General features: G+C 34.5%; 1 protein-coding gene and 1 pseudogene across 1 annotated transcript; one reads left to right on the top strand and one right to left on the bottom strand.

Annotated features, from left to right (window-relative positions):
- Nucleotides 1-10,822: 10,822 nt before the first annotated feature.
- Nucleotides 10,823-60,674, bottom strand: ETNK1 (ethanolamine kinase 1). The gene is made up of 8 exons (XM_028531604.2): nt 60,245-60,674; nt 50,955-51,214; nt 38,994-39,134; nt 35,582-35,724; nt 26,035-26,118; nt 23,886-24,046; nt 12,841-12,914; nt 10,823-12,310 (listed from the first exon to the last, which is right to left on the bottom strand). The coding sequence occupies exons 1-8, from the start codon at nt 60,398-60,400 to the stop codon at nt 12,238-12,240; spliced, it is 1,092 nt and encodes a 363-aa protein (XP_028387405.1). The 5' UTR covers nt 60,401-60,674; the 3' UTR covers nt 10,823-12,237.
- On the top strand, nt 55,361-55,458 carry LOC114514229 (annotated as a pseudogene).
- Nucleotides 60,675-72,089: the final 11,415 nt, after the last annotated feature.

Here is a 72,089-nt window from a genome sequence, read left to right on the forward strand (position 1 = left end):
CCACCAGATATCATCTTTATAAGGACAGGGAAACAATAAAGGTTATTTCTTGAAGAGAAAAAGAAGAAAAGGAGGCTGAGTCCCTGGGGCGATTAAAAGAACACAGGCAGCTGACCTGAATTTAAAAGTGTGTCTGCATATATATGTCTGCATATAATAACTGAAAGTCCTATGGAATTTTACAGGCAGTTAGGCCAATGGACAGTGTGTGTCTTAGTGCCGAGTACTCAGTATGTACTTGCAGTCAGCATCAGTGGTTGAAAATGCCTCGGGGAGGGAGCTAGGAGGGAGAGGAGACATCATCTGTCAACATTGTGGGTGAGAGTATTCACATAACCGTTTCCTTGGTTGCCCCACTCCCTTCCTCCTTCACTATGCCTCCATCCTTACTACAGAAACTTGGAGAATACTAGAAACTCCCTCCATGTATGGAGAACGAGAGGGGTATCTGTGGAAGTAGTGCGCAAAGAATACCTAGGTCACATGCCTGCTCGGTCTACCTGGATCTGTCTCATTAGACTTGGGCTTCTCGCCACTAACCAGAGCTCCATGGACAGATCCTTTCCAAGTGCTTGGAAGTTTATTTAAGTTTAGGTTTCATCAAAAATTACACTGATTTACAAAGAAACCCAATTTTAAAAAATCTCTGCTCTCATTAGAATGGATATCAAATTTTTACTTCAAAAACTCTTGTTACAACAAAAAAACCCCACTAAAACCATAATAGATGAAAGAAATTATTGAAGGTTGTGCTGGTTAACCATCTCTGCCAGGGCCGATCCTTCGGTGTGTGGGGGCTCTAAGCACACGTCTTCAGGCGTCTGGTTGATTCATGCAGGGAAAAGGCCCAAAGAGTTCTCAAAGGGGGACGTGGGAACTGGAGCCCAGAAGGTCCTGGTCTAGACCTGGGGTATTCTGCTGGGATGGCAGTCCCTACCCAGCTAGTAGCACAAGGGCACTCTGAAAGTTTGGAGCCCAGAGCAAGGCCTTTGCCTGTGCACACCCAATGCTGATACGGGTCTCCATAGCTCTGAACTGGTCAGGCTCCCTTGGCTGCTACCCCACAGCCGTTTGTTCCTTTAATTATTGTGACCTCCTGGTTTCTGGCCGTTAAGCACCACCACTTGGCCTCTACACTTCCGAGCCCCAGCATCACCCTTGCTGTCATTGTGACAAGTTCTGTGACAGCTTCTTCTACTGTTACCCATGGCTTCCAGAGGAGAGCCATCACTGAACATCTTGGTGATGCTGGAGGCCGCTTCACTTGCTCATTCCTGATGGTGACTGTAAATGATGTGTCTCCCGAGCCTACCTTTGAAACGGAATCCTCTGATCAATCTTCTGGCCTCAAATATCCAATTTTGTGTGTCCATGTTCCTGATCCTGTAGTACCTTTTTTCTAATGCCTGCCATGGCAATATAGGCACTCCAGCCTCAACCATGGGGCCACTGCTTTTGCCAGCTTCTGGGAGCCATCCTAGTAGCAAGATTGCATCATCCCCTGGAGCCCTTACTAGGATGTTAAAGTGCATATCCCAAGTGAGTGCCTCCCAGCCAGTCAGCTAGTAAGCTACCAAAGAGACTGGCTCTATTACTTAGTTTTCAGTCATCGGTTAATTGACCTGTTTTTCATTATGTGACTGTATGGTGTCAATACAATACAATTTATGGGTAAAAATCGAATTCTATTTATATGTATCATTCCTCCTGTTATTTTAAAATCCTGAATAATCACACAGACCAATGCATTCCATCCGTCAGCACACTATCCCAGTTCACCAGCAGTGAAAGTATTATCAATTAGTCAGCCCTGTAATGCCAGCATCTGCCTGTGCACCACCCACCAGAGTGGTGAGTGAACCAGCTCCAAATATAATGTTCCTATATCACTGCTGCTTTCTTGGACCAATTTTGTCATCAATTGTTGCACATTGGGTTTTCCAGGAAACAGATGCCAAGGTAAGAGTTTGAAATATAAAAGGCTGTAAAAGAAAAGGTGAAGAAGCAGTATTTTGGGGGGGAAATTCCAGACCATGAGACTGACCTGACAAGTCTCTGCCAGATCAATGGGGAGCTCCAAGGCAAGGACGCCCCACCAGGGGACTCTCAAATGGGGCAGAAATGGCTAGGTCTTTGCACGACTGGATGGGGAGCACCCCTGAAAAGAGTGCGATGTCAGTTTGAATGATGAGGCAGAGCACAAAGCAGCTAACAGCTGCGCAGCTAATCACACTCCGCACAGAGCTAGTTCTTTCTTGGAGATTTGAGCAGCACGTTTCCAAATCTGCCACATTGATAGATATACAATATTGCTAAGTTCAGTAAGTTAAGATAAATAAACATGAGAATGGCTTGTAAAATAAGGTCAACCAAGGTAATAAAAATATGTATAACTTTTAACCCAGCAATGGTATATTTTATGTCAATAGAAAATAGAGAGTAAAAGAGTACAATACAATACTGAGATCAAACTCATCTTAATATAATTGCACTAGAAGTGTTTTAACTCACCAATTAAAGGACAGAGACACTCACATTGAATTTAAAAATATAAAGTGTTGTCTTCAATAGCCACTCAGAGCAGAAAGACACAAGATCAAACATAAACAGTGGGGAAAAGATATACCAGGCCAATGTGAACCAAAATAAAGTTAGAAAACCTAGAGTAGCAGATGTAATATCGGATATATGTATTCGTTATAACTGATAGAATATAAATACAATAGAAATATAATAGAAACATTATTCATTGATAAAAGGAACATTAGAACAATCCAGGGAGCAATCTGGCACAATTTAGTCAAAATAAATAAATGACCTAGCAAATTTTCTCCTTGAATATATCCCAGTGAAATTAGTTTCAGGTCCATTAGTAGAGATACAATGAGGAAGTTCATTGTTGTAATATTGGTGGTGGTAGCAAAGTTGGAGGCAGCCTGGGTTGAAAGGATAGGTGAAAAGTGTTGGATGCACATTATAAAATATGCAGCTGATAGAAACAGTACCTGAGAGGCAGATATTCATATAACTACACAAATTAATCTTAAAATACAGTACTTGGAGAAAAAAGTGAGAATATGAATGAAGTCAATAACATAGTTATCAGCTGTGTGAATTAAAAACAAACGGTCACAAAAACATACATGTTGTAAAATTAGATTCTAGTATACAATAAAAATGGTTGCTTCTGAGTAGGAGTGGAGGATATAAAAAGGGGATTGACCAATTAATGAGCAAACTCACTAGCAGGGCTTTGCTAGGACCAACAATGACGGAGCTTTAACAGGTGAGTATGGTTAACTCAGCCCTCTGCTATAGAAGTCAACTTCTCTTCACCGGCAGCTTTGGAACTGTGGGAGCATCAACTAGCAACACTGTGTCACTCAGCAGGATTAGTCCCAGGGTCGTGAGTGAAGCACATGGTTGGATATATCCAGGCCTGAGGATTGGCTGGACAGTGGTGGGAGGAAAATGGACGCCGGTGGATACTGGCAGGCGGGTATAAGGTGACACACTGGGGTCGAGGCTGGATAACAGTGATAGGCCAGAAGGATGTTTGAACAGAAAGAAAAGTTCTGGAGGTTTTTAATTTTTTAATGTTTTTGATTTTGAGAGAGAGAGAAACATCTACCAGTTGTCTCCTGCACATATCCCGACCAGGGAATCCAACAGCAACCCAGGCATATGCCCTGACTGGAGATCAAACCCACAACTTTTTGGTGCATGGGATTATGCCCCAACCAACTGAGCCACACCAGCTGGGGAAAGTTCTGGGGGTTTTACTGAAGTAAAAGTTATGGTGGAAGGACATTTTTTTTAAATTTTGGATTAAAAAATAGTGGATATCAAAGATGATAAAGTTTTACATTTCTATGGTTCATTTCAGGTGATGAAGTAGGCACTTATCATGACCTTGCAGATAAGATGTTGATATGAAATCAACACTAAAATTAGAAGAGACCAAAGAACTTCCAGCCTGAGTTGCTGCAAGGGACATTCTTAGGTACAGCTAAGTTAACAGTAGTAGTGGAGGTGACAGAGAATACTGACAAATACTGATGCCCTTCATCAGCTAAGGAGGCATAAACAAATAGGAAACGACAGTATAGAGAAGCTGGGTGTGGCATAGCATGTTCATGACCTTCACAAAGGGCGTTTGTTGGAGAGAAACAGCAGTGGGAGACTGAGAGTGTATCCACCGTGCTCTAAGCCCTAGACACCCAAATTAATGAAAGAACTAGCAGCCTCTGCTTTGGCAACTGTGACTAGATGGTATCCTTAGGAGGGAGGCTATTCTCATCTCAGTTAAGGCAAGGAAAGAAAAAGTAAAACTTAATAGTTATACACCTGCCTTCCTTAAACCCCACCCCCAACACGCCTCCCTGACGTGCTTATAAAAGTCCTAACAGTCCACAATCCTGCCAGTTGCATTAGTGGGTTCAGTCTACCCTATCAAAACACCAAGGGCTTGGCTGCTTAAATAAAAATATATTTTCTCACAGTTCTAGTAAGTCCATGATCAAGGTGTCAGTTAATTTGGTTTCTGATTAAAGCTCTCTTCCTGGATTGTAAATGCTGTGTGCTCACGCGGCCTTTACCCATTGTTCAAAGAAAGAGCTCTTTAGCACCTCTTTTTATAAGGACACTAATTCTATGGAATCAGGACCCCACCCCTATGAATTCATTTAACTGTAATTACTTCCTTAGAGGTCCCATCTCCAAATACAGCCACACTGGAAGTTAGGTCTACAATACAATGAATTTGGAACATACTCAGTCCACATCACTACCCAAAACCTAGGTGAAAATGGCCCCCTTCAGGGGGAAGTCACATAACATTTCAGAGAAAGACAGGAAGGAGGTAGAAATCAAATCGTGAGACCTCCAAAGACAAGGTAGTGTTCAGATATGGGATGGTCAGCTCATGTACCTTCTGAGTTGGAATTTTAAGGAACACAACAAAGTGACCTGCCAAAGTGACAGAGTAATACACGAGTCCCAATTTTTACATGAAATCTTTTCAACAGTATTTTGGTTACTGGAATCTAGTATTTTATAAAGCTAGAGGAAACTCTAGAGGTAATCTTATTTATTCCGATCAATTTACAAATGAGAAAAAAAGCCCACAAAATCTACAGTCATCACCAGAACACTTTCCCTCTAGTTTTTGGTGTTTCCAAAGAGATATTCTGAGCCAACAAGAAAAAGAAGAGCAGAAACCAAACTCTACACGACCTTTACAAAGACTGGTGCTATTGGCACCACCCGCCCCCTGCCCTTAGTTTTCATTTTACTGCAACAGATAAACTAGCTAATGTCAATACATCAGGTGACATTAAGACCAAAAACTCTGCTCCTCTACCAAGGAAGAAAACTCACTGGCAAATGTGGTCAAATGGTTCCATTTCTTTTTTTCGTCTTAGAATATTTCAAAGTTGGAGCTCAGAAATCATTTTTAGCAGGATCGCTTTAGGTTCTTGTTAGAGATGTCACTAAGACAGCCTTTTACAAGGCACCTACACAGCCTTCTGCTTACATGTGAAAAAAGAAAAAAACTGCAAGTAGTACAATAAAATTTTAAATTTTTCCAAGTGTTACAAAACTGAGTAAAATGAGAACAGTTTGAGATTTTTAAAATGTTGTAGGATTAAAATGACAATCCTTTACCAGCTAATCACTAAATATACAGGGTTTTAACAAGAGACTAAGTTTCAACTATTTGAACTTTTAAACTTATTTTTAGAGAGAGGGGGAGGGAGGAACATCGATGTTCAAGAGATACATCACTTGGTTGCCTCTGGCACACCCCCAACTGGGGACCCGGCCCACAACCCAGGCATGTGCCGACTGGGAATCGAACTGGTGACCTTTCTCAGTCAGCAGGCCAGCACTCAACCCAGTGAGCCATACCAGCCAGGGCAGTTTCAACTATTAAGATTCACAATATAGTTGAGACCAACTAGAGAAATTGTAGTGCAGTAGAACTTTGTGTGCTTGATTCATGATCTTGTGCTAAATTAAAATAATACAGTAAAAAAACCCCCTGTTATGTCAAAGAGTAGTTTTAGATTGATTTTTCCTTTGTGATATTGTGGTTAGGTGAAGGGGACAAAGCAGCTAATCCAATGGAACTGACAAATTTTTAGATAAATGTTGTTTCCTGAATAATATTAATGATGGCCACTTTAAATATTAATTTCTGGTGTAAGTCAACGATGCTTGGCTTAAATTTTATTGACATTTATGCAATATTATGAGAAAAACAATTACAGATTTTGACTGAAACTCATCTGGAGGTGAAAACTTTTTTACTGCTGTTTCAATGTTATGGACATACATTTAAAAAATATACACTGGCTAGAGAGAGCCTGAAAAACTGCTGCGATGCTAGATTCTAATAATATTAAATTCTGGTCATCTCTAGGAAATCAGTGGCAGTTACCAAAGTATCTACATACCTCTCTAAATTGAGACTCCACTAAATAAAAACCAAATTATGCAGAAGTATGTGGTAAAAAATGAATTTCTAACTTCCAAAACCTTTAGACACAATATTATAATACCAGAGAATTAGAAATTAAACAATCATTTCAAATACACAAATAGTTATACACTAACCTTAAAAAGTCTTGTTTTTCCACAAAAGAAAAAACACAAAAATTAGTTGAAGTGACAAGATTTATGGATACAACTAGAACTCAGATTAATGTTACAACCAATTTTTTATTTACAGAATATAAATCTCTTCAAAAGATACATTCCTTCATTTAAATCAACGGTAAAAGGCCTTATTAAACAGAAATAAAGCCTAAACATCACTTATATTTAAACAGAAATACAAACAGCTTCACTAAAAATTTATGAACATAGAGCGAAAACATATTTTTACTTAAGCAGTTATATGAATGAGGCTGTTTTTAATTTTCTTCACTGGCAACCCCATTTTATCCACAGAACAAATTTTACTTAAATTAACAGTAGTAAAAATGTAAAAATTAAATTTTAAATATGAAAATACGCAACAAAAAACAGGAAGTATCTTCATTTCCAAACAGATGAACAAGTTCTCAGACGCTCACTTTCTGAGGCATGTCAAAACACCTGCATCAAAAGTCGCATTCATTTGAGAGGTATCAATACATTTTCAGTGCTGAGACTATTTGTAGCACTTACAGTATATACAAAGCAGCATTATACTACTATGGTTCACATCTGATAAACACAAATTGAAGTTTTATGCCAATTCCCCAATTTAACATACAACTAATGCAATGACAATTATTGTTTTCTTCTCTTCTGAAACTGAAAAATTAGAATTTAAAAACATGGAATAATGCCATGTCTTCTTTCTTATAATAGTATATTTTAAAATTCAAATACTTCATTATAATGGAAATTTCACCCAGCTGTACAAAGGCTCTAAATACAATACAGTTAAAAGGGTTCCTCTTTGCAACTTCCACCAATTTACAGTTACTTCAGTACAAGTTAACAGGAAACTTCTTCAGATTACTGGACAGTAAGAGTTTCAGTGTGTCACCACCAAAGCTGAAGTAGAAGCACACCACAACCACGGCAGGTAGATCCTCCCACCTTCGCCACTGCCTTCTGGGGCTCTCTTCCGGGTCATAAGAGCTAGTGCACAGGGGTATCATCAGATCTTCACCTAGCTTTGAAAGGTCCTTTGTTAGAGTTTTAAAACTTATCTAATGTAACAATTTAAATCAGCCACTTTTTCTTATTCATCACTAACTAATTTAAATACAGTATTTAATCTTTTTAATTTGTGTAAATATCTTGTTTTGTTAAAATGATTAATGGGTATTTATACCATTAATGGATACGATGTAAACAAAAATGTCTACATGAAGAGTATTTTACACAATGGTTTATAACAAAAAATGCTATAGGATTCATAATTAACACATTTTATTTTAACCTGTTGTTTGATAATTGATAACATCAGTAGCATAAGTAGTGCATAGGGAAAAAGAAAAAGCAGATTTTAGGACAAAAACCTACAAAAAACTTTAATTTTGGATGCCCAATACAAATGGGTATTCTCTATAAGCATTATTGTTATTTTTCCCTTGAAATAGTTAAAATTTTCTGTCCATTTCAAATTATGTTCCAGAAATAAAATTTTTAGTATAAAAGTCTAATTTATTATGTGACATATCTTATTAATTTCAGTTTTCAAAATTTCAAGTAATGCAAACCCAAGTATTTTTTTTCTATGGTAACATTTTACAGACTAAGCTTCAGAGGCTGAGGGAAATTCATTTAAAATAACCGATAAGCTTTTCTGTCCAAAGACATCAACCCCCAAACATAATACTAATCGCCTAGGTGGTATGAGGGGGTAAAAAAAAAGGGCAGAAAAACAGACTGCCATATGTAACTAAGTTTCCAGTAAAAGGACATTCTGAAATCTAATGGACTAAGAAAACTCATAGCAAATGAATTCTAAAATAAGGATAAAGCTGTTTTACCATTTTCCTCTGTGCATAACAATTACTAGTATTTGCCTCTTTTGTAAAGTAGTGCAAGTTGCTGCCAATAACAAAACTCTCCTAGCATAAAGCATTGTAACTTTGTCCACCAACTGACTGTCTCTATCACTTTGGAATGCAGTATAAAATGCTTACTGAAGGCAATTTACAGCAGGAAATCAAACTGATAGTATTCTCATTTAATATTACAAAGGAATTAAAAAATGGTACAGAAGGCTTTGTGTGATGTAAAAAACAAATACCTATATAATTATTAAAGTGGAGGTTTTTGACTTGTTAACAAAGTGTCCACGGGACTTTTTCCTTTAATTTTGGAAGCTTTAGTAACACTTATGAAGTTAAAATAAAGATTCTTAGTTCAGCAAAAATGAAAATAGCAGTTTTTCATTTTAGCAAAAAGCTAAAATGGAAAACTATTTTCAAAATAGCAGAAAGATTACTTATGTCTTTTTGATTTTTTTTTTTTTACAATTCCATAATAAACAACTTTGTATTTAGAAAAGCCAACTGAGATATGCTTCGGATGAACTAAGAGACAGTATTTACCGTATCTCTTGTATACACAGGATTTAGATTCACATCGAGATATCAAAAATTTCATGGTTTTTTTTTTGTAGAAAAAGGTTAGGTTAACAACCTTGAAAATAGGAAAGGAATAATACTTCAGTGTACACTTTTTAAGTTATATTTTTAATTTGCTTTAGCTTCTAAGAATTATGGAATGGAGCTCTAACAGTGTGTAATAATTGACCACTTGCAGGAATCTACCTTCGCAAAAACTAATGAACAACTAAAGAATGCAGAGAAGTATTATTAGGCACTGAGAGGCTAAATAAATAAGTACTAACATTAACAAAAACTGTTAAACCTTATTTCAAGTTCCTATTGTTATCCCACTATGTAGCCAGAACTACTGGCTATTTCCAGTCTAAAACCAAAGAACTAGATTAGTTCCTTACAGAAAAATTTCTACAAAAGGGAAGAGAAGGCAAAACAATACACAATCTCATATGCAAGATACAATTCACACTAATTTACAAATTTTTATTTACACTGTTTTATATACATTCCAGGCAGACCTAGTTGATGAGTTTTGTGCTCATATCGATCTCAAATGATCACATGAATAGTATGATTTACTACCACATCTCTCTTGATTTCCAGAAAATGGTAGTCGTATGCAGTCAGAAGAGGGAAAAACAACGTTACTGGTCAGTAAGATCTAACAAGTATGTAAGGAACAAAGAGGAAAAAATTGTGGAATTTTGCTTGTTAAAGCATTCAGGCCACTATGGTCTATTGACTAACAATGAGTACACACATGAATGCCACTTCTCTAACAACCATTTCATATTTACAAAATGAGCTTACAAGTTGAGTTATTAGGTAAGGCATTCAAGTTCCTTAGCTTAACATAAAAAGGCAACAGATATCTCAAGAAGCCACGGGATAATTTTTAGAGGGACGTTTTTCCTTTAGAATCTCTTAAATGGTTAACAAAAAGGGAAACAATTTGAACCCTATTAAAAACCTGTACTGAAGTGGGAGCATCATAACATCTAAAACCCAACCAAAGATGCAGGGAAATATCTTAAACATCTGATTATGTTCCCAAGATCCAGTGGATACTCTCCCAGGGATAAAGTGAGAGCCTTTATTCCCCTTCACATTCACTTCTGTATGACTCTTTCTGAAATGCTTATTATAATAGTGTCACAGCTAGCAGTTACACACAGTCTACCAGCAATGGCTCAGTGAATCTCTATTCAAAATAGTTTGAAGAATAGCGAGTAAGGTAGAAAAATGATCTCTCCTCCCACAGTACATACTGTTGCACTTTAAGAAGTTGGAAAGCAAAAACAAAAAACAAAAACCAAAAACCAAAAAAAAAAACCCCCAAAACACAAGAGTATTACATATTTTTCATCGTTCTAAGAAAATATTCCAACCACAGATAAAAATCCCACCAAAAACAATTTTTCAAGTATATTCTAACATTATATAAACAGTTATTTAATTGATTTCATTCATTCAATTAGGGAAAATTCTACTGATTCTACAATAATGTGGTTTATAAAAACAGAAGTGAACATTTGTAACATTGGGGAGGTAGAAAACAAACCTTGGTCTAACACTGTTATATATACAGACAGATTTTAAGATTCCACTTATGTAACTAGAATTTACCATTTAAAATGGCCTTTAAGTGTTTCTACTTTATTACCTTTAAACATCTTGAGATAATCCAAGTATTTTAAAGCACTTATTTGAGAATAAGTCATTTGTAATAATACATCAGACTCCCCAGATGATTTCTCAGAGGATAAATTTGTAGTTGCATATTCTGAATATGCAGATCCATTAAGCCAACTTTGTACATGGGCACTTATGTGACCAAAGTGAAAAGCTTGTCAGACTAATTTTCTAAGTGAAAACAACCATGGCTACTCAACCCCAAACAGCAGTCTTCAAAGCTTGACCCCACTTATCTCAAAGATCTAACTTTCTTCCATATAATAATCACCATACTTTCACCCAAAAACAAAATAAAAAATATACAAACAAAATCAAGAGAAATCAAAACTAACGGAGAAGTATTTCTGCTTAATTCACATTTTGTTATATCAGACTTTAAGTGTACAATATCAATGCCTTAAATGTTCCTTATTTAATTCTATCAACCACCTCAATTTATTTCTCTGAACCTACATGTATCAAGCAACTATTTGCTATTTTGAAGACATGGAGCCAAAGTAAAACATGAAACCAAAATGTGAAAAATTAATCTATAGGGGTAAAAAATTAGTCTCAATGACATTTTCTTGTTCCCAAGTATGATAAACATTCTTTCTACCTTTGTTTCAAAAATCAGCAATTCTTCTACTAGCTATTATTTAATAACAAATACATAAAACATCTCAATAAGTAAAATAAAACTTTTGGTTAAAAACAATTTGATACACTAAAATCTTAAAAACAAAACTAGTAACTTAAATGACCACATTGAGTACATGAAAACATTAATGAATCCAGATTTTTGGTAACAAAATCATCATACCTACTCCAGGATTACATAGTAAATATTAACATTTATATGCCAAACTATGTAAGGAGATGACAGTCTAATTCTAAGGTATATTCCCCCAAAAGAGAGTTTCCAATATTCAATTCAAAAAGGTATACCACTACCATAGACAGTGAATGCATTTCATCCTCCCAAATAGATGTTTTTCAATGAACACCCTAAGTTATCTATACCAGTGTCTGGCATTTCAAGACTAAATGATCCATTTTACTTACAGTGCATCAAGATCAAAACATTACAATGAACATCTAGAACGTCTAAAATTAAAACCAAAATTCACTCTGGAACATTTTCATTGCTTACAAATTTAACAGATGAAACACATGAAAGCAATCAAAGACTCATGTTACATTTATAATAAATAATTCACATATAACAGATTATCAAAAAAAGACTGAGCTGACATCTTTATACCTTTTGGTAGATTTAATAAATTTCCAATCTACCACGTACTGATAACAGTAGGTCTATTTTTTGACACCAGTCTATTTAAAAAAAACAGATTGGTTGACAGACGCATAATTTGTAAAGCAAGATATCCAAATTAAATTACAGAATTTTAACAAATAATTGGCTTTATGGAATTTCTTAAGAAAAAATTCACAAGCACTGTTCAGCTACTTGAGAGTAATTACATCTTTACTCAGGGATTTTTAATGCAGTAACCTCCGGCTTCATTTTAAAATATTGGTTAAAACGAACAATTGCATACCTAGTGAGAAAAGAGAATAACAGAATTAGTAAAAGCTGGAAGCTTAATCCTCCCTTTATTTCCACTCACCCTTCTAAACTAATTTTTTTTAAGTTTTAAAAAAATTTCAAAGAACATATCTTTAGTTTATTGCACCACCTACTGGACACTTTTCTAATATTAACCATATTTAACAGATTATACCAGATTTCCTCTCTGACCAATTATTAACTATATGCAACCTTTATAACATTCGATTGAAAATAATAACTACAAGTCCCCTATGAGTTCTAAATGTTACTTCAAAGAAAGTAGAGACAAATACAGGGCCCAGCACAAATAACACCCCTTTTTTTATTTACAAAATCACAGTATATATGTAATTCTGTAACATAACAGTATCACACTCAAGCACACCATATGACATTTTAGGTGAAATGTTCAAATTAAAAATAAATTATTACACCCATATTATTATCCTACCAATCACACTCAAGCCAGCCTTACTTCTACCGGACCCTGTATAATGCATACAGTAAAATTAAACTTACCCAAGGAAATCAAACTCAATTGTGGAATATTTGGCTTGAATCAAAGCCCACAGTCCCCAAAAGAAATGAGAAGCCTAAGGAAAAAGGCAGAAAAACAGTTACAATAATGCATCTCGTTGAAAAAACAAATATATCTTTACAAAATTAACAAAAAATTGTTAATGTTTTCCTTTTTCATCAATTCCATAAACAATACTTTCTTGATGTTTTTTAATGTAAAATATCTAAAGGAAATGTTTAAGTGTATAGTTATCTAGGTGACCAAAAATCATTTTTGTCTACACCAAAAGACATAATAAACTATTGTCATTTAAAAACTACAACCCAATTTCTGTAACCTGCTTGTGTAGGCAGAGTTCATTCAGCATTAACACTGACAGATGTTGGTTAACTGGTGTTTATTTTTTCAAGTTTTTCTTTTTTTTTTTTTGCCAAGTATTTTTAATAAATATTGCTAACAGACTCTCTTAAAAATACTTTGTCAAAGGACTTGGTTACTTGACATAAAGATATAAACTAATGAAAATCGAAATCTCAAAACCAATATATACATATATATACACATATGTATATGTAATACGTGTGTGTGTGTGTGTGTGTGTGTGTGTGTGTGTATTTAAGGCATACCAAAGTTTTATTAGGTGAAACTTCGGCATGTCTTATAGCCAACTTCACATATATATTTTTATTACTTGTAGTTAAAAGGTATATTGCCAATCCTATGTAAAACAAGAAAAGATTACAGAGTATGTTTTTTATTGGGTAGTAGTAGGAACTACCTTAAAAAAAAAAACAAGGAACTCCAAATATTTAGTTAATAGGTGGTATCAAAGAATGCAGCCCAGTATTTGCATAACTCATAGGCCCTACAGCGCCAAGTTCATCGCACCTCCTTTTAGCAGACCCTGTTACTAATCTTAAAGAATGGCTTTTACCCCAAAGTGATTTTTTGCTCACTAAAACTATCAACTGTACCACATTTCATGGGATGATGACAGGTGAGTGTTTATAATGTGCATTTATGAGAAGTAGATATGCACATGCTCAAGTTCTTGATGATCTAAAAAGGATTCAACTTTAAGCTTCGAAGTCCTACTATTCCTTATGCTCTAACTCATACCATAACTCAGTTTCAAATTCCAGATTAGGAAAGTTTAGTCTTCTGTTAAAGCTTAGACAATTTTTATTTTCAAGTCTAACATACATTTACCTTTAAATATGTTAATTGGTCATGGAAGGTGCATTTTCTGGTATGCCTCCAAAAAGAACACTTAAATAAGAAAAATCTTCTAGGGGTAACAAACCTCTTTAAATAATTTTTACTGACCCAACAATTCTGTATAACCGACCACAACATAAAGCAATGCAACTTTATTTATGTCAGAGAAAAATGGGTCTTAGGACTTAATGGAGAAAACAGATGACTGTAATTAGGAGCTTTAAATAGCTATGTATGTGCTTTACAATCAATTTCAGTTAAATAATGTGATATTAAGATTCTGGTAATACTAATAAGGCTTTACTTCCAAAGAAATACTTTAACTAGAAATATTATTTCAAAAACTTTTACCCTGAAAAATCTCTATTTAAAAGTGTTGCTGAAAATTATTTACTCTAATACAAGTGGATTTATTTCTGGGCTCTCGATTCTGTTCCATTGGTCTGTGTCTGTTTTTCTGCCAACAGCATGATGTTTTGATTGTTGTCACTTTGTAGTATAATCTGAAGTCAGGGAGGGTGATGCCTATGGCTTTGTTAATTTTTTTTCTAAGGATTGCTTTGGTTATTTAGGGTCTTTTGTGGTTCGATACAAATCTAATTTTTTATTCTATTTATTTTAAATAATGTCACTGGGCCTTGGCCAGGTGGCTCAGTTGGTACCATATACCAAAAGGTTGTGGGTTCCATCCTGGGTTGAGGCATATACAGGAGGCAACACGTCAATGTTTCTCTCTCTCTCTCTCTCTCTCCTCTCCCCCCCTCCCCTTCCTATCTCTCTAAAATCAGTACATGTATCCTCAGGTAAGAAATAATTTATTTTAAAACTTGTCATTGGGATTTAGATGGGGCCTGCAGTAAATCTGTTTATTGCTTTGGGTAATAAGAACATTTTAATTATTTTGATCCTTCCAATCCATGAACACAAAATTTCCATTTCATTGTACATATTTCAACCTCTTTTAATAATGCTTTGTAGTTTAAGTATCCAAAGATATAAAATGGAGGAAAAAAGCCTCTTCAATAAATGGTGCTAGAAAAAGCCACATGCAAAAGAATGAAACGAGAATACAGTTTGTCCCCACATACAAAAATTAACTAAAAATGGATCAAAGACCTAAATATAAGACCTAAAACAAACTACATGGAAGAAAACACTGGTACTAAACTTATGGACCTTGGTCTTGAAGAAGATTTTATGAATTTGACCCCAAAGGCAAGGGAAGTAAAGGCAAAAATAAATGAATGGGACTATATGTTTCTGCACAGTAAAACAAATAGCCAACAAAACAAAAAAGTAACCAAATGACTGGCACAAGAGATTTGCAAACAGCAGCCCTGAGAAAAGGTTAGTATCTAAAATATACAAAAAAAAACCCCATACAACTCAACACCAAGCAAACAATCCAATTAAAAAATGGCAGAAGACCTGAACAGACACTTCTTCCACGAAGACATATTGGGGGGACCCCCCAAAAAGCAGAATTATCTTCTGGAGGGCAAGTCCCTTGTAGTACAGGTTCCCCAACTAGCTGAGTGTTCTGGGAACCCATCTGTATGAGTAAACCAGCTGGTGTTGTGAGAGGCTGTGTTTGGCTTCAGTGAATTTTTTTTTGAGGACTCTTTCAATGCCTTTGCCCATCTCATGATGGGTGGTTTATGAGCGCACCTGCCCACACCTCGCTGAGTGCTCAGCAGTTTTTGAACAGAAACGGCTGTATGACCCTGTACTCACCCTCCCTATTCACCCAATCTGGCCCCAACCAACTAATTTTTGTCTCCCTAGATGAAAGAAGTCCTCGAAGGGAAACATTTTGCTGATGTGGAAGAGGTGAAACAAGAAACGACAGAAGCACTAAAAGGCATCAAAACTGACAAGTTCAAAAACTGTTTGGAGCAGTGGAAAATATGTCTCAATAATTACATTGTATCAAATGGAGAGTACTTTGAAGGTGACTAAAGTTTAACATATAAGAATAAATACACATTTTTTTATAAGTAAGGTGAGGGTTTTTTGGGTCTTCCCTCATACAATGACCAACAGATATATGAAAAGATGCTCAACTTCAGTAGCTATTAGGGAAATGCAAACCAAAACTACAATGAGCTACCACCTCACACCTGTCAGAATGGCTACTATCAACAAGACAAGTAATAAGAAGTACTGGAGAGGTTGCAGAGAAAAAGAAGCCCTTATCACTGATGGTGGGAATATAAACTGGTACAGCTACTATGGAAAACTAGGCAGAGGTTCCTCAAAAAATTAAGAATAAAGTTAGTATATAACCCAACCATATCTAATAAAGTTAGCATAAAATTAGCATAAAGATAACAAAGTTAGCATATGTGGCTTTGAACAATTTAACTTCTCTGTACCTTTGTTTCCTTATGTATAAAATGCAAGTGTAATGTTATGTTTTATAATAAGAAATACATATTTGGTCTTCATCTACTGTTCCTATCTCATAATCCTTAAATCTTTAGGATTTGCTGAACATAAGTGAAATGGGAGCATCTTCAAGTATAATTATTTGTCTTTTGTCACAGGCTGCTGAATAATTCTGGAGCCACAGAAGTGAAAGGAGTATCTTGTAACTCATCATGAGTCCTTTACAACCACACCTACATTTATGATAATGAGGTGACTTCTGGAAAACCCCTAAGGATGAGTTCTGGTTGCCAGGGGAACCTACCAAGTGATTAGAAGACTGAAACATTTAGCCCCACCACCTCCCAACCTTCAGAGAGGGGACAAGGGAGTATTGATTGAGTTCAATCATCAATGACCAATGACTTAATGTTGCTTATGTAATGGAGCCTTTGTAGAAAGCCCAAATGAGGGGGTTGGAGGAACTTCCAGGCTGGCAAACACAGAGACCCACTGGGAGGTTGGTGCACCTCAAACTCCAGGGGAACAGAAGTTCCTGCATTCAGGACCCTTCTGGATCTTGCCCCATGTACCTCTTAATCTAGCTATTCTTATATATCCTTCATGTCATCCTTTATAATAAACTGGTAAGCATATATAAATATTTCTCAGTTCTGTGAGGCACCTGAACAAATTAATCAAACCAAAGGAGGGAGGTGTGGAATTTACAGACAGTAAGTAAGAAGCATAAGGTGGTTAACAACCTAAACTTGCAACTGGCATCTAAGGGAGGAACGGGGGAAGGAGTAGACAGTCTTGTGGGACTGAACTCTTAACCTGTGGGATCTGACACTATCTCCATGTAGATATGGTCAGAATTGAGTTAAATTTATAGAACACCCAGTCAGTCACTGTCTGCTGAGAATTGGAAAATTGCCTGATGATGTGGAAAAACACATTCAGAGTAGGTAATATCAATATTATCCACATCTGGCATACAACAAACATTCAATAAAATGTTAATTATTATTGTATGAGATTAGAATGATAAAAACAATATTTTTTCAAAAATGGCCATCTTTTTACCTAAAGAAGTATCTTAGATATATTGAGAAGTGAATTATGAAATGAGATGCCTTTTGTTTTCTTTAAAACAAACCACTGGTTCTCCAGTTGTCCATGAATCCATGGAAGGTTCCTGGGACCCAAACTATTTTTATAATAACACTAAAATGTTACACTTGCCTTTTTGACTATGTTAACATTTGCACTGATGGTTCAAAAACAATGGCAGTCAAAGCTACTGGCATCTTAACATAAGTCAAGGCAGTAGTACCAAACTAGTATTATCCTATTCTTCATCACCACATACTCAAGAGCAAAAAGTCAGTCTCACTAAATAATGTCCTTTATGAAGCCTTTAAAGTTATTAATTTTATTAAATTTCTACCCCTGTATACATGTTATTCTACTATTCTGTGAAATGATACCAAAAGTACACATAAAGCACAGCTACTAAAACCCAAAACATGAAGGTTGTCTCAAGGAAAAGCACTTAAATGGCTTGAGCTGTGGGCTCAACTGTACATATTTTTACTTAAAAGAACTGACAAACTAGAGTTATTAGACTTGGGTGTATCTGGCAGACATTTCTCCTATACAAAAAAAGAAAAATTTCTAAATACAAAAAAGAAAACTTGTCATTCAATACAAATAACTGACAGTATTTATTGCCAAACACAGACTTCAAGTATTCAACCTACAATATGAAGTTTGGAAAATTTGTATTTGTTCCTGTGAGCTTACCAGCTTATTGATACAGTACTTAAAACTTTTCTGATGATACTGGTAGTATTATCAATGAATGTGACTTTTTGATATCATATAATAAGGTGTTTCCATATTTGGAGGATCAATATAACTCAATGAGAATCAGTATTTCCTAAATAACTAATAAATGATATTAAAGTTACAAAATCATGAACTGGTAAAAGAGCCATTTGAAGTGTAAGATAAACCAATAAATTTTAATATAATAAAGTATAAAAAGTCAATTGATATATTCAGATTACACATTGCAACTAACTTAAGAAACTACCACTTGTTAAGTTTTGGTGAAGTATCAAAAATATCCACATCTGAAAAGGCAAAATACTCTTCTTTTTCCAACAATGTGTTAAACAAGACCTCCTTTACATACTTCAACCAAAACAATATATGGTAACATATAAAATGCAGAAGCAGACCTCAAATTCCAGTGTTTATTAAGCCAGACATTAGAGATTTGCAAAAGTGTCAAGTAATGCCATTCTTCTAATTTTTGGTTCTAATTTTAGAACATTTTATTTTTCATTTAAAAAGTGTTTATGTTAACATGTTTACTGCTTTGCTTAAATAAATATGTATTTAATAAATATTTTAAGTGTTTTAATTCCCAGTATGGTAAATAATGATAATTAACCTATGTAATCAAAAGCTTAGAGGTACTCAAAAAATGTTTGAAATATGAAAGGAGGGTTTAAACAAAAAAGTTTGAGAAATACTACTAGTCTAAATCACCTCAGCATATTTTAAGTGATATAAAAATCAATTTATGGATAGTATCATCATCTCTTTCTAGTAGGCTGCTCCTTAGTGAGAAAGTCTAAATCGGGACATTCTCCACCTAAAAATGACATCAAATAAGCTCTACCCACCATTTCAAGCAGCACTGGTAATTGTGTTTCTCAGTTTTCACTCATATAATAAATATGTACAGTATAAATACAGGAAATGGCCCATTCGTTTGCTTTGCCAAAAATGACAGAGAGAACACTGAAGTCCAAACAAAATAACATTCTGTGATTTACTTATACCAATTCCCTCAGATTTGGAAGTTACAGTTATGTAAGTCTCTCTATCCAAGGAGATGTTAATTTGTAGGCTACCCACTTCTGTTGCAACAAAAAATTCAAAGCTTTATATAATGAACAAATAACTAAAATGAATTCTCAATCTGTTTTCTGAAAACCCCTATATAATTCTAATGTTTTACTTAGAAATAATTCAAAGTCTATAAAAACGTACCTAAACTCTCCTTGAACCTTTAAAAAAAAAAACATTGTATTCTCTATTTGGTTTTATAATACAAATATGTACCTACTTTTGTTTGCCATGTCCTTAACATTAATTATAGTAAACAATAAAAAGTGAAGTCTTAATTTTTAGAAGTCTGGTCATGCCGTAAGCAATAAACATTTACTAAGCATATAGTTAAAAACATCTGTATTTGGTCTTAATGTATGTATATGCTGTCTTCTTTGGGACAAGTGATCAAGGAAGGAGGAGGCCCAGAGAAAGAAGGAGTATTTAAGATATATCTGTAAAATCAAGAGGAACTGCCAGGAGATTCAGGATAAGGAGTATTTTAGGTAGGAAGAAATAGCCTATACAAAAGCATACAGACTTGAAATATCATGAACTATGTAGAAAACATGACTCTGCTAGAGCAGAAGTGGAATGTGGGAAATAAGGGGTAAATTGACATAATTTGTAGATGCTATATGGATTTCATTCTGTAGGTCGGGGGCCCCCAAGCTCCGGCTATGGGCCGCTATTGGTCCATGGCATGTTAGGAATCGGGCTGCAAAACTGGAGGCAAGATTGAATGTAATGCACTTAAATCATCCCAAAACCATCCCCCGGCCCTGCTCTGTGAAAAAAAATTGTCTTCTACAAAACCAGTCCCTGGTGCCAAAAAGGTTGGGGACCGCTGATGTAGGTCACAAGGAGCCATAAATTATCGGGCTGGCTAAAAAGCCCGTATGATTTTTTTTGTAAAATAAAAGACATTTTTCATTTTCACCAATAACTTTAGTGATTTGGATATTCGGAGTATGTTGGCTATTTCCTACACGGTATAACATTGATTGTTCCCAATGTCTCAATTTGATCACTATCAGCTTCAACCAGTCTACCAGACAGGAGAGCATCATCCAGCAATACATCTCCAACACAAAACTTCACAAACCACTTCTGACACATTCGATCAGTCACAGTACCTTCTCCATACACTACACAAATCTTTTTTTTAAAGATTTTATTTATTTATTTTTTTAGAGAGGGAAGGGAGGGGGAAAGAGAGAGAGAGAGAAACATCAATGTGCAGTTGCTGGGGGTCATGGCCTACAACCTAGGCATGTACCCTGACTGGGAATCAAACCTGCGACACTTACACAAATCTTTTTTGTGTGTGTTTCACTTGTTTTTACCTTTCTTGAAATAATGAAACATAACATGCTGAAAATCTTGCGTATTTTTTTCCATCTTCAATATTAAAATGGCTACACAAAAATTCACTAGTTTTGATGGTTTTTAAAAATGCACACTTCTATGACAGCTATCATAATACACTCTAACAAAATCATTTCGAATGTAGTGAAAGACAACTTACACTACTAGAGCCATCTTACCGGGAAAAAAACAAACATTTTGGCCAACCCAATAGGAAAGTGACACATCAGACTCAATAATTAGATTCTAGATTTTAGAAGGAGCACTTTTTAAATGAACAGGATAAATTACAGAAAGAAAAAATCTGGAGGCAAAGAGACCAGTAAAGGCTAACATACGTGAGACAAGGCCTTAGTCAAAGGCCATAAAATTAAGGGAAAAGTGTTGAAATTGAGAGAATTTTAAGAACCAAGAATAACAGAACTTGAAAACTTTAAAAAATGTGAGAAGAAGAGGAGTACATGAAAGAAAATTCTTTCTTCCCTGGCTCAGATAGCAACTGAAATGGATGGCATTTTAATTAAATCAAGATAATAGACAAATTATGGAATAGAAGAAAGCAGGCACAAAATAAAATTCAAGTTTAGACATACTATGGTCAAATAATAGGGACCTGGGATAGAGATGAATGGTCCTAATCTGGACAGAGAGAAAAATCTCAACATGGGATCATTAACAAAAAGAGTAATAAATGCCATAGGAATAGATCACTCAATGGAAATATGTAACTAAAAGGAGGGGACAGTGCAAAAATCAGAACACTCAGGAACATTAACATGTAAGAGGGTTGTGAGAAAAGGAGAAAAACAAAGAGCCAGGGAAGGAAACAGAGCAGGAAAGCACAAAGGAGAACAGAGGAAGAATGGTATCACCAAAGTTAATGAAAGACAAAATTCTAAAATCAATGTAAATATTGTCAAATACTACGAAAAGATCAAGTGTAACCTGGACTTACCAATTAAGGCATGATTGGTAATGCTGACCTAATTTTTTTTTCCTAACAGTAAGGGAGAAGATAGACTGCAGTACTCTAAAGAGTGCATGGTAAAGGAGAGATAGATGAGAAAGATGATAAACAAGAAAGATTAGGTTTACTTTTATTTCTCCCTGCCTTTCCAATTAATTATTCATTCAAACACCTGAAATTGTGACAAGCATTTACTTAATGACTGATGAGAAGAAATTAAGAGTTGGTAAGAGTAAACTGGCTAGGCTAAAAGATTAAAGGTCTTAAGAAAGGAAGATGCCCAAAAGGAGAGTTGATAACCTCACTGAAGGGGGATGGGGGGAATAAAGCCAAGTGTGATCATTCTGCTGTATTCTCTCTATTCTGAAGATAGCAAGAAAACACAACCCACCTCAGAAGAAAAAGGTCAAGAAAAGAAGGGGCAAGAGAAACAGGTGAGAGAGGATCAATAGAAATTAGATAAAATAACATGAATTCAAACCCAAATTGGCTTAATAAATGGATTTCTGAGTTCTTAATAAGAACGAAGAGCATAATAGACTCATCCTGTGAAAACTAAGAATATGTAAATTCTGAGGACATACTAAATGAAAAATAAATATTGTTTAAAAGGTATTGAAGTTTTATGTCTCTGCAAGTGTTCATTATCCTTTTTCTGTAAGACCTTCTACTGGATCTTCTATTTCACAAATATTTGCTGCACATTTAATAAATATAAATTTTTTAAAGAATCAGGTTAAGTTTTCTTACAATACTAATTTGCTAAGAATTTTAAATAGGAACATATATTAATCCAAAGAGAGGTATTTTTTACATTTTATCTGCCCTTCTAAGTGATAAGCACTTTGAAGGAATGCATTATTTTTTAGTGCTTTTTTAAGCCTCCAATCTATCAGACCTAGAGTAACAATAAGTACTAGAAATCTGATTAATGAAAACCTATACAAACAACTTGGTACCCAAACCAGAAGTAACTGTTTTCCATACACACACACACACACACACACACACACACATCTCCCCACAAGATCCAAATGAAGATGTTAAATATCATCAAAAGTTTACGAGGGAATACAAATTATCGCTCTAATAGTAAACAGTGGGATTACTGACCAAGAATATATAAGCTATGTGAAGTTTATGTGGGAATTAATAAATTCAATGCTTTAGGAATAATTGAATTTCTTCAAATAGGTGTATGTAAAAAAATACAGACTACAGTAATAATAATATTCCTCATGTTAATTCAGAAATTAGCTAAATAAAAGTACTAGGTTGATTCTGAAGTTCACTAAATGACCTCATGAGAAACACTGTGTTCTCTACTTTGAGACTATGCTTGAATAGACAGCAGGCATCCTAGGACCAGGTGAAGAACATGCCATTAATTTAGCAAACAGTTCTACTGAAAACTGATCCAGAACAGTGGGTAAAGTCCCATTTCTGCACACTCTCTTACTTCAGATGTATTCTGAACGGCTCTGGGGAAATGCTGCTCTTAAGACAATGGAAGCAATGCGTATGTGAGACACCAACAGCATCTATTTGTACAGAATACACAGAGAAACTCCCCATGTCAACTCTACAGAATTATATTAAAACTAAAAAGAAGTAACTAAAATAACTTTAACCTAGTATTCAATGTAATTGTGTAACATCTTATCTGAAAGCTAAATCTTATGGATTACATAATTCTAAAAAAAATTAAATCAACTAGTTTAAGTGGGTCTTTATAAGAATAAGGCATTAACACATCAAAGAAACTAGAAAAAATTACTTATCAGAAGAAGGTCAAGAACACAAAATACTGGGTAAGTTTTGAAAATATAATTCTACTTGTTCTTCCAATATGGTTTTCTCATATTAACATTAAGATGTAATAATTAACGTATCGTGGAAAACCTCATTTCCCATAAATCTATCCTTGATTATGCTATGAAAAGTAACATAAAGATGGAATCCATTCATTAAACTAATAATTACTGAGCACCTACCATGTGGCCAGGCACTGTTGTTCTAGGGGTTAAAAATTGTAGTTGTGAAACAAAATCTTTGTCCTCAAAAATATTCTAATGGGAGAATTGTAAACAACTGCATTTTTGTCATTATTTTGAACAAAAAATTCACAAAATTCAAAATGGGAAACTGTTTCCTAAGATGAAAATTTAAAAGGTTTCGAAATTGTATGAAAGCTCTTCTGTTGTTTACATTTAAACTTACCAATGCAAACTGATTAACTTGAATGAAGAGTATTTCTACCTCCTTTTCAGTAACTTCAGTCCCAAAACCTTTATATTCTTTGTAGGCTTCAAGGTAAGAACGCAGCCACTGGCTCTGTAGTTCTCTACCTGGATAGAGACTGTAGTCTACGTCACTCACACCTAAAGTGAATAAAAGAGAGCAATGATGACTTTAAAAACACAGTCTCTTATGAATACTTTACTAATTCTTACCATCTACATAATTTTCAGAAAAAGTAAAACATTTGGCTGAAATACTACATTTAATTAGCATTTATTAAAATAAGCCAATCAATCATAATGTGTCACAACTTAAATCTGAATGCACAATACAGTTGATCGCCATAATCAATTCAACATTGCTTCAATTTTTCCTCAAAGTGTGAAGCTAAAACTACTTGCATCAGAAGCACCAAATCTTCATTTTAATAAACAGCCCAGAAGATTCTTGTGTACAATAATATTTAGAACATTTCCTAGAACTATGGCTCTAAAATGTTCCTGACCATTACTCACAGGGTAAGAAATAGATATTATAATGAAACCTTACACGCACATCTGATATTGTTTCACAAACCATTATTTACCCTAACTATACCTTCCAACTCTGATATTTTCTAGTTCTTTTCTGGCAATTGCTTTAAAATAATTACCCCACAAATTTGATTTCATCATCTGCAGTTTGCAAAAGCTAACCTAGAAGATAAAGTTTATACTATTTTGCCTAGCATTCAAGGTTCTTGTTAAGAACCCTGTTAAGTTGGTCAATCTTTACTTCTCTGGTCATATAACCTTCTATTCTTCTTCATAAATTTAATATCCTACAAAAATAAGTATACTCACCTTCAAATTTTCTTCCTCCTTCCTGCAGTACCCTCCTTTCTCTTCTATCTGTACATGCAAATGCTACCTAACTCTCAAGTGTTAGCTTAGTTTTTTCCTACATAAAGTCATATTAAGATCAGTGGAGTTTCCTCTCATATACACAGCAGTGATTCCCTTTAATTCTAACATGATGACATTTCATTATATAAACTGCTGCTTTCCCTTCCTAAAGAGATATGGAAATATGTACAATACATATGTAGAGATACGGCATGTACATGATAAGCATGGTGTACGGAAATTACTGAATACATGTAAACTAAAACTTTTCCACTTTTTTCCCAGCCTAGTAACCTAAAGTACAAGAAAATACATGAATGCATGCAAATACAAATACAAATATAAATACAAATACAAATACAAATTTGGCAACGAAAAATTCCTACTAGGTGTAAACCATCCAGGGACACTTCCAATTCTTTAGTTTTAGAGCATTTCATGTTTCTGTAAATAGTTATAAAATATATTTAAAATTACTTCCACCTACATTTAAAAAACTAAAATAATTTTCAGGGGCAAAAATGACCAGCTTTTCAATTATTCACAGCCAAAGACAAAAAAGAAAAATTTCGGAAGCTTTTTAGCTAACCAACATTCCAAAAGTCCAAGTATACAATGGAAATAGCAAAGGCTTATAAATGATAAAAAACGCTGGTTTCAAATCAGAGTTCTCTGTATTTTACTGTGACCTTGAAAAGTTACTTCCCTTATCTGTACACTGGGAATATTACCTAACTTACAAAATTGTCATAGAGAAAAAAGAAGGTGAGATGAGATTTGTAAAGCACCTGGCACTATATTAGGTCTAAATAGAAGCCACAACAATTACTTATTTTCCTTAAGAAATTAAATTAAGGAAGAAGTCCCCTCTGTCCTCTAGTAATAAAAAACAGAGAACAGCCCTGGCTGGCATAGCTCAATGGATTGAGCGCGGGCTGCAAACTGAAGTGTCACAGGTTCGATTCCCAGTCAGAGTACATGCCTGGGTTGCAGGCCATGACCCCCAGCAACCGCACATTGATGTTTCTCTCTCTCTCCCCCTCCATTCCCTCTCTAAAATAAATAAAAATCTTAAAAAAAAACCCTCAAAAAAAAAAAAAAAACAGAAAACAAAGGTCAGGGAGAAGTTATCAAAATGTTGCTCCTATTTTCAGTTTACTTATTTTAAAGAAAAAGAAAGCAATTCTAAAAGTATCTTATCAAAGTTATATATGCTACACCATTATTTAAGCCCTGAATTTTACCTGCAAATTCATTGAAATGATTTCCAATATCATATGCCAGGTAGTTGTATCCAGAGTATTCATAATCAATGAACTGTACATTACCTATGTGAGACACAAAAACAAAGACATAAGAAATCATATATAAGATCAGAAAATCCCTAAGCTGTTTGTAATTAAATAGCTTCCAATATTTTGTTATTCATAATCAATGAACTGTACATCACCTATGTGAGACACAAAAACAAAGACATCAGAAATCATGTATAAGATCAGAAAATCCCTAATCTAGTAATTAAACAGCTTCCAATATTTTGTCTCATCGTACTTGCTTGGTTATATGCACTTCTGAGACAATACAGGGTAAGGCTGTGAATTTTATGGCAATGAGCTTTACAAAATTCAAATTATGTATCTTAGTCAACAGCTTCTTTACGAACACTAATGTCCACTATAATCAAAAAAGGTCAAAATATTGTATAGTCAGTCCTTCTCCAATTTCAAACATATGCAAAATATCTCTCACCACATGGGGGCATCAGTTACTTAAAAATTAAAGCTTAATTGGAAAAGAATACTATCTTTGGAAATTGTTAATAATTAAGCAATTTGAACAAAAAAATAATGTATGATACTTCAACAGTGAATTAACAAGCTAATCTACATATATGAATCAAATATAAGCTCTGAAAGACCTGAATTCTGTGAACCGTGAGTGCGCTATTAACACTTGCTGATCAACTCAATATCCCTAATTAAAGAATTTAGTTGCAATCAAACTCTTACATTTCCCTAAAATGCCACATAACTAATGTTTCCAATAGCATGCCTGAGCAGCTGAAGTGGTTGTTTTATCTCTTTTTAAAGCAAAGGTACACTGAGTGCTAAAGAGGATTTTTGGCTCAACAAACATACATGTTCAATTTTTTTTTTTTTTAAAGAGACAACAGAAAAAGTTGAGCATCAAAACTAGTCACTGTCTATAGGAATCAAAAACGCAAAGGCTTAGGAGGGCCAACAGTTAAAATGGATACATAAACAGAGATGGCTATAAAAATAGTTTCTAAGCTACAATTGTGAAAATGAATAGCATATGCCTAGTTACACCATCTTTTGAAGACAGTTCATACTAAGGCAAAAACACCTATGGTCTTATACACACTGGCAATTCAAAAAAAAAAATCTTGTGAACTATAATGTCTTGTTAGATATATATGTTTAATTTGGGGATGTATGTTAATCTTATTTAAACTCAGAAAAACAGAATTTATGACAAAAATGTCATGGCAAATGAAGTATTTTACATAAAAGCAATATTTTAATGTAACTGCAATTAACACACAATTCTAAACTTACTTAATAGTCAAATCTAGAATAAAATAACTGAGAATCATGAAAGTATCAAAGCCCAGTAATTAAAATCTACATGCATAGTGACAAAATAAAGATAAGATTGTAAAATGCTGGTAACTACAATAAATTACTGATGGTAATCCAACCATCACAAGTATCATAGTGTTGAATTCACACAAGAAAATCCCATGGAAAGTCTTAAAGTTAACCAAATAACTTCCCTAAACCGCAGAATGGGAAGTCAAAATGTGTTTTTAATTTTTTTTCTAGATTCCTCTGAGAATAAGAGAGTGAAGACCACCATCATGAGAAAACACTTTGCAGCCATGAAAAAAATTTCATTTTCAAAGATGATTTAATTACCAGGAGAATTACAAATATAAGAAAGATACCAAATAGTAAATGTAGTAATCCAAATTATTAAAATATTATGCTTTAAAGAGAGGGAAAAAACAAATAATACATAAGGGAAAAAAAGATGAATGGCTTTTGGTTTCATTACCAGTGACAGACAAGTGATCCTTTTTCCTTTATATTTTAAATTCTTTACAATTAACATTACTTTTAGGAGGGAAAAAATGACAGTTTAAAAAGATCAAGATGAATTCTCTAAACAAATCTGTAAATAGACAACAGACTTAAAAACAATTATTTGGGAGATACCTATCCTACTTGGTCACCAAGAAATCAGGATTCAAGACTTACCAAGTTGCACAACTGAACTATCCAAACCGTTTTAATGTAAAAATGTTTTAATTGCAGCTGTTGATTGTTCTAACCTTTAAACATAAATTCTTGTAAAGCTCATATGAACTGTTAACATGCCAATAAAAATACACAGCCCAGACCTGAAGATTACTTTTGCCAAATTTCAATTTCAATTTTCAAAATTATATTCAGAATTTGGCAAGTATAGATAAAATAGCAGGTAAAACATGCCTGCCTGTAGACACAATTCAACTAAATCATAGATCATTCATTTTAACAAAAGTTAAAATCCATTTCATATGAATGTTTTAGCAATGACTTTTTGTAGTAGCATTAACTCATTAAAACTAGCCTTTTTTCATATGCTATGTCGAGTTTATAAATAATGAAATTTTTAAAATAAGAAAATGAAGCTAAGAAGATACAGATGAGGCTGTTACCAGGCTCCGTGCATGTGAACAAGTGATGCGACAAACCTCCAGTCAGTGCGTTTAAGAAGCACGGGGTGCGCCGCCACATGGCAGCAACAATGGCATACCTAATCTGTAGCAGATGAAGAAAATTTGGCAAACTCACATTTTACAAGACACAAAGCTTAAAAGGAAAAACTTTTTTAAAAATCTGCATTAACTATTCTTTTTCAAACTTTTGCAAAGTGGAACTCAACCTTAAATTTAATCTTTTGCAACAGAGTAAAATTAAAGATGCCTACTTCCCTTATTTTGGGTGCCAGAAAAATCAAATTACTAAAAACTGCTTTCTAGTAAAAGAAAGTACTACATTTTTTTCTTCTGCAAATTTAACTTATGACTTCTAGAATTTCCAGTTATTTAGAGGAACATCCACATCACTATTAATAATTAACAGTTTATATGGCATGATTATCTTAATTCTTTAAGACATGAATTTTTAATTAGGATTTCAAGGGTGGAAAAAATTAGAATATTCCTTAAAATTTTATATACAATTTTAGATGTATATGCATTTTCTGAAGGAATTCTCAATTCCCCAAATTTTCAAGAGACCCCTGACCTCCAAAAAATAAAGTAGTGCTTTAAAGGCTAAGGCTATGTACTATTTATCTTTATATAATTTGCACACTGACTAGTACATAATAGGTAAAGCCTAAGATTAGTGAATAAATATACTCTGAATTTTCAAAAGCTACATTTTTTTATTACTGTGTTTCTTGCATACCTTCACAGTAATAAAATCCACTAAGTAATAAAATAACACTAAGTTAATTGTTCAAATCTCAGTAGAACTGAAAGTCAGCCAATTTTTAAACTACTTTAAAACTAAAAAAAATTATATTAACTAAGACTATGATTCACATGATATTCTTTTGGATTCCTTTATTTTGCTGTTGTTAAGGAGAAAGGAATAAAGGTAAAAAGTATAATAATCAATATAATACCCTGAGTCTTTCCAACTTACTCTACTGTGTAGTTTTAGGCAAAGCAGAAAGAGAATATAAAGTATTACCATGATCACACTAATGTTAGCAAAATGCTTTCTCTTTTACACAGGAAGAAGGAATATTCTTCTCTGGGAAACTATCTCTTCATTCCTCACTCTGCTGTCCAGTAGTAGCCTTCAGCAGAGCACTCATCATTGTGAATGTAAATATCTGTTTCATAATCTTACTCCTCCACTACATGGCATATGGCTTTCTGGAAGGTAAGTAGGTCCCTTTCATCTTTCATTATGCAATCCACAGAGCAATACCTAACCCAGGAGAAGCATTAAAATGCTAGTGGAACAAATGAAGGTTTTTCAGAGAATGCTGAGACATAATGGTAACACACGTTTAAATGGAGTGTGGGAGAAATAACTATGGAAAATGACAAAGAACAAAGTAGCATTTTTGACATTCATATTCAAGTATACAAACACACAGTGGGACTAAATATATGCACAAGAAAACCCCATTTAAACTAGTATTTATTTTAGGTAACTCTTTTTACAGTCCTTTTATTACCTGATTTAGGGATATTTTATTTTACGCCAACTATGATCTGAAATACAAGTTAAAACAAGGTTTAACTATCCTTCATAACAATTCCACTCTGGAAAATATAGATTACCAAATACAAAAATAAATTCATATTTAATTTTAAAATAAAACAACCAAGAAAAAAAAACAAAAAACAACCAAAAAACCCCTCTTGTAAGTTATTAAAATGTCAGTAAAACAACAATGCCTCTTCATGAATAACAGAGTGGGTAAGATCCAATCAAGTGATGGCAAATGGCCACTGGCCCATTTTCCATTTATACTGTGCAAACCTCTAAAGAAAAACCTGGTTTATGCTATAATTCCCAGAAAAATCTTTTTTCCCCAGTCATTTATATTTCCTTAAATAGCTGTAATTCAGCTGCTTGTATTTTGCAGACATAGAAAATAATCAATGGTGGCCATTACTGAAACTTAAAGTTATAATAGAAATCTTTATATGAAGGAATGAGGAGAGGTATAAAAATGAAAAAGCCACCAATAAACAATGGCAGAGTATCAAGACATGAGACAACAGTCTAAAAAACTTAGCAATTACTTCTAACATGTAAGCAGCTAAAGGATTAGTAGAAATTAAAATATTAGATTTGAAATCAGGCAATAAGCAGCATTATAATTTGTTCTACTTCATATAAATCTTTTAATTAATTATTACTTTAAAAGATAACTGGTAAGTCTTACAGTTAAGAAGCAAGAACTGCTGCTTTTCGTTTCTTATTATGTAACAAATCCTATCACCATATCATTGAGTATTCTTTTCTTACCTTTTTAAGATGTCATGTCTCTGAAGGCGAAAAATAGGCTGCTGTTTAAAAACCACCTAAATTTTGAGGCTAACTGTTCAAAAGTCTTGACAGCTACCATCAACTGCAGAAAGGAAGCTCTCTCTTCTCCCATACTCCTGAGTCCTGTCAACTGATATGGTAAGAAGAGGCAGTGGCAGTATTTCTTCCTGTGATGCCTACCTTTCCTTTAACATTCACTGGTGAAGATGCCTATAAACTTCAGGGTTCTCAGTCTTCATGTGTATGTCTATATGAATATGTACTCACAGCCCTGGCTGGTATGGCTCAGTGGATCGAGCGTGGCCTGAGAACCATAAGGATGCCAGTTCAATTCCCAGTCAGAGGCACATGCCTGGGTTGTGGGCCAGGTTCCTGGTTGGGGGTATGTGAGAGGCAACTGTTTTGCACACAACGATGTGTCTTTCCCTGTCTGTCTCCTTCCCTTCCCCTCTTTCTAAAAATAAATAAGTAAAATCTTATTTTTTTAAAGAATATGTATTTATATATATACACACATACATTCATGTATTTTTAAACTTTAAATTAATCACTCAAGGTACAGTCAAGACAGACTAAGTTGTACTTAGAAGCAAACTGAATTGGCATTTCATATCTATGAATCATAATTCCTAGGTACAGGACAGAGTAAACATTCTGGCTTACAATAATCATTTTCACTTTTTCAGAATCCGATACATTTTGTAAAACGTATCCCAGAAACAAAATACAGGGGTTGGACCTACGTATGCTGAGGCCAAATCAAGCCAGCCCACTGCCTACTCTTTAAATAAAGTTTTTTTGGAGCATAGCCACACATATTTATATATTACCTAGGGCTGCCTGGGCTACAACACAAAGTTACACAGTTGTTGCAACAGAGACTATAATATGGAATGCAAGGCCTAAAATATGTACTATCTAGCATCTTACAGAAAAAGTCTACCAATTCCAATTACAGTATAGAGAGCTATAACTGAGAGCTGCCAAGTACCTCAGTGTTATATACTTAATAAGCGTGATAATGTCAGGAACCATCCATCAGAAGTAGATTTTGTCTAAAAAGAATATAAAGTAAACTAAAGTTCTAAACTATCAACAATATAAGTACTGAAGGGAACTCTGTACTTATGCAGATTCTTAAGCCCATCCATAGAAATTCTTGTTCATTGGTCTTGGATTTTTGTCCAGTTACCTAGGTGATTCTGGCACAGAATCAAATATAAACAATTAAAAAAATAAAATGACTTTTCTAATAGTACTTACTTCCATATGTGATTGAGCAGAAATTTGAACCCAAGTATGCTTAGTTCCAAAAATCTATGTCCATTTTGACTTCTCTTGGTTATAAACTAAGCTTAAATATATCTGCTTTTAAGAGTTAATGTGAAGATTTTTTAAATTTAGTTACAAACAAAATCTAATTTATTATGGTTGAAAAATACATGCAGGGATGTCAAAATGATACAGGATAAATTCATTAAGTTTAACTAAAATTTACACTTTTGAGATATAAAGGATCTAAAACATACTACAGAGATACACTGAGCTTCATGTCAAGGCTTACTTCTTATTTTTATATACTGATATCTCATAAGTGGGTATGAAATGATAAGGCCCTGAGCTCAAATTACTGGGTTGGCCAAAAAGTTCTTTTTTTTTTTTAAATGTAAGATAGTTCTAGTAGCACTTAGTTGTCTTTAACTTAACTTCATTCGAAATAATTTTGTTTTATTGTATTGTGACAACTGTCATGTCAGCATGCATTTAAAAAAGTAATAAAATTGGTGTATTTTTGAGCAGCCATTTTAATACTGAAGATGGAAGAAAATATGCAACATTTTTGGCATATTATGCTTTATTATTTCAAGAAAGGTGAAGATGCAATTGAAATGCAAAAAAAAGATTTGTGCATTGGGTGGAGAAGGTGCTGTGACTGATCAAACATATCAAAAGTGGTTTGCAAAGTTTCGTGCTGGAGCTTTCTCACTGGATGATACTCCATGGTCATTGAAACCAGTTGAAGTTGACAGTGATCAAATTGAAACATTAAGTGAGAACAATCAACATTTTACCACATGGGAAATAGATGACATACTCAAAATATCCAAATCAATAAAATTGGTGAAAATGAAAAATGTATGTTTTATTTTACAGAAAAAATAAACGGACTTTTGGCCAACCCAATACATTAAAAATTTAAAAAGTAATAAATCAAGCTTGTTTTGAGTATAATATGCAGTTTTTATTTATTGTATACACAAATTATTTTAACCCCAAAAGATTTAACACTTGGCTTTTAGATGCTATACCAGGTAACTAATTAAGGAAAAGAACTTTGTGATACATTTCTCATTTCTATTATCCTCCTCCAGATTGAAGCTCTAAGTATAACACTAATGCTAAGCTACAGTCTCTTTTGGTTTTTTGCTATTAAATTTACTAAATTAATAGAATTTGTATTTTTAAAAAAGTCTGAGGCATGGTACCAGATCCTTCTAAAGACAAACATGTCATATAATCATAATACTTCAAAACCACTAGTTCCTAATTTAAAATAGAATAAGATAATTAACAGCAAAAACTACCAGCCACACTTTCAGGAGTTTTAGATTTTACTTAAAACAAGATTCCAACCCCATTTTCTTAATGATTATCAAGTAATCACAGAATTTATTTATTTTTTATGGATGCCATGAAGTCCACACTGGCCTTTCTAACAAACACTATAAAACCACTGATAAGTAAAAACAACAGAACATCTCTATAATAAACATAACCACAAAGACAATAAACAAATGATATATAGCAGACATCTGTGAAGAAGGGTAAACTCTAAAATATATACCAAAATAAATACATTTGTTAAACTTGGAAATTTATTCTTCTGTGTAGGGAAAATATTAGACATAAAAGTATGATTTAGGTAACTCTTGGCAATACAACAAATGACAACTTTGAATTCCTAAAGCCAAACTGAAGCATAAATATTTCATTTGAAAATATGAGACATTTTCTTAACACTGATCAACAGTTTAGATAGGTAGCTGGTAAGATTAAAACATAAAAATATACTTTTTAATACATAAGACAAAGTAATCTGATTTTTTTGGTCCCTTCTATTTTAGTTTTATAAACAAGTTCATTCTATGAAATGAATATGCAAAAGAAAAAAGTATGAAAAGTTAAAAGGAAATAGACTCTCTTTGATTAACTTGCAGTTAAAAATAAAGCTGAGTGTCCACTTCAAATATAAGATGAAGTACCTCATCTGAAATTTCATTATATAAAATAATGTGATATTTGGTCTTGTTAATAATCACTTTAATGCATAACTAACACTCTTGTCTCACAAATGGCATTGAGATTTGGTTACTAGTATATAATGTAGTACATATATACTATGACAATTATATATAATAAATGGATAATAAAATATTTAAAGAACACTGTCAAGTACTTAACATTTAAGGGTATTCCTGAAGTTTTAAAAAATTAATTCCACACAAAAACTTCCAGATATTCAAAATAAAGATGTTAACTCAGTATATTTTTAAATAAGCGAATCTTAATCCACACTAAAATATCAAATATGAAAGGTACTCAAATCTGTTTTTGAAAATAGCTGCCTCAGGCTACCACCCTTGACAATGTTCTTTACTTGGTTTTCTTCAAGTTAAAGCTGGTTACAAAGATTAATCACCTTTGTGTTAGCATGTCTCAACTTACAATCTATTAAGAATGGTCACAAATAGTAGTGTAATAATTATGACCATTTAATCAGAATTCTTTGGCTTTAATATGTTCACAACAGCACACTTTTGATTCAAAACAATCTTCCAACTATAATGATTATCTCCTAAACTGATTTCCCACAAAATGCATTAGCTTCATAGTTTCAGAGAGACTTCTGAAAACTAATCCTTCAACCAAAATTGTATTTTTAAATTTCAATTTAGTATGGAAGGACATCTATTGTTTAGCAACCAAACCTCAAACCAACTTATCCAATAATATAACCAAGTGTTTCTTAAATATGAAAATTTAGAGAATTTGAATACAGAAAGACATAAACAGTCACAGAAAACACTTCACCAAAAGTTTCACTGTCTACCTCAAAATATATTAAAACTATTTACCAGATCTTCTTGATTATTACTTTAGTAGATATAAATTTCAGCAACTACAAAACATTTCTTCCATCTGTGGCTATCTCCTTAACATCGAACTACCTAAAACAAACCAGTATAGTAAACAGGTAAAAGAAAACCTGGAGACATATTTGTTTCTAATGCTGTTGTCCTTTCTAACACTGACAAAGTTTCTATATTTATAAAGTAGTGGAAAGTCAATTGGTATTTCAATAGCCCCCATTACAAGCAGGTATATTTTCAAACCATGAATTGTCAAGTAGGTTGTACAGTTATATTTATAAACAAAGTCATTTTTGTCATTTTTCATGTAAAACTTGCTTAACAAGAACCAATTTGTTTCTATTAAACCAATTTTAAGAAACATTTATACAAATATACAGGGAATATATATGCATAGTTTAGCACAGCTACCATGACTTAATAACCTAAACAATTTTTAAAGACTTTATGCGTGTTTTCAATCCCTGCATTTGATTTAAATTTGATACAAAGATCAAAAGACCATTAAGAACATCAAAGAAATCATCTACTTACTGCTAAGGTCAAATACCTACCTTGTTTCTCATTGTAGATTATATTCTTACACAGTAGGTCATTATGGCAAAGCACAACAGGTGAGCCCAGGTTGGAAAGAATCTCCTTCATCCAAGTCATCTCTTCCTGAAGAATCTGAGAGCTTGGGATATCACTTAGGAACCTTTTAGTTTTAAAAGAAGAATTTTATCTTGTTTAGATTGATGGTATTTTTTTCAAGTTTGACTAAGGATTAATATCTAAATTAAGTTCTTTCCACTCAATTGCAGAGTTCTGAATTAAAACAAGCCAATTATTCCAAAAGCTGGAATAAAGAAAAACCTTTACAATGAACTTAAATATGAATAAAAAGAAACTGACTTATAGTTAAAATATAGAGCAAAAAGGTAAAACTATATCACTACAAAATTGAAGGAAAAAGTAATATGTAGAGCTAATAGCTAACACTAAGCAGTATTCTAACTGTTTTACATTTATCTCCATTTTGTCGATGGGAAAAACAAGACACAAAGAGTTTAATAAAAAGAGGTTTAAGTATACTACTTAAAGTTACAAAGACAGTCCATTAAGGAACTATAATATCTATTTCAAGTTTGGAAGGCTAACTGCAATATGAATCAGCAATTTCAAAGCCACTAGATATTATTATCACTATATTGACTCATACTATTACATGACAATCATATAATTATTTTATTATCATATGACAATCATGTCATAGAATTCTTCTATTATCTGCTATAGAAATTGCCTCAGAATAGCCAGATTGGGAAGGGTGAGAGGCAATGTGGTAAGGTGGCTTAGAGATCAGAGCTCTTTACCTTATATTTTTTATTCTTTATTATCCTATATTTGTATTAATTTGATAAAAATGAAGCAAAAAGATGGTGTCACCACAAATTCCTCAATAATACCACCAGGCTTACAAAATTGTTTACTCTTTGTTTTCTTTACACTTTAAGTGAAGTTCTCTTTATTCTTTCTTTAGTCTTTCAAATTATTCCTTATATTTCCATTTTATAATATAATAATGATTCTGTACACTGAATTTACTTTAATAAATTTGCTTACTCATGTGGTCTGTATTTTTCTCACTACTCCTTTCTCATCTACACAACAGTTTCCAAAAGTAATCCTTACAGGTTCTTTTTAAAATGCTGTAACTATTCAAAAATAAAAGTAGAGTTAAATGGAAAGAGAATTCAAAGTATTATGATCATTACAATCATGTACAAACAAAAAAGTAATTTTTTTAATGTTCTAGTTGTATATTTTCTATTGGGGCAGGATGCTTTCATTCTGTTATTAATCAATGAGCATCTCCAGCTTGTCCAAAGTATCACTGACATCAAGAATTCAAAGCATACCTAAGAGAGACTAGGAAATATAACCTAAAACCTATCCTAAATAACCTTGTTTGAATAATAGTAATTTTTAAAATAGCAGCTAACATTTACTTAGCACGTAAATGGTCAGGCACTCTTCTAACTACTTTCTATATACTAACTCAAGTAACCCTCACAAAAACCCTCAAAGGTAAATGTACTACTCGTTATTTCCATTCTATAGATGAAGAAATAGGTAACTTGCCCAAGGTTAAAAAGCAGAAATGTTCAAGGGAACCCTAGTGCACTGTTGGTGTGAATGCAGACTGGTGCAGCCACTGTGGAAAACAGTATGGAATTTCCTCAAAAAACTAAAAATAGAACTGCCTTTCGACCTCGCAATTCCACTGCTGGGATTATACCCTAAGAATCCTGAAACACCAATTCAAAAGAACCTACGTACCCCAATGTTCATAGCACAATTTACAACAGCCAAGTGCTGGAAGCAAACTAAGTGCCCATCTGTAAATGAGTGGATCAAGAAACTGTGGTACATTTACACAATGGAATACTATGCAGCAGAAAGAAAGAAGGAACTCCTACCCTTCATGACAACATGGGTAAAATTGGAGAGAGTTATGTTAAGTGAAGAGAGGCAGTGAAAGACAAATATCATATGATCTCGCTATAAATGGAACCTAACCAATAAAACAAACAAGCGAGCAAAACAGAACCAGAGACATGGAATTAGGAGACAAACTGAAAGTAACCAGAGGGGTGCGGGGGGTAATAGGGGAAAGAAGGGGAAGGGTCAAGTCAAGGAACATGTATAAAGGACCCAGAGACAACATCAATGGGGTAAGATTCAGTGTGGGAGAGGGTCAGTGGGTAGGGGAGATTAATGTGGGAAAAAGGAGGACAACTGTAATTGAACAACAATTTAAAAAATAATAAAAAATAAAATAAAAAGCAGAAAAGTTAAGTGGCAGAACTGAGATTTGATCCCCACGCTATATGGCTCCAGAGTCTTGTGCTCTGAACCTATATAATGCTATATACTTACTCTCAACTTTGCTATTATCAAGAAAATCTTACATTTACCATTGCTATGTACTTCATTCTTTTTAAGTGGTCTTCCCTAAAAATCTTTCAATAAAATAGCTATTTCCAAAGAGAATTTTCTGTTTCTATGCTGTCACTTCCTCAATACACAGGACACACTTCCAAACATATCCCAATTAAAGGGGTATAATATCCTATCAAATTGAAAGTTTGACAAAATATATGCAGATATAAACAGTTACAGAGTGACTCAAACTAATCATTGCAATAATCATACTCAACAAAACAATTTTCCCTAATAAATTATTTTTTTAAAAAAGAAAAAAATCTATAGGTCCTACATGTTTCTGTTGTTCTTAAAGACTTCCTAAATACAAAAACTGAAGTTTTCATGACACTTTAGATATAAAGAACAAAATAAAATTCCAATTTTTATATTAATAGATTCTAAAAACTGATTTACAAATTGTTTTATATAAAAAATAATGAAGTACTAAGTTTGAACAGTCTTACAAAATCTGAGTAAGACTCTAGTAAACAAATGTCCAACTACATTATATGGCACTTCAGTAGTTAGTAAACTAAAACAACACAAAGTTTTTCACACTCCAATATTACTATGCTGCCCCAATATAGACCTCTAGGCCTATTTAAAATAGCTTTGAACAAAAATTATTTTTTTTAAGTCTCAATGGCCAACTCATACTATGCAAAAACATACCCATTTTTAGTGATCTTTATATTTCATTTACTTGCCAATAAATGTTCTATCTTTATTTTTGGCCCCTCACCTCTACCTATTCCTATATCCCCTGCTTTTTGTAGGGTTTTTTGAGGGGGGAGCTGAGGGCTCACCTGGGGAAGAGAGTGATTTTATTTCTATAGTGACATCTGAGAGTTGAATAAATCATGATTATTTTATTTAAATGAAAAGAGATAAAGCAAACCAGAATTTACATACAAAAACCTTGTAGTTAATCTTTTAGACCCACTATTTAGAATAAAGCAATGTAAAACATCATTGTGAATGTAAAAGTAATTTTACCTTTTATTAAGATCTTCATCTGCAAATCCTGTGGGAATGAGAGAGAAGTACTTCCCCATCTTGAGCCACAGATTAGATTTGGGAATCCAGCCATTGTGTGCATGGATAGCATGAATTTTAGCAAGCTGGCGCGCTATTAGCCTGTTTAAAAACAAAACAGAAAAAGAAAATGTTAAGCATCATACAGTTCACTGTCTAGCCACAGGTAAACTAAAATGACTAGTATGCATATCTTATAATATAATTTCATCTTTATCATAAATGCCTAAGATTCAAAATAATATGTCAAGTCATCTCTCACAAAGAGAGGAAAACAACTGCTTAAAGCATCAGAGGGAATATTAGGCAATTAAATACTGTGTCCAAAAAGGGTTGAATGTCGGAAAGTAGGTGTCCTATTTTGATTATGCAATGTTTGGGATCAGCAAAACAGTACACAGTAATAAATGATTTCAAGGCACATATTAGACATTAATTACAGAAACATTTATTAACACTAAGTTACTTTAATTTTGAGCCTTTGAGGTTAAAGGGCAAAAAGGAACTAATGTAAAAAAGTAACCAGGGAGTTAATGGGTTCTAGGAGTTAATGTCTTTAACTTTGTTAAAGACAAATACTCTGGACGAACATAGGATTTTATGATGTGAGAATCAATCTTCTTGATGCAACCTCAAAATAATTTGAAGTTGCATATACTTATGCCCATACTATGTTTGTCTCTTAGAACCCAATAGAGCAAATGCTGATAGAGGAATAAGCATACCAATCAGAAATAAGAAATAAATTACCAAACAGCCTATAAACTAGTAGGTGAAAAAATGACTTAACAGTAATCCACAAACTGAATAACTTAAAACTGGCAAATTTTCAAGATGCTAACAATCTAACATAATGCTTTTCAAAATTAGTTCTAGGACTTACAAATAGTACCATATACGAATGCCTGAGGTCCCACCTCAGATCTACTCAATCCCAATCTCCCAATCTCTGGTGTGGGCCCTAGCACTTCTCATTTTAAACAAGATCTCTAGGTGATCCTAATCCACTGTAAAGTTTAAGGACAATAATATAAATGCTCTTCAGCTTGGCTATGTACTGAAACCAAATTTTGGAACTTCCAGGGGAAAATACAGAGCCCTGGGTACTATCCCCCAGGCATTGTGATTTGACTAGTCTGAGCATCAATACATTTAAAAGCTTCCCAGATGACTTCGATATGCAAAAATATTTGAGAACTATTCCAACTAAGGCACACAGGGAATCTAACAAACTGTTATTACATAACTATTACAGTTTTATACTATAGTGAATATTCCCATCAACCTAGTTTCTAGTAACAAAAGTCTTGATTTTCCTCTGGAGAAACTTTCAGCCCCCTCATTTTTAGTTAATGTGATTCATACAGCATTTATCCTGACTCCCCATCCTACCTGCAACAGTAACTTTGGTAGGAGTAAAATATGACACATACTTGCCCAGAACAATCCATCCTTTAGGCTACAATAATTGGTTCAGGGCATGTCACCCAAGCTAGGCCAGAAGGACTCGATCCCAGAACTTTTGTTGAAGCTTTGACTTTGGTTGAAGCCATTAGAAAAAGAATCCCTCTCCACTACAACCTAGTGTGGCGATACTGATTATGTAAGCCTGCAACTGCAGATCATTGTGATTTGACAGAAAATAAAGTGAACACAGACTTTTAAAAAACAGAGTGATATTACTAATGACACTGTTCTGGAGCCCATGGATACATCCATGCTTGACCTCATTCTCAGTTATATGTACCAATAAATTCCTTCTCCTTTAAGTTGGTTTGAATTCTCATCATACTCTTATTAAGAGTCCTAATGCATTACCAAAATATTAAAATCTGTAACCATTTTAGGTATGTGTGCCTTTATTCTACCTCTCAAATTAGTAAATATTTACATAAATTAAATAACTGCTGTTTGAGTGACCTTCCTGAAGACCATATACTCATGTCTGACAATACAGTAAAAAGAAACCTATTTTTGTGCCAAACTTTCATATATGCATAAACCCAAATTAATGTATGATACTTTAAGGAGGAGGAAACTTCAGGAAAAGGCAAGTTGATGATAAAGCCAAAACAAAGGAGGGGGCAAATACATATATATGCACACACTTGTATATATACATATGTGTATGTGTGTGAGAGACACATATGTATTTAAACTAGTAAAAACAGGTTTAAAACTTTAAAGATGGAGTTGGGACAAGAGGCCTGAAGAAAGGTGTTACAAAAACACACAATGGGTAATCTATGTCAATAGAACATTGTATCCTATATATGTTTACTGACCAAGTAAGACTGGTGATCTGGTGATTCAAGTGAAACAGGTATTCAACACCAATAAATTTTATTTACTGTGATTTCAAAATAAATTCCATATTTCTGCCATGTATGATGTGCTACCATGTATAATGAGCACTCACGTTTTTGGCCCAAACTTTCAGGAAAAAAATTTTGTTTTAATTTTTTAATTCAATTTTTTATTTATTTATATTTAGATACCTGTTTTTTTGTATTATAAGGAATTTTAGCATTTACTTTTGAACATATTATGATACAAGAAATTGTATGTAACAAACAATTACAAAACACAAGAACAGATACAAGGTATTTCAGATACCACCCATATATAATGAGCATCCTTATTTTTCCCTCAAAAGTTTGGGCCAGCCCTGGCTGGTGTGGCTCAGTGGATTGAGCACCAACCTGTGAACTAAAGGGTCACAGGCTCCATTCCCAGTCAGGGCACATCCCTGGGTTGTAGGCCAAGTACCCAGTGGGGGGTGTGTGAGAGGCAACTACACAGTGATATTTCTCTCCCTTTTTCCCTCCCTCCCCTTGTCTAAAAATAAATGGATAAAGTCTTTAAAAAAAAAAAAGTTTGGGCCAAAAAGTATACATTATACATGGCAAAATACGGTAAATAATAATGTAAATTTTTATAGTTTTACCCCAGAGTTTGTATGAAACCCTGATATGCAAAACATAAAATGTAGTCTCAAAAGTTATCTAATTGTAAATTATTTAGTTGGAAGCAACTGGAATGACAATTCTATGGTAAATACTTCAAAATGATTAATACATATGGCCACAGTTCCAAAGGGCTCTTTTAGATTAATGGAATCTGTTGAATATGAATAGACACTAGAAAGAGAAAACACATACACCTTCTGAGTGCTATGACCTTTCTGGCACAAAGGTGGATAACTGGAGCAATTTGAACTAATTATGTGATGCAAATTCCAAGCCTTTTCCACTACAGAATACCCCCCATAATGCTGCACAGAATTAGCTGGGCTATAATTCTGACTTTGCCATTGTATTTCAATCTGAACTAAAGCAAATTATTTAATTTCTTTGAGTTGCAGTATTCTTACAAAAGAAAATACTGTTTTATTTGATAATCTTTAAGATCTTCAAATCTAAAATTATATGCCAATGAGTATCAGGAAAAAAATTACACAATTTAATTCCTAACAACATAAACTTCACATTAATATTCCTATACAAATATCCTGTAGAGTAACTTCCCATTTCATACCAATTTCAAACTAGTTATAATAAAAATATTAAATGAACATAAACTATAAACAAGCAAAATTTTCCAAATGATATTTTTATAAAGTTTATCAAACATAAATTTCCCTCTTAACAAATCTGATATTACAGATGAAAATGAGAATTACTATATGAAATTTTACAAACCTTTCTGCATATGGTAATACATACCTACTCAAAAGGAAAAGACACTAAAATATTTGCAAAAATCTGTGTCAATACTTAAGAGCTAATTATAATCTTCTAATGTAAATTATAGATATATTTGCCCTATCCATAGGTGTATAGATTATATACATTTAGATTATATAAGGGACAAAATTAATATTAAATGACTGTATTGTACTTAATACATAAAAATGTATTCAGCATTATTTAAGATGTTTCATAGCATTTTCCTATAAAATTAAAAATAGATTAACAACACATAACAGTAATAGTTGAGATTGCTTTGTCAATACTATTGATAAATACTTCCACTAAGTTACCCTACAAATAACAAAGACCATGCCTTACTTTTCCATCTATTCTAGCACTTGGCACTTAGAAGAGGTACTTAACAGGTATTTGATGAATTGGTAATTATCTTAGCAACAAACTCAGAGTATATTTAGAAATTTACCTTAAGACCAAGGAATTCTCCCACTACTATTAGGTTTATTAGGCATTAAGTTTATTGTCAGGTGGATTAAAATATATCTTGGATTTTTAAAAATCACATATGGTAAGAGTTTTAACAAAATTAATGCTATACAAAAACAAAGTGACTGTTTGAAATTACTGCCTGTTCTTTTACAGGACAGGCACATCTTTTATGAGCCTCTTCTCAAATTACAGAATTCAAGCAATTTCTACAGCTCTTAGAACTACCTGGTCTATCTTTTCTGTAGAAAAATTAATGAGGAAGAAAATCTATAACACAAATATCTTCATGGAAATAACAAATACAATTCAATTGTGATCATAGCACCAACATACTAAAAACCTAGGCTTCGATGAGAGATTAAAAAAGTCCTAATTTCGCCCTGGCTGGCGTAGCTCAGTGGATTGAGCGCGGGCTGCGAACCAAAGTGTCGCAGGTTCGATTCCCAGTCAGGGCACATGCCTGGGTTGCAGGCCATGACCCCCAGCAACCGCACATTGATGTTTCTCTCTCTCTCTCTTTCTCCCTCCCTTCTCTCTCTAAAAATAAATAAATAAAATCTTAAAAAAAAAAAAAAAAAAAGATCCCAGTGTTAAAAAAAAAAGTCCTAATTCCAAGTTCCATATTCACCTAAAATTTCGGATAAATTGGGCTTGATCAAAACATACAATTTGTAAAGAATGACTTTAAGAAAATTAATAGTTTTTACTAATAAATGAATTCAATAAAGTTGCAGAACACAAAAGCAACACATAAAAATCAGCTGTAGTTCTCTATTAACAGTGAACAACCCCAAATGGAGAACGATTCTATTTACAATGGCATCAAAAATAGTAAAATACTTAGAAATGAACTTAACCAAGGCGTGAAAGACTGTACAATGAAAGCTACAAAATGTAACTGAAAAAAAATATACAAATAAATGAAAAGATATCACATGTTCATGGACTGAAGACATCAATACTACTCAAAGTGTTCTATAGATCCAATGCACTTTCCATAAAAACCCCAATAGTGTTTTTTACATAGATAGGAAAATCCATCCTAAAATTCAAAAAGAATCTTAAGGAACCCTGGATAGGTACAACAACCTTGAAAGCAAGAATAAAGTTGGGGGTCTCATACTTCCTGATTTCAAAACTTATTACAAAGCTACAGTTATCAAACCAGTGTAGCACAGGAGGTTCTCAAATAAGGTCATTTCAATATTGATGAGAAAAAACAATTTGCAGTCAGGGCCACTGTCTGTGTGAAGCTTGTACATTCTTCCCATGCATGCATGGGTTTTCTCCAGGTACTCCAGTTTCCTCCCACCTAGAATGTGCATGTTAGGTGAACTGCCATATCTAAAATGCCCCAGTCTGAATGTTGGTAGGTGTGTGAGTGTGGCCTGTGTTGAAATGGTGCTCTGTCCAGGGTGGGTTTCCACCTTGCCAATATAGGCCCTGGATACCTGAAACCCTAAACTGGAATAAGCAGGTTGGGAAATAATTTTCTTGTTTTTATCAATCTTTCTTAAATGTATGTATCATTCGCATTTATTTCAGGTTTGTTTTTTTTTTTTAAGATTTTATTTATTTATTTTTAGAGAGGGAAGGAAGGGAGAAAGAGAGAGAGAAACATCAATGTGCGGTTGCTGGGGGCTGTGGCCTGCAACCCAGGCATGTGCCCTGACTGGGAATCGAACCTGCGATGCTTTGGTTTGCAGCCCGCACTCAATCCTGAGCTACACCAGCCAGGGTTTATTTCAGTTCTTAATACTAGAAGTGTTTTGGGTCATCATTTAGAAGATTGGTGATGTTTCTGTGACCGGATATACACCCTAAGAACTTTTAAAAAAATATATTTTATTGATTATGCTATTACAGTTGTCCCATTTGCCCCCTTCACTCCCCTCCACCCTGCACACCCTCTTCAACCCACATTTCCCCCTTTAGTTCATGTCCATGTGTCGTAAGTTCTTTAGCTTCTACATTTCCTATACTATTCTTACCTTCCCCCTGTCTATTTTCTACCTACCACCTATGCTACTTATTCTCCATACCTTTTCCCCCCCTCTCCTCTTCCCACTCCCCTGTTGCTAACCCTCCATGTGATCTCCATTTCTGTGGTTCTGCTCCTGTTCTAGCTGACTGCTTAGTTTGTTTTTGTTTTAGGTGTGGTTGTTAATGACTGTGAGTTTGCTGTCATTTTACTGTACATGTTTTTTATCTTCTTTTTCTTAGATAAGTCCCTTTAACATTTCATAAAATAAGGGCTTTGTGATGATGAACTCCTTTTTTTTTAAGATTTTACTTATTTATCTTTAGAAAGGGAGATAGAGAGACAGAAACATCAATGTGCGGTTGCTGGGGGTCATGGCCTACAACCCATGCATGTACCCTGACTGGGAATCGAACCTGTGACACTATGATGAACTCCTTTAACTTGACCTTATCTGGGAAGCACTTTATCTGCCCTTCCATTCTAAATGAAAGCTTTGCTGGATAGAGCAATCTTGGATGTAGGTCCTTGTCTTTCATGATTTGGAATACTTCTTTCTAGCCCCTTCTTGCCTGCAAGGTCTCTTTTGAGAAATCAGCTGACAGTCTGATGAGAACTCCTTTGTAGGTTACTGTCTCCTTATCTCTTGCTGCTTCTAGGATTCTCTCCTTCATTTTTACCTTGGATAATGTAATTATGATGTGCCTTGCTGTGTTCCTCCTTGGGTCCAACTTCTTTGGGACTCTCTGAGCTTCCTGGACTTCCTGCAAGTCTATTTCCTTTGCCAGATTTGGGAAGTTCTCCTTTATTATTTGTTCAAATAACTTTTCCACTTGTTGCTCTTCCTCTTCCCCTTCTGGTACCCCTGTAATTTGGATGTTGGAACATTTAAAGATGTCCTGGAGGTTCCTAAGCTTCTCCTCATTTTTTTGGATTCTTATTTCTCCATTCTTTTCTGTTTGGTTGTTCCTTCCTTCTGGTCCACTCTATTGATTTGAGTCCCAGTTTCCTTTCCATCACTATTGGTTCCCTACACATTTTCCTTCATTTCACTTAGCATAGCCTTCATTTTTTCATCTAATTTGTGACCAAATTCAACCAATTCTGTGAGCATCCTGATCACCAGTGCTTTGAATGTGCGTCTGCTAGGCTGGCTATCTCTTGGTCGCTTAAAAGTACTGGCTCTGGAGCTTTGATTTGTACTTCTGTTTGAGCCTTTTTTTTTTTTTTTTTTTTTTTTTTGATCTGGCCACACCTGTTACATAGTGAGAAGTGGAGCCTTAGGTGTTCTCCGGTGCCGGCAACCCAGTTGCTGTGTTGTGACATTGTATGTGGGAGTGGGGTTGAGAGGAAACAATGGTGCTTGCTCCTCTCTCCAGTGGATTTCAGTCCCTTCCACCGCTTCCCCCAAGCTAACCGGGCCTTTCTGGTGCTGATTCCCACATGGGTGGGCTTGTGTCCATTCTAGGACACCGTGGATCTCTCCAACAAACTCTCCTGTGAAGCTGGGCGTCTCTCCCTGCGCCTCAACCCCCACAGGTGTTTTTAATCAGTGTCCCAAGGTTCTATTTCCCGGCACTGGGACCCTGGGTTGCGTGATCTGTGTCACTGCCCATTTTCACCTGGTTTATCTGCTCATGAATGTGGCCCAGACAGCCAGGCGCCTTGCACACAGTGCCTCGCTTCACAGCCGCCACCTTACTGGGTCTGCTAGCTACCTCTGCTCTTGCACCTGAGATGTCTTACGCACCAAGAATGCGTTACAAGTTCGGTGCCACTGCTTTTTGTGCCGCAACCGTTCTCAGCCTGGCTGCCCGACTCCACCCCTACTACTGGTCGGGATGAATGTGTATATTTTAACTCCTTGGTTATCCGACTTCCATACAGTTCAATTTCCTGTCAGGTCTGGTTGTTATCTTGTTTTTGAATTGTCCCTGACCTTATTTTGGTTGTGCAAGGAGGCACAGTGTGTCTATACGCCTCCATCTTGGCCAGATGTCCAAAACCTGCCATAAGAACTTTACTCTGTTTACAGTTGACCCTTCAACAACACAGGGATTAGGGGTACTACTCTCTCCCCTGCACAACAGAAAATACACATATAACTTTGACTCTCAAAAAACTTAACTGCATTACGTAGTTGGCCCTTGAACAACACAGGCATTAGTGGCACTGACCTCCCACAGAGTTGAAAATCTGCATTTAACTTTTTTTTAGATTTCATTTATTTACTTTTAGAGAGAGGGGAAGGATGAAAGAGAGGGAAACATCAATGTGCAAGAGATACATTGATGGGTTGCTTCTTGCATGCCCCCAACCGGGGATCTGGCCCACAAACCCAGGCATGTACCCTGACTGGGAATCTAACCAGTAAGTGACCCCTCAGTTTGCTGGCCAGCACCTGATCCACTGAGCCACACCAGCCAGGGCAAAAAAATCTGCATTTAACTTCTTCATTAACTTCTGAATCTCTGAAAAAAAAAAAAACTATTGTACTAATACCCTACTGTTGATTGGAACTGATAACATAAAGTCAATTACCAACAATGGGATACTACCTTGTGCCATTAGGATCTCTAATATCAAAAATAAAATAAAAACCAAAAATATTAAGTACTGTCAAAGATATGGAGAAATTGGAACCCTTGTACATTATTGGTGGAAATGTAAATTGCTGCAACTGCTATGGAAAACAGTATGGCAGTTCCTCAAAAAATAAAAACAAAATTACCATATGATAGAGTAATTCCACTTCTGGTTATATCTCCAAAAGAACTGAAAGCAGTGTCTCCAAAAATATATATACACCTATGTTCATAACAGTATTATTCACAATAGTCAAAGGGTGGAAGCAACCTAAATCTCCATCCAGGAATGAATGAATAAACCAAATGTGATACACACATAAAGCTGAGTATTAGTCAGCCTTAAAAACAAAGGAAATTCTGACATATGCTGCAACAAGGATGAACCTTGAAGGCATCATACTAAGTGAGATAAATCAGTCACAAAAACAACAAAAGTATGAATCCACTCACATGAGGTACCTAAAACTGTCAAATTTATCCTATTACATGAGGTGTCTAGAGCAGTCAAATTTATACAGAGAGTAGAACAATGGCTGCCAAGATAATGGGAACTTGTTTAATGAGCATAAAAGTTTAGTTTTGCAAGATGAAATGAACTATGAAGATTGGTTGCACAATGTGAATATACTTAACATTATGTACTATATACTACAGGGGTTGGCAAACATAGGTTTACAGTTGTGAGCACAGTTGTGAGTTCTTATTAAATAATAAGAACAGAGTTTCTTATTATTGTATTATTTATTTGTATTACAACTGTAAACCTACTTTTTCTTAACACCTGTGTATACATACATATTATATATACACTATATAACACTGTATAAACTGTGTACTTAAAAAATAATTAATACAGTAAACTGTTGCATGTATTTTAACCCAATTAAATTTTTAATTAAATAAAATCATAAAAAAGAATATAGTCCTTAAAAAGTTTGATTAAAACAATCATTTTCTATTAGTAAATTTTATATACAACAGGAAAACTATTTTAAAAATCTCTTCCTTAAAGCATTATTTAATAAACCATTGATTTTTGTTTTATATATACAAGAAGATAATGAAAAATTACTTAAAAGACTTCTGACTATCATATGTAAGTCTTCTACCTAGTCTCAATAAGTAAGGTTTTACTGAACTAACATCAAGGCAAATGCTACTTTAAAATCCCATACTCAATAAAGCTAAATGTTTAAAAATCTTAAAGCTTCACCGAATTCCTCAAATACCTACTAACACTCACTAATTGCTCCCCTTGGAAACTCTTAAATATTTAAGAGCATTAAAACAGTAACAGCGATTTTTTTTAATTGAAAAATAATCCCTAATCCTACCATCCTAACAGTTTATTTCATGCTCCCCTTGAGTTTTCACATGAGCAAACTATTGCCAGACTATAGGCTACAACTCACCTATCGAGCTGATTTTTTCTTCTTAGCCCTGTATAAGCCATTTTGCATGTTTTAGACAATATTTAGATTATCATTTAAATAGTAGCATAACATTTATTAGGGCTGGTGTGCCCTAGTTATATCTAAGTATGAGTCGTCATGACAGAAATGTAACATATAACCTTAAAAAAAATTACTATATCTTGCCTTAATAACTTCCAAAAGAGAACATTACCAGTTTTACTGCAACCCCCAGTGAACCAGTTTCACTACAATGCCTTTAGCACTGGAAATCAGTGTTTTTTTTTAGTTATACTTCTTAAAAATGTGCAGTAAGCCCTAGCTGGTGTGGATCAGCGCACTGAGCACCAACCTGCAAACTAAAAGGTCCCTGGTCAGGGGCTTGCAAGAGGCAAACACACACAGATGTTTCTCTCCCTCTCTTCTTCCCTCCCTTCCCCTCAGTCTGGAAGTGGATAGGTGAAATCTTTAAAATAAATAAATAAAGATGTGCAACAGCCCTGGCCAGGTGGCTTAGTTAGTTGGAGCATGGTCCCATACATCAAAAAGTTGCGGGTTCAATCCCTGATTGGGAGGGCATATCGGAGGCAACCGATCAATGTTTTTCTCTCACATCAATGTTTCTTTCTTCTCTGTCTCTCTCAAATCAATGACCATATCCTCAGGTGAGGATTTAAAAAAAAGAAAATATGTGCAACAATTTGCTTGAAACTGCCCTTCTCCCATTATGTCTGCCACTGGGTGGTTTTTAATTTAACATTAGTCAGGATTCCAAGAAAGAGGTGTGTTTTAGAGAGATACCTCATGAGAAAATTCCTAAACCTTTGAATTTTAAAAATTTTTCTGAAGGTCTCTGCAATACTTGATTGCTACAGAAGAGTTCAAATAAAACAGATCATGATAACTTTCAATAAGTTGAATTACTAGATATGCATTAAGTTGGCACAACTGGTCTTTACCTATCATCCCATTCCCTCGTCATCCTCCATGCTCCACCTTATCCTGCAAAGCCCAGTTTAAACATGATCTTGTCAAACACTGCGTGATTTCCCCAATATACTACAGTAAACTACCCACACTGTTTTGAAAAGTTTTTCTCTGGTGTGTATCATTTCACTCCCCTTCCCCAAGATTATTGTGTCACGAACTGTAAATTACTAGGAGATCAAGGACTGTCTGAATTCTTTTTCTTCCTCTAAACTAGATCAAACATAAACATATATTCCAATGCCTTTTATATTTAAAGTAGATACCCTTTGTTATAATTCAAGCAAATAGATATGTCTGGATGAGCCAAAGCAAACAGAGAACTGTGGACTTTGATCTAAGGTATAATCAACATTTACTGAAACTGTAACTGATCAGTCCAGATTGTTCACTGCAAATTTATCAATGGACTGACCTAAAACAATGGCTTAAAATATGCCATCTAATTAAATCCAAATTGATAATAAGAAATGTTAAATACTTTGAGTCAATCGCTACTTTAAAAAATTAAAGGGAAAATTTGTTTTTCTGGAGCAGACTAATCCAAATCCTCTTGTAGTCCTTTCTTTTCCAAAAGGTCAACAATGAGAATGGCAGGAAAAAGAAATGTTTCTTTACCTATAAGAAAACCCTAACTAAAGAAAGTTTCTAAGTTAAATAGTTGCTCAAAGAAAGAAAAGGCAATGTTAAAATATATTTTCTTGTGTATTTAATACTTGTTTTGCAAAAGGAAATATTTAGAAAAAGAAATGTACCTGAAAATGGCAGGGTTGCGGACATGCTTTGGATCCAATGCTTCTCCCTGTATAAATTCATAGCACAGTCCATTATTGAAAGTACAGTAGAGTTGTGGTGCACAGCCGTGGGCCTGTAACACTCGGAAACTCTTCACTTCCTCATCTCGATCAACTAGCAATTCAGTCTTATTGCCGTAAATTCGCACCAGGACAACATCCTCCATTGTGTTGCCCACATAACAGCCAATAAGTTTGTTTGTGATTCCATCCGTGAAGAGCTGTCCAAAAAAGAAAAAAATTGGGGTGGGGTGGAGAAAGCAATTACATACTTTCAGGGAACTGGGTAAAAGATAACATGAAAATAATTAAATACCAATGAAAAGAAATTATCTACTTTTTAACATAAAAGAACTTTTTAAAGCAATTTTGCCTAACATGTTGTTAATTTTTTAAAAGATTTTATTTATTTATTTCTAGAGAGGGAAGGGAGTCAGAAAGAGAGAAAGAGAGAGACAGAGAGAGAGAGAGAGAGAGAAACATCAATGTGCGGTTGCTGAGGGTCATGGCCTGCAACCTAGGCATGTGCCCTGACTGGGAATCGAACCTGTGACACTTTTGGTTCCCAGCCCGCACTCAATCCACTGAGCTACACCAGCCAGGGACATGTTGTTAATTTTAATTAAACAAATAGTAATTATACTGTTTAGTCTTGCTATTTCTATAACATTGACTTCCTTGATTTAAAAGTGTTAATTATTCAACAACCAGTATTTCTATACAACTTTTTGATAGCTATTATATCTCAGTCTGCCTTGTACTATAATAACTGCAAATGAATTTGTGTGTGACTCAAGTCTACAACTTCCATTAAAGTTTTAATATCAACTCCTGTATTGGAGTTTCTAGATTATCAGCCCACCCTACAAATTTCAAACTTACCAGCCTCCATAGCTGTATGAGCCAATTCCTTGAAATACATAATATATGAGAGAAATTCTATTTCTCTGTACAACCATGACACACAGTTTTTAAAATTTTAATTCCATTAATCAGAATTTACTCTACAGATATCACTTTAAAATTTTTCCAAAATAAGTGTACAAAAGCAGTTCACTGAAATACTGTTTTTAATATCCAAACAATAGAAAGAATTCAAGGTTGCTTTAAAAATATAGGGCAGATTACATATACTAACATGGGAGGAAGTCTAAAAGATACTTGCATTACTTTAAAAAGCAAATACAGAGTGACACATATATAAAAGAAACATACTTATAGATATTTATAAACATACTTTGATATATGACCTGGTAAATTCCTGATTTGCTATTATTTTAGAGTTTCACAGGAAACCATTCAGAAAATAACCTATAGGGAGAATAACTTGGAGTTGAGAAAGTTAGACTTTTCATTTTTCATTCATATCCTTGTATGTGTTATAAGTATTTTATTAAGAGTGCATATCATTTATATTTTTTAAATAAAACCAACAGGTTTAGATAGAATATGGACTTTCTAATTTTTTGCTTCACAATTTTTTAAAACCTTATTTAAAAATACTTCAGTCACATAATATTAACATGACAAATACCATGCTAACAGCTATCAAAAAATTATAGTCAATATCATACAAACACGGAAAAATGGTTACAAAAGGCTATATTAAAAAAAGGAATACAAAACTACCTATGGTATGATTAAAACTATGTAAAATACAGAGGGAGCCCTGGCTGGTGTGGCTCAGTGGATTGAATGCCAGCCTACAAACCAAAGGGTCATCAGTTCAATTCCCAGGCAGGGCATATGCCTAGGTTGCAGGCCATGACCCCCAGCAACCGCACATTGATGTTTCTCTCTCTCTCTTTCTCCTTCCTTTCCCCTCTCTCTAAAAATAAATAAATAACATCTTTAAAAAACTAGTAAAATAAAAAAAAAATATGGGAGAAGTAGAAGTTAAAAAAATCAGGTAATTTTAAAATAAAATATATACAGGAATTTTTTTCTATTCAAAGTTTTAGTATTGTAATCATCTTTTTATTTCATGTAAAGGAAATCTCAAGTTCCTTATAAAAGGAAATTCATGTACTTGGCATATTATTTTTCTCTGATACAGACTTGCAAAAAATTACTAATTCAAAATATTCTATTTTGTTAATTTTAAAATAAATTTTAAAACTGCTATTGTGATTACCACTAGAGGGAGGGAGAGGTTAGGACCAGGAAGAAAAATGGAGACACTATTCTGGGTTATTGGTAATATTTTATTTTTTTCCCTGGGCCTGGGTTACACAGGTATATGGGTACTACTACAGGTTTATGTTTCATGCATTTTTCTAAATGTTTGTTGTATCTCATGAATTTTAAGAGTGATAGAAATGTATCTATTTATAACCCATTCATTTTATCAGAGTAAAATAACTCCTTATAAGACAAATCATGAGATACATAACCTCTGATTCCTTAAGTATAGAACTTCTATTATTGCCCTATCCTTGTCATGCAAAAGAAAAAATCTTAAGCTTCCCTTTTCTCTCACCTACAAGCAATTAACAAGTGCTGCACATTTATTTTCTGAAATGTCAAATCTGTCCCTTTATTTCTGTCTCCAAGGCCACTGTCCTAATTAGGGTCTCAGCACCTTTTGTTTAGACTAACAGTCTCTCCTACATTCTTTCTCAAATATTTCTTAATAGAACATACAGAAAGATATCTATTTATCATCTAATTCAGTACACAGATATTTTATGTAAAGGTAAAAGAACCCTGACTGGGTGGCTCAGTTCCCAGCATACTGGAGTTACAGAATTGATCCCAGGTCAAGGGACATACAGGAGTCAGCCAATGAGTACATAAATGGGTGGAACAACAGGTCCCGTGTTTCTCTCTCTCCTTTCCTATCTCTCTAAAATCAATGAATGAACAGCCCTGGCTAGTAAGGCTCAGTGGACTGAATGCTGGGCCACAAACCAAAGGGTCACTAGTTCAATTCTCAGTCAGGGCATATGCCTGGGTTTCGGACCACGTCCCCAATAGGGTGTGCACAAGAGGCAACCACACATTAATGTTTCTCTCCCTTTCTCCCTCCCTTCCCCTCTCTCCAAATTACTAAAACAAGCTTCACAAAACTACTTACCTTGTTACTTGCAAGGCCCTGTGATATATCCTATCACATCCTATTTTAATTTTTTTTAATTTTATTTATTTTTAGAGAGAGGGGAAAAGAGGGAGAAATAGAGGGAGAGAAACATCAATGTGCAAGAGAGACATGGACTGGCTACCTCTCACACGCCCCAACTGGGTATCTGGCCAGCAAGGCAGGTATGTGCCTTGACTGGGAATCAAAACTTTCGATTTACAGAATGATGCCCAATCCACTGAGCCACACCAATCAGGGCTCACATCCCATTTTAATTCATCTATTTAAACTGTAGTGGTTTCTACCCCCTATACTGATTTAGCATTCTATAGTGCATGGTAACCACCAGTTTCAAAACCACTATCCTAAGTGATTTCTTATCCTCTAATTCCACAACATTTCGTTCAACCTATGTTGTTTACTCCCTGTCCCTACTCTAAATAATACAGAATATAACTCACCTACTTAAAAACATTAAATGACTTCCCATTATATCCTCTATAATACCACCTCTTTCATGAGGCACAAAACCTTCATATCTAACCACTCCCCTTCTCAAAAATCAACTTCACTTCCTTTCTTGTTTGCCCAAAGTACTCATAGTCTAACTCTGTGAAAGTACTTTCTTTGTCCAGAAATGATTCCCCATTCCATTTGATTGTAACTTTCCCTCAAAGCTCAGCTCAGGTACCCTCCTCTATGAAGCCTCCCCTCCTATATTTTTCCATGCCTACCTTCCGCTACAGTTAGTGTACAAACCAAAGTTGCTGAAAATTAGTATTATGCCTAGTACAAAAAAAGTAAGCATCAGATTTACTAAATTTTAAGAGCTTACAGTTCTTGCAGATCAAAATTTCCAATTATAAATGTGGAGAGGGGCTGACAGAGGAGTTAAGAAGTGAGAGATGGAGGCATATAATACTAAAACATGCTCTGCATGATTTTATATATTTGATTTAATTCTCAGAATATTCTATTGGTAGTAAAGTAATATTAGTAGTAAAATTAGTATTAGTAGTATAGTAGCAAAATAGTGGTGTAGTACCAAAATTCTGTAATTCTATTTTCCAAGGTACACGGTAATGCCATTTTATAGAAAAATTAAAATGTGCCAAAGGTTACAGATGACTGGAATCAGGATTCAAAGACTATCCTTTTCCACCACATTATGCTGAGTCCCAGAGAGGTAAAATGGTTTGCTTACTCCAAGTCACCCAGCTTTAATACCTGAAAATGAACTATCATGTTATGCTCCTGTCTTTTTAGTTACATCTTAATAAAATACATGGGAGTAATTGCTTCAGTAGCTAAAATTGGAACAATAGAAGATTAACATGGGCTCTGCACAGGGATGACATGCAAATTTGTGAAGTGCTGCATATTTTTTAAAAATACATGGGAACCTATCAAACATTACACGTCTTTGATAAGAGCCTACTGAATTTTATGCATTGCTCTTAGCCACAGACAATAGTCTTAGGTCCTACCATCCACTCGAATAACCTGTTATAAGATACTGAAAACAAAGAGGGAAGAAACACAGAACAGAAAACTGATATTAAAAGTTATGTTAAATAAAAACTATCACTTCTATATGTATCTATAGGACTCAAATTTCCTAGAAATATTGTATCCTTTTGGCACCCTTAATATGTTACTTAAACTTACCAAAGTCTGTATTCAGAAAATTCTATCACATAAAGGAAGAAATTCATCTTTATAAAAATGGGAAGGAATATTGATCATTAGATTAGAATACCAAAGGAAACACAATAGAACTATATAATCAAAATTTGATTCATTAAAATAAAAAATTATCAAATACCAATATTAAAATAAAAAGAGGTACCAGGCTCTTAACAGAATATTTTAGTAACTATCTCAAACATAGTCAAATAGGAAGAAGGGAATATAAAGACTATGTAGCTACATAACCTAAGACAAGTATTGGTTTCCAAGACAGTGCATGTATACTTAAAAAAAATAAAATAAAATAGAAGTTTCAGGACTATGCATTCAAAAACTTGTACTACAACCCTGGCTGGATAGCTCAGTAGGTTAGTGTTGTCCCCACAGCCATGGCTGTGGAGTAAATCCCCAGTCAGGGCACATACAAGAAACTAATGAGGGCATCAAGAACTGGAATAATAAATGGATGTATCTCCCTCCCCTTGTCTCTCTAAAAATCAATAAATAAAATTAAAAAAACTTGTACTACAGAAGTACAGTATGCTTTTTAAGTGTTTTTGTGTAACCTTTGTATATGAACAAAATTTGAATGTTCATTCCAAAAACACTATGCTGTAATTATTTTCTTCCATTTGTATTGTACATCATACTGTGAATTTCTAAGAAAAGATATTTGTTTTTTGATTCAGGCATTCAAAATATAGTAGGTGCTCAGTGAAGGTTAATAATTATCATGAGAGATAGCATTTATTTCATTCTCACAACCACCCTTTGAGGTAGAAATACTCGGGTCCATTTTACAGCTAAGGATACTAAGGCTTAGGGAGGTTAAGTAACGACCAAGATAACACATCAAGTCAAGTAAAAAGCATGGACTCATAAAACCAGCACTATGTTCAAACTCCATATTCTCGAGTGGTATAATATAGTATCTATTGAAAAACTAAGTTAATATAAAGTATCATATAGCAACTGATCTCATTAGATCCTATAACAAGAATAAATGTTTTAGCTTTATAATGTCAAATAATTAACATCTTTCTATCCTATTAAGCATTTCCCACCATCTACCATAGGTCTCAAGTTATTAAAAGAAAAATGCAAAGTTAATGAAAAACACATTGTCCAATATTGCAGAGAAATATTCAGAGACAGTATACCAGAATATTCCAAATACTGATTCATCAACTATTTTAGAAGAAAAACAATTTTAAGAGTTTCCTTACAATTACTCCATTGTGCTTAAAAGATCTCACTTGATTCTTGATTCTTTTTTTCAAGGACTATTCAAACAAATGAAGATAAATCAAAACTCCACATCTTCGAATAAGATAGGGAGTTGCTACATAACAAAAGGAATGCTGAAGTGAATCCCTCTTCCAAAATGTCACACATGTAAAAGGTAATGCAAATTTACACTAGGAGAAACTTAAAGCAAAATCTTTCCTATAGGCCACAGCTTTTCTTTTTAAGAAATTAATTTTACACAGAAATGGCTTCCCTACCTTAATCATAACACATGAAGATAAACTTTTCTTTATCAAAGAGCAGTAATTCATAAGATGGGTTCCCATCCCAGATCTGGTACTTACAAACTGCAAGTTCAATTTCATTAAGTATAAATTATATGTTAAAAGTCTCATCTCCCTCACAGGATTGCTGTTGGGAGAATGTATGAGAAAGTATTTTATAAACAATAAAATATTATTAAATAGAAAGCACTGCAACTAGTATTGTTTATACCTACTCTGTCCATTATAGGATATTACACTCCAAAGAGCTCACCACCCCTTTTACATATTATTTAATCTTGTACAAATAGGAAAACCAAATAATTAAATTTGTTAAAACCCTATCTAAAATGAGACATATTATTCCATGTGTCCATACGTTTTGAGCAAAGACTGGGCCCTCTATCACTTTAACTGCACTGAAGTCTTTTTTGCTTGCTTCTGGATTTTCCAGTATGTTCTGAATGTTCTGCTGGCAGGAGTAATTGCCAGGTTAAAAAAAAAAAAGTATCACTAGGTACATTTAAAATGTGTTTTAAATCACGTAAAAATTTCAGGAAAAAATTGTTGACAAGAAATCAATTGTATATATTACTGATACCGTTTTAATCTGCTGAGTATATGATACATACTTCCACTTCTGAAGTGTGAGGTATGATTTTTATTTTTTACTTCAATAAAAATAAACAGATTTCTAAAAGTTCCCAAATGAGATTTACTAAGGAAATCCTGAAGCATCATAAAAGCAGAGTTTATAATGAACTAAAATGTGGAAGTCAAATTTAAATTGAGATGAATAATCGATTCAGCTTAATTGTCCCAGCCTCTGGATCAAAAGCTTTGCTTGCACATGGAAGAATTGTATTTCTAATAAACATTCCTAGGACAAAACAAGTGGTGGTATTTACCTTTACTTACAAATAAGTATACTAAAAAGTTTGAATTGTAAGGGCAAAGGTCTTAAGTCAAAAGTTGCTACATAGAGGACAAGATGCAATCCCAAGTAATTGCCAACAACCAAAAACAGTCTGATGTTACCACATTTTTGTCCCTTTTTTTACCTATACCTAGGCTTTACTTCACTGAGAAGGAAGGAGAGAAAGAAAGGAGAGAGGGAGAGGGAAAGAGAGAGAGAGAGGAAGGATCTACCTGAATGGTTGTTTGGGGGATTAAATGATACAAAAATATAGATTTCCCTGGTCGGTGTGCTCAGTGGATTGAGCGTGGGCCTGAGAACCAAAGGGATGCAAGTTCCATTCCCAGTCAGGGCACACACCTGGGTTGCCGGCCAGGCCCCCAGTAGGGGGCGAGCCAGAGGCAACCACACATTGATGTTTCTTTCCCTCTCTTCCTCCCTTCCCCCCTCTCTAAAAAATAAATAAATAAAATCTTTAAAATATATATATATAGGTCACCTAACACAAATCTGGCACATAGTACCTCAGGGTGGCTACTACTGTTCTACAAACAGAAACTCTAGTTTTTAAAGATTCAAACTTTAAAATCTCTGTTTAAAAAGTCACTGGTTTGCCAACACCAGAGTTTACCAGGAAGTGGCATAGCTTTCATTAACCTGTTTAATTTATAACTGACATACACAATACAAGTCATTTTAATAAATACAAAAATCTATAATTAACTACACATAAGTTAATGAACAACGAACTAAAGTCTGGGGTTCCAATTAATTTAATTTTCCTTAATTAAAGAAAATATATCATTAATCATTTGAATTCACACTGTCTTAAATGGTTGGCTAATAAACACTCCATTAAATTTCAAAATTTTTGTCTAACAGTATTTTTCCAAAATATAAGGGTCCTTTCAATTTGCTCAAAACTCTTCTAGGCAATAAAAAACGGAAACTAACACTCAAGAAAGCTTGACTGTCAGGAAATGTTCTGGGCCCCAGGGTGCTGTTGATGTTTTATTCATCTTTGCATATAGGTGGCTACTTTAACAAAGAATCTGAGATACTGTTAATTAAGTCAATTATATTACTGAATAAATTAGTCAACAAAACAAGGCAGATATTTGGCTACTTCAAATAATGGTCTAAACGTTATTGCTTCTATTTGAAACAAACCCCAAACATCTCAGTCTTTAAAATTACTTTGTTTGCGAAGGAAAAGGAGGTTCATTTTAGTGTACAGTTCCTGAAACTCCAAAAGTTAAACACAAATTAGTATTCAAAATAAATTTCATGTATACTAAATCATAACTTAATAGAAGTTATTAGAAAACGCTTAAATTTGTTCTTCCAGTTTTTGTCTATCTCTGACTACAGTGGCTCCAGAAAAAGGAATATTCACAAGCCACTGATCATTCTAACTCAGCTAGTGTAAACTTCACTAAGACGACTAAAAGAATTCATTAATATCTATCCACATAAAACGAGGTGTGTAGTGCTGCCTAAGAACCCAATCTAGAAATGCATGACCGTGGTTATTTCTTTGGGATCGAGTAGTCTTGCCAATCCGAAGATCTGAGAAGGTAAAACACACGGTGAGGCATCAATGGGGGTGAACCACTGGGGGAGGGGAGGAAAAAAAAAAGATCAGAGAGGATTAATTACTTCATTATTTGCCAAAGGAGAAGGCTGCTTGGGCCAAAAGGCGAGGACCCTTTACAAGGGAGTGGAAAGGGCTCATTTTGCATTTAGAACGGACAAGGCAGTGGGAGGAGGGGCAACTATCAACAGGAATCCCCCGGGTGTGGAGGTGGTCCGTCACTTACGTGGCCGCTCCTAGAGAGAGGAAACATGCCCCCATGACTACTTCAACAAGCAATTGTGAAGAAGGGGGAGTGACCTTCCTCGCTGTGACGAGGAAATACAGGGTCACTTCTCAAAGGGTTGAGGGAGAAGACGTTCCCGTGGGTCCTCCTCGGTGATCTGGGAATACAAGGGATCATGAAACCCTCAGGGCCGAGGAGAGACTGGGAACGACCGAGGGCCGAGGTGTGGGCGTTACCTGCAGAGTCACCTCCTGAGGGTCCCAGTGCGGCCGCAGGTGTTGCAGGAGGCTCAGGGCCCCTTCTCGGCAGCGCTGCTCCTCCTGATCCTGAACCGTGACGTCCAGCTTGGGGACCTCCGGAGAGCCGGACGGGACATGGATGTAATTGGCCATGGCCCAGGCGACGGCGGATACTATCACAACGACTACCGCGACGGCGACCACGAGAACGGCGGGCGCCGACAGGCTGGTGGATCCTTCCGTCCCGGGGCGCCCTCGCGGGAGGGCTGGGGGCGCTCAGACTGACGGGCGGGCAGTAGAAGAACGGTTGGAGGGGAACTCCCGCCGACCCGAGTCTGGACAGTAACTGAACTGAGCCGAGGTTGTTCTCGCAAAAATTCCTCTCGTCTGCGTTCGACCGCCGGCGGCCGCGCAGGATGCCGGGACTGGCCTGACGCTGGCGTCACGCGCGGGGTGGGGCCTCTGCCTGCGTCACGCACCGAGGCCGATTTTCTAGCCGCGGGCACAATAGTCCAGTTGACGCGAGCTCCGTTGTTCTGCCGTTGTCACACCCACTGCTTTGCGTGGTTCCAATGAGAAAAATGCGGGCTCCTCCAGAAAGAGTTTGAGCCCTGCAGAGACCGCAAAAGGTCTTGCTTTAGCTCACCTGATCAGGAGGGGCTTGGAGTCTGGTTTTGAGGTATGAGATTTTCTGGGAAGCAGGGACAGGTCCTGAGATAATCCCTGGATCAACCTCTGAATTTGGCCTTAGTCTGGGCAAACTGGATTAACTATGGATCGCTGGGATCTCGGAGCTGCTGTGTACTGCGGACCCCATAGCTGGGAAATTCCCATGGAATGTATACTGAGATCATGATATATAGACCAAACATAAGGTATTCGGGTAGGACAACGACAGACCTTCAGTATTTGTTCTTAAGGTCAGATGTTCGACCATACTGAGAATTATTCAGAGCCATAAAAAATAGCTTATAGTATGGAATGAAGATAAAAGGGAAGGAAAGTAGTCTCAAGGCTCAGTGCTAGACTGGCTGGATACCTGTTTCAGGGTATACTTGAGTGGACTTTAAAATGACTTACTTAAAACTTCCAGTCTCCAAGTTTTGTAACAGCTATTTCCCCTGTTAGGGAAGAAATGGAAACTGGACAATTCACGAATAATTTATTGGGACCTCCTAAATTTCCTCACGATTGATGCAAATGAACTGATATTTGAACTCTTCATCTGTGTCTTCCCTGTAGCATTTAGGAAATGGTGAACAGCTTTGTTAATGGTAAATTAAATCACCACCCGGATTTAGTTTAATTAACATTGAAAATGTTTAATTACCTCAGCATGAGTTTACATTCTGATTGTTCAGAAAAACTTACCTTTGTAAATCACAAAATAAATAGCTCAATATCCATAATGGTATACAGCATAAACTAAAAAGAGAGAAAAGAAAATATAGTTTTATAAGTAGATTCAACATTTCCCAGACTTAGGCATATATATATTTTTAAATCATGTACTACAAGAAATCCTGGATTATGTGTTGCTTCCAATTTGGGGAGAAATAATCAATATACTAATAGTTTCATATTTCAGACAGCATCTCTTGTATTTTTGTATAGTTTGTAAACTTGACATTTTAAGAATTTTAAATTTTTTGAATTGTAAAATGGTTTAATAGCAAATTATTTTAAAAAGATTTAGGAACTGTACAAGTTTGTAATTTTAAGAAACATCCATTAACAATTATAAATAAAACAACTATGAGGTACCTAAGAAAAAAATAAAAGATATGTAAGATCTCTGTAGGTGAAAGTCTATTAATTGAAAAATAAACCACATTCATAAATAAGACTAGATACTTATAATAAGGATCTGTTTTCACTGAACTAATCAATAAGTATATCCAATTACAATTAAAATTTCAACAGGGTTTTTCACAGAACTTGTTAAAATGACATAAAAATGCATACCAAATCTTAAAGCCCAAGAAAATCTGCTATAATTTTTTGTGGGTGAGGGAGCCTTGGAGAATAGCTTGGGAGTACCCATCCTACCAGTATTATATAACAATTTAGGAATGGCCAAATAGTTCACTAGAACTGAATAAAAACTGCAGAAAAAGGACAACCCGTGTATGAGAACTCTGAATATGACAAAAGTGGTATTAAAAATATAGATGATAAAGGGGTGCTGTAATAAATTATAGATTCCTAACTGCGCAGATCATGGTAGATAGTCATGCCCAGGCCTGTTAACTGGTTTAGTGAAAGACTTTTAAGCCAGTCCTGTCCATTGTTTTTGTGCTTCTATATTAACAAATCTTTGAAATACCCCTTGAAAGTGTAACCACCCCAAATAACACATAATCTTATTAACTATACTGTAACCTTGTCCCCACTTTCTTTTTCCTACCTTCATATAATCTTTACATTCCCTGCTTCACTTCAAAAAGCATAAAAGAAACAAAACTGTCATTATCAGGAGCATTTGAGATCTGGCTTCCTGGCAATTGTGGTCAGTTTTGGCTCAAATAGACTCAAAAATTATCTACAAGGTTGTATGTTTCTTATGTTGACAAAAATTTGGAAAGGATAGGCTAGTCAATAAACGGTGCTGGAAAAACAGCTCTTCATACAGGAGAAAATTTTGATCCTCCATCATTCTGTGTAAAAATTAATTCTAGAATATTAAAAACCTAAATGTTATATGCAAAACATTAAAATATGTAAGAAATGTCAGTTTTTTTAATTTTATTTTTCAATTACAATTTTCATTCAATACTATTTTGTATTATTTTCAGGTGTACAATATAGTGGTTAGAACTGTCAGTTTTTATTAACTTCATCTGTAAGTTCAATACAAATCCCAACAAGTTATTTTATAGATATCAACAAACTGATTCTAAAGTTTGTATGGACAGGCAAAAGACCCAGATTAACCAATATGACACTGAAGAACAACAAAGCCAGAAGACAGACACTACCCACCTTGAAGACATGCTATAAAACTGAACTACTGAACACAGTTCAATACTGGCAGAGTAGAAACATAATTAGTAGAACAAAATAGAGCCCAGAAATAGATTCACACAAATATAGTTAACAGATCTTTGAAAAATGAGCAAAGGCAATTCGATAGAGAAAGGATAATCTTTTCAATAAATGGTGCTAAAACAACTGGACATGCACATACAAAAAAAAAAAGAATCTAGACACCTTAATTTAAAAATTAATTTTGTAGCCCTGGCTGGCATAGCTCAGTGGATTGAGCGCGGGCTGTGAACCAAAGTGTCACAGGTTCGATTCCCAGTCAGGGTATATGCCTTGGTTGCAGGCCATGACCCCCAGCAACCATACATTGACGTTTCTCTCTCTCTCTTTCTCCCTCCCTTCTCTTTCAAAAAATAAATGAATAAAATCTTTTAAAAAAGTGTCTTTTTTAAAAAAATTAATTTTGTAAAAGTTAATTTCACAAAACTAACTCAAAATGAATCACAGACCTAAATTTAAAACAAATCTGTAAAATTCTTGAGAAAACAGGAGAAAGTCTAGGTGACCTTGGGTTTGGCAATGAGTTTTTAGATACGCCCCCAAAAGCATAATTTATGAAAGAAAAATCGGTGAGTTGAACTTCATTAAAATGAAAAATTTCCATTCTGTTAAGAGAATGAAAAGCCAAGCCATAGACTGGGAGATGCAAAACATCTATGTGATAAAATAAAATAAAAAACTTGTATCCAAAATGTACAAAGAACCCTTAAAAGTTCACAATAGGAAAACCACCCAATTTAAAAAATGTGCAAAGGATCAGAACCTCACGAGGAAGACACACAGATAGCAAACAAGCATTATGAAAACATGTTCAACATCATATATCATTAGGGAATTACTATTTAAAACGAGATACCACTACACACCTATTAGAATGACTAAAATCCAAAATACAACACCAAATGCTAAGGAAGATATAAAGAAATAGGAACTCATTCATCACTGGTGGGATGAAAAATAGTATAGCCACTTTGGAAGAAAGTCTGGACTATTCCTACAAAGTTAAACATAGTCTTACCATAAAATTCAGTAATCATCCTCCTTGATTGACAAATAAATTGAAAACTTACATCTACACAAACACCAACACACAAATGTTTATAGCATTTTTATTCATAGTTGCTAAAACTCAGAAGCAACCAAGATAGCCTTCAGTAGGAAGAAGATTTAAAAAAGAAAATCTGGTACATCAGTATAATGCAATATTGTTCAGCTATAGAAAGAAAAGAGGGATCATCCATGAAAAACATGGAGGAAACAAATGCATATCGTAAAGTGAAAGTGGTCGGTCTAAAAAGGCTACACACTGTCTGATTCCAACCATATAACATTCTGCAAAAGGCAAAATAAGAGAGACAGATCAGTGGCTCAAGCAGAGGGAAGGGACGATAAAAAGATGGGCCACAGGGTATTTTTAAAAATTTCTTTTTATTTTTCAATTACAGTTGACATTCAATTCTGTTTTAGTTTCAGGTGTACACTATAGTGATTAGACATTTATATAACTTACAAAGTGATCCCCCAATAAGTCTTGCACCCATCTGACACCATATATAATTATTACAATGTTATTGACTATATTCCCTAAGCTGTCCTTTACACCCCCAAAGTTATTTTGTAACTGTCCATTTGTTCTACTTAATTCCTTCACTTTTTTTTACTTAGCCCCCAGCTCCCTAACCCCCATCCCATCTGGCAACCATCAGTTTGTTCTCTGCATCTATGCTTTTTTTTCTCATCAACATTATAACAAAACAATGTTGAGTGAATTGATGTTGTTCAAGAATCTACTGTACTCTGATTATGCTGAACTCTCTTGCCTGACCACTTTCTAGGCCACAGGCCAGATCTTTAATTATCTTTAGCCTTGAAACAAATCCTTAACTACACGACATCATTAAAACTGCTCAGGACCTTGAACATGTCTAGAGGATATAAGGTAGTTATGAAGATATAACATCAATATAAAGTGTCCAATACATGTTAGCCCTCTTCCTGTATTTAACATGATATTGGGGCCCTTCAGTAGCTGGATTGACCTGTCTCCTATCTCTGCTTCTTGAAATCCCACTCATCTGTTCAATTGGTATTTATGTCTGCCTTTATGCCAGTCCCTTACTGCTTTGATTACTGTAGCTTTGTAATGTGTTTGAAGTCAGGAAATGCTTTATTATTCTTTCTCGAGATTGAATTCAAGATTATTTTTTCTATTTCTGCAAAAAAAATGCCATTGTTTTTGTTTTTTGTTGTTTATTTACTAAACTTGACTTTTTCAAATCTGCAAGGAAGGACTATTTTTATCCTAAATGACACAAACAAAATATAAATAAAGCCTGTGTTGTTTTGTGTAACATATTTTTACTTCAATGAACATGTGGCAAAGATTTTTAAAATTATTTTTATTAAAGTATATATGATGAATAAAATTATATTTAAAGTGTACATGATTTGATATAGCAATTGATATACTGATAGGTACTATATTAAATACATAGGTTATTTTGGGTAGTATGGATAGTTTAGCAATATTCATTCTTCCAGTTCATGAACACAGATGTCTTTTATTTGTGTCTAATTTCTTTCAGCAATTGCCATAATATATTGGATCATTTCATTTTCAGTAGATTTTTAAGTTGTCCCAATTGTCACTATTGTAGTTAACATTTTTAGTAACATCTTTGTTCGTGTATCTTTCATTTCCGATTATTTCCTTGTGATGGTTTCCAAAAACAGAATTTCTGTGTCAAAGGCTATAACTATGTAAGATTTAATTTATAATTCTATATTGTTTTCCCAAAAGTCTGATTCAAACAATAATTCCGTAAGCTAATGTGTGTGCTCAGAAGCACTGAACTTTCACCACAATGAGTGAGAAGAAACCTTTGATGTTTAAGCCATGGAGATTTGGAGGACTGTATTTTAGCTGCAGTAAAATCGAGTCTATCTTGAATGATAGTTATGACTTAAATTGTTTCAGATTATAGCACCAAAATCATTAAAGTTTGGGCAGATTTTCTGTGGTTTTTAAAACTTCATGGCATAAGATAAAATCTAAATGTAAATCAAAACCTTTGCATTGGGAGGTAGCAGAAATTCTATAATGATTTAAAATGTCTTGGAAACTCTGAAATGGGAACTCAATTAAGAGACCATTTGTGAAGCAGATACAATGAAATTGGTAATGTCAAATAATATCACTGAGTGTTAAATTCTGCCAAGTAACTGATAAGGGTAATGTACATTGGAAATGTTCCTTTGAATCCCATTTGAAATTCTAGATCATAAGTAAAGATGATTCTGATCATTATGGGATAGGTACTATAACTTAGTTGTTAATTATAGGTTCTTAACCCAAATTCTCAAGTTCAAGAGTCTCTAAAAACTAAAAGTTCTTTTTAATATTTCCCACAAACTAACTGGGTAACAGATTCAGACCTGAACTAAAATCAAACTGCTTATACACTTCCTTTGTCCCACTTGGTGTGATTTAGGTTTAAATTAGACATATTCATTTCTTTGATTATGGAGGAGTTTCCAGACTCTGATGAAAATGTACCAGAAAATTTGGTATATGTTCTTACTTGCCTTTTTAAAATCCGAAAAATTTTGAATTCCAAAACACATAAAACTTTATTGGTTTCTGATACTTTATTGGTTTCTGGTAAGGAATTACACAGTTGTAATAGTTAAGATTTTTAATAATGTGTACACTGTGCCAGACTATTCTAAGTGCTTTATTTATTTTAACTTAATTCACTCACAAAACTTATGAGAAAGGTACAGTAGTTATTTCCATTTTACAGATGAGGAAACTGACACAAAGAAAGGAGAAATAACTTGCAAAGCCAATAATGGGTGGTGGCTAGAACATACATGGCTCCAGTTGGACAGCTGGACTTGCTAAACTGGTTTGAATTAGAGCTCAAGGCTTACTTACCTAGCAGGTAGGTAAAATCAGGCTAGTTTAATGACCACTCACACTCAGTTTTCTCATTGTAAAATGTGAAAAATATTACAGACTAGCTCATTAGATTATTTCTTAGATTAAATAAAACAGGTAAATCATAACATTGGCACATAGTACCTACTCAATATATATTTTCCATTGCCAATAGTGTTGGCCAGTGTAAGTCAATCTAAACTAGTAATCATAATGGAGACCCTAAAATATGTAGAAGTAACCCAGATTTTGCATCAATAAAAAGAAAAAAAACGCATATTTGGACTACCTAGGACCATGTTTATACCTTTTAAAAACATATCCAAATGAAATCTATTTTTTTCCTTGTTTGACCTATGTAACACAGCATCTGACAGAGGTAGTAGTCAATGAATATTTCTTTGAATAAACAGTGTTGTAAAATAATACAGTCAACCACATGCTTCAAATTGTGAAATGTTGATTCTGAGTCCATGTGAAATGTACATCACTGAAAGCCTTAGTTGATAATGGCAGGTAATAAAAATGTTAATGGGTTCACTGACTTCCTGTAAACAAATAGTAGAGTTCATAGTCTACATTTCATTAGAATTGGACTGAAAACGATCTCACCAGACTTATCTGGCAAGGTGTCCAGCAAAGAGTGAAAGATCAGACCTTTCCTTCCCAATTCCAGTCCTGACACTGGCTAGCATGGGGAACAGGGGCACCTGAGTGAGCCGAAGTGAGTCAAATTAGGCTGAATTTTAAACACTGATTATTACTGGAAAGCTCTGGGTTCTGACTGGAATGTCAAGAGAGGAGTCAGGGGGATTTGATAGAAGAGTTGAGGTAATTTAGAAAAATTACGCTTCATATTTATACTGTATTATAGGGATACTGATTATTAAGCTATTTATGTATATTTTTCTGGCAAAAGGACTTTGAAAAACTTTTAAGTCTCTTAAAGATTTTAAGAACCCATAAGATACTTCTGAAGAACATAATTTGTAATATAGTTGACTCACCTGATATTAACATTAGTAACAAAGAGTAGGTCAAAACTGATATTGGGTTGACCGAAAGTCCATTTAGTTTTTTCCATAAAATAAAAGACATATTTTTCATTTTCACCAATAACTTTATTGATTTGGTTATTTTGAGTATGTTGGCTATCTCCTGCATGGTATAATGTTGATTATTCTCAATGTCTTGATTGGATCGCTATCAACTTCAAGTGGTCTACCCAACTGCAGAGCATTTTCCAGTGAGAAATCTCCAGCACAGAACTTTACAAACTACTTTTACACGTTTGATCAGTCATAACACCTTTTCTATATACTGCACAAATCTTTTTTTGTATCTGTTGTGTTTTTACCTTTGTTGAAATAATAAACCATAATATGCCAAAAATGTTGAGTATTTTCTTCCATCTTCAGTATTAAAATGGCTACACAAAAATTCACCAATTTTTATGTTTTTTAATACATGTGGATATGACAGCTGTCACAATACAATCTAACAAAATTATTTTGAATGAAGTTAAAGACAACTAAGTGTTACTGGACCTATCTTATGGAAACGAAAACAAATGAACTTTTGGCCAACACAATATGTCATTTATTTCACTTAATTTTATCATGCTACTAATATGACTTGTAAATTGTGATTAATGACATAATCAAAACAGTAGAACACCTGAAGTATGTCTCTTCTTCAGTTTGTGCCTGAATAAAACTCCTACTCATATTTCCAGACAAGTACAGATCAACAAAATAAAGGGCAAGTTACAGGATGGAAAAAAATAATTGCAAGCCATATATCTGATAAGGAATTACTATCCAAAATATATAAGGAACTTACACAATTCAATGGTAAAAAAATGAACAAACAAAAGTCAAATAGTCTGGTTTAAAAATGAACAAAGAGCCCTGGCCAGGTAGCTCAGGTGGTTAGAGCATCACCCTTCCAAAATCACTGGTCAGGGCACAAACAAGAAATAACCAACGAATGCATAAATAAGTGGAACAAACCGATCTATCCCTCCCTCCCTCCCTTTTCCTCTGGCCCCTCTCCTCTCCTTCCTCCCTCTCTCTAAAAATTAATACTTTTTAAAAAAAAAACTATATTTTATTTGTTTTTGTATCCTCTACATAGCACAATGCCTGATACATGGTGGTCATTAAAAAAAAGATTGAGTTAATTAATGAATTAACTAAGTCATATATATTTCTCATCACTGAAAACTTTAAGTTTTGGATAAGTAGCGCTTTTTGGAGAAGGCATTAAGTTCCTGAGCATGAAGTACTGAATGAGCTAGGTTATTGAGACCTTTTTTCATGAGGTTACAGGAGATTGACCTAACAGAGCTGATGACTGAATTTATTGCTCGCAAAATTGCTGACAGTAACATAGGTGTTAAAATTATGAAAAACATCTCAATTGTGTTGGCTTTTTAAAGATCTCTGTACTTCAGGCTATGATGAATTTATTACGGTGAAGCCAATGACCAGTTCTGAGAGAGCTCAATTTCACAGTAACGTGATAGCAAGCTACATGGTGGAATATGACCTAAGGCTTGCAACCCTACACGAGTGTTTAACTTCTTCAGGTAACTCATTAACCACCTGTACTGCAAATATAAAGTGAATGATGATTCTGAAATAACTAAGTTGATCAATAATAGTTTTTTAGAAATGGGAAATCCTTCATGCTTTTATGCTGCTAGGGTTGTGTTTTTTATACTGCATGCGAGCTGTCTTTTGTTCATTGAGATATTCTCTCAGTTTTTTCCTTTGTGTGTAACTATTCCAGCTTCAAATGCAGTGCAGTTAGGTTTGTAAAACCTTGAACATTTTGTGATTTATTTCTCATAACAATGGAACTTTCAACTTGATATGCATTTAAATACGTGCATGGAAATATTCTTCGAAGAAATAACAGTGCAGTGATGAATTAAAAAACATTCTATTAAAAAAGCAAAGTTAAAATTGTTTTGTTCAGATTCTTATATTAAGAAAATATACTTTTTAGATTCTAACTAAGGATATTGGTATTAATATAGTTCATATTGTCATTTTTAAAAATCTGGTTACAGGTATCTTCTGATCTGTTGAATTGGGTAAAATATATAATGTAAACATAAAATTTTCTCAAATAAAGATGAAATGTTTTCAAAAGTATTATTAAGTGAAACCCCAGAATAGCAATAATATAGATATTTATGTCTGACTTGTTTGTCTTTTGTTTACTGGTTTAAAAAAATAACCTGGACTAAATATTTCATAACTTAAAATGTTTATTTTTAAGTATATTTTATTGATTATGCTGTTATAGTTGTCCCAATATTTTCCTCTTTTGCCCCCCTCTCACTGGTATCCCCCTTCCCCCCAGCAATTCCCTCTCTCTTAGTTCATGCCCCTGGGTCATGCATATAAGTTCTTTGGCTTCTCCATTTCCCATACTATCCTTAACTTCTTCTCCCTATTTTGTACCTACCAATTATGCTTCTTAATCCCTGCACCATTTCCTCTATTCTCTCCCTGCCCCCTCACAGCTGATAGCCCTCCAAATGATCTCCATATCTATGATTCTGTTCCTGTTCTGGTTGTTTGCCTAGTATTTTGTTTGTTTGTTTGTTTGTTTTAAAATTGAGTTGTTGATTGTTGTGAATCTGTTGCCTTTTTAATGTTCATGGCTTTGATATTTTTTCTTAAATAAGTCCTTTTAACATTTCCTGTAGCAGTGGTTTGGTGATGATGCACTCCTTTACCTTCACCTTGTCTGGGAAGCACTTCATCTGCCCTTCTATTCTAAATGATAGCTTTGCTGGATAGAGTAATCTTGGTTGTAGGTCCTTGCTTTTCATCACTTTGAATACTTCTTTCCAGCCTCTTCTTGCCTGCAAAGTTTCTTTTGAGAAATCCATTGAGACCCTTATGGGAACTCCTTGGTAGGTAACTCACTGCTTTTCTCTTGCTTCTTTTAAGATTCTCTCTTTATCTTATGATGAGGACCCTGGCCAGCAGGATCCATGTGTTGTGGCTGCGAGAGGCAAATTCACATGGACTACAGAAGTCCCATGGAGAAAAATGGATGGCATGGCCACTCTCTGTGAGAGAGAAGACCCTGACCCCTGCCTGGACATGCTTTTATTGCTTTTCTGGTTATATTACATTGAGGATGGTCCTCATTTACTATGCACAGGTTTGCTGTAGGTGATTACCTTTTACAGATAACAAAAGAAAGAATGTCGCTAATTTCTTCAAAGAGAAGGACGTTACAAATCAAGGGGAAAAGTAGTGGAACTGGTTATACTTGGGAGGTTTAGCACAGACTTTAGGAAGTTAAAGATACACAGAAAACATTTGCTGCCTCAAGTCAGGATGAGGGAGTTTTAGCAAACGCAAGTCTCATAGCAGCCTCGGTACAATGCAGTCCTGATTCCCCACGGGAGAATCTATCTGTGGGCATAGGTCCTAGGTGCCAGACCTTGCTCCTCACTGGCCTTTCCGAGTGGGGGCTGGGCCACATTTCCCACACCCTGAGGAATGGTCTCCTATAATCTTAACCTTTGGTATTTTAATTATGATGTGTTTCGGTGTGATACTCTTTGGGTGCAACATGTTTGGGACTCCCTGTGCTTCCTGGGCTTATATGTCTATTTCCTTTGCCAGACTGGGGAAGTTTCCTTTTATTAAATTTTCAATTTCTGGTTCTTCCTCTTCTCCTTCTGGCATCCCTAGATTTGGATGTTGGCATGTTTGAAGATGTTCCAGAATTTCCTCAGCCTATCCTTGTTTTTTTTGAATTCTCATTTCTTCTTTTTGTTCTGGTTGAATGTTTACCTCTTCCTTATGTTCCAAATCATTGGTTTGA

The sequence above is a fragment of the Phyllostomus discolor genome, chromosome 2, assembly GCF_004126475.2.
Source record: "Phyllostomus discolor isolate MPI-MPIP mPhyDis1 chromosome 2, mPhyDis1.pri.v3, whole genome shotgun sequence".
NCBI classification, from domain to species: domain Eukaryota; kingdom Metazoa; phylum Chordata; class Mammalia; order Chiroptera; family Phyllostomidae; genus Phyllostomus; species Phyllostomus discolor.

Coding starts and splice junctions, on each gene's coding strand:
- ETNK1 (XM_028531604.2), bottom strand. CDS start 60,400: ATGGCCAATTACATCCATGTCCCGTCCGGCTCTCCGGAGGTCCCCAAG. Junction 35,725..38,993: donor GATGAAGATCTTAATAAAAG/GTAAAATTACTT, acceptor TAAAACTAAAAG/GTTCCTAAGTGATATCCCAA. Junction 12,311..12,840: donor ATTGAGTTTGATTTCCTTGG/GTAAGTTTAATT, acceptor TTTTCTCACTAG/GTATGCAATTGTTCGTTTTA.